This window comes from Muscardinus avellanarius, assembly GCF_963383645.1.
Source record: "Muscardinus avellanarius genome assembly, chromosome: 10".
Taxonomy (NCBI): Eukaryota; Metazoa; Chordata; class Mammalia; order Rodentia; family Gliridae; genus Muscardinus; species Muscardinus avellanarius.
This window is the reverse complement of record NC_137796.1, coordinates 28,797,072-28,868,853: the sequence shown is the minus strand read 5'-3', so window position 1 is coordinate 28,868,853 and position 71,782 is coordinate 28,797,072. Positions and strand designations below refer to the sequence as shown.

General features: G+C 46.9%; 2 protein-coding genes across 2 annotated transcripts in view; both read left to right on the top strand.

Annotated features, from left to right (window-relative positions):
• Positions 1-8,078, top strand: part of HERPUD1 (homocysteine inducible ER protein with ubiquitin like domain 1) — a gene marked incomplete at its 3' end in the record, with an annotated part of 10,344 nt that extends 2,266 nt beyond the window's left edge. Inside the window, exons 2-8 of the mRNA XM_080702342.1 lie at positions 545-622; positions 716-790; positions 2,026-2,156; positions 4,736-4,858; positions 5,320-5,670; positions 7,051-7,153; positions 7,914-8,078. Coding sequence (XP_080558468.1) covers positions 545-622; positions 716-790; positions 2,026-2,156; positions 4,736-4,858; positions 5,320-5,670; positions 7,051-7,153; positions 7,914-8,078 — 1,026 coding nt within the window. The remainder of the gene's footprint in view (positions 1-544; positions 623-715; positions 791-2,025; positions 2,157-4,735; positions 4,859-5,319; positions 5,671-7,050; positions 7,154-7,913) is intronic.
• A 39,885-nt stretch (positions 8,079-47,963) lies between these two features.
• CETP (cholesteryl ester transfer protein) lies at positions 47,964-69,705 on the top strand (the record flags this gene model as incomplete). The annotated part of the gene is made up of 16 exons (XM_080703521.1): positions 47,964-48,081; positions 48,813-48,927; positions 52,306-52,440; positions 52,521-52,591; positions 52,821-52,908; positions 54,130-54,199; positions 54,387-54,447; positions 56,910-57,001; positions 58,105-58,284; positions 59,165-59,215; positions 61,510-61,677; positions 67,188-67,255; positions 67,645-67,678; positions 68,136-68,208; positions 69,368-69,453; positions 69,631-69,705. The coding sequence occupies 16 exons, from the start codon at positions 47,964-47,966 to the stop codon at positions 69,703-69,705; spliced, it is 1,485 nt and encodes a 494-aa protein (XP_080559647.1).
• Positions 69,706-71,782: the final 2,077 nt, after the last annotated feature.

Sequence of the window (71,782 nt, the reverse complement as noted above, 5' to 3'; positions counted from 1 at the left end):
TCACGCATGCTAGGCAAGCACTCTACCAGGCCCTCACAGCGTCACTGAGTGGAAGGTTACCCACAGATCATCTCTGTAACTCATTTGTATGTCAAGAAATCCTCTGTGGGTTTATGTTTTGAAGTGCTTCAAACATATTTCAAGACAGTGCTTAGGTGGTTGGGTGAAGGAAGTTCTCTTGAGTTTTCTCTGAGCCCAAGCCAGGTTTTGAAGTGATTGCTGTAGGAACCCCAAATACAGTTTGTGAATTTAGTGACAGAACGCAGTTTCCCTTAGAATTAAGGTGTTAAATGTGTTCCCATAATTTTTGTGGACTGGACATAATTTGCCATCCTAAGTTTATTGCATGCTAGAGATCTGTTTAAAGTTAACCACTTTTTCAAAATAAAACTTATGTGTATGAGACCTTTCAGAAAGTGTTTTCCTGTGATGCTGGAGGAAAGCATACATATTCAAATTATTTGTGCAAAACAGTTTTTTCTTCTGTGATTAGGAACTGGTAAGACTAAATGCTAACCTGTGTTACTCTTTTTTCCGCAATCAGCGTCCAGAGGACCAGAGGTTGATTTATTCTGGAAAGCTGTTGTTGGATCATCAGTGTCTCAGGGACTTCCTTCCAAAGGTACTTTGTGTCACTTACACATTAACTTTACGACCTTTTAAAGCACCTACAAGGTTGAATTCCGGTTCTGAGGCACCTCTTGATTACTTTTAGCAGGAGAAACGGCATGTTTTGCATCTGGTGTGCAATGTGAAGAGTTCCTCAAAAATGCCAGAAACAAGCACAAAGGTATGCTTTATCGTGACCATAATAATCTGTGTCCTTCAGAGTCCCAAGGGTAGAATAAAGGAATTTTCCTGAAACTTCTTAAGAGAGACCTTGTAACCTTTTTACTAAGTCATATTTTGTTTCTTACCCAGGGTGTTTCAGGAATTAGGAACTATGCTATTAATACAAGTGAAAATAGTAAGAATAGACTGTTCCTTTAGTGCAGTAGGAAAGTTACACATTACACTGCTGGGTTATGATCTGGCCTACAGTTACTACATACCTAAAAGACTGAAGTAGCATGGCATTTGAAAATGGATTCTTTCAAATTTAGGACATAGCAAGTTTCTTCTAAGGAACGATTTTTTATAAAGAGTAAAAAATGAATATATTTTCTCTGTGTGTGGGGGGTATACTGGGGATGGAACCCAGGGGCACTCTGCTTCTGGGACCTACACCTCCAGCCTGATTTTTTACTTTTTATTTTGAAACAGGGTCTTGCTAGGTTGCTGAGAGTTTCACTATGTTGCTGAGGCTGATTTTGACTCGCAGTTCTATCTCAGCCTCCCAAGTATTGGGATTATAGGCATGCACCACCACGCCGACCTCCTGGAAATTCTTAGTGATTATTTATTTGTATAGGAAAAGACTGCTGTTTTTATTGAGTGATCTCTAAAGACTTATGCTTGACAGACAAGAGCATTTACTTTTCATAACATTTATTTTGAATATATAGTATTAATCTTCTAACGTGGTGCACTTTAAACATATAATTATATTTTCTAAAACATCTGAATATAACAGGAAATTCCCTTTCCTTTGGATTGCTGGCAGAATAGTATTTGTAAGTCTTGTTGGTTAAATTAATTTCTAGAATTAGTAAATTTAGCATTAGATATGTAGAGCATCATCGGGAAGCTTTCTTTACAGTGATGGCTTTACTGAAAGAGTTTAGTGAAATTGCAGCATAGTTACCCTAGGGAAAATTCAGGATTTTTCCCCAGTGTTTGTCTATGTATAAGTAATAGGGCCTTGTCCATGCTAGGCAAGTGCTTGACCACTGAGCCACACCCGAACCCTAGTACCTTATGTTGAAAATGGTGTTGGACAGATTTTAGAATATTTTTCATATAACATCACATCTATTGACAAGTTCACAGGTGGGGATAGAGACATACACTGTTCACAGCAATGATTTAACTTGATTACAGACAATTGCATCAGGTCCTTTGTTCTGATGTTCATATTACACTTAGGTTGCTGAATCCACACAGCAGCCCAGTGGTCCTAATCAGGGACAGTATCCTGGGGATTCCTCAAGTGATGGTGTAAGGCAAAGAGAAGTTCTGCGGAACCTTTCTCCGCCTGGATGGGAGAACATCTCAAGGTGAGTATTAAAAAAGAACCAGGTTTAAACAACATGAATACCTATTTGTGTCAATTTAAGAATAAGGTATGATTATATGTGTATAATCAACGAACTTTAAGATGTACAAAATTTTGCTTTGTAAAGGGTTTCACTTAACTGAACGTGGTGGCACACACCTGTAATCTCAGTAGGTAGGAGGTTGGGACAGGAGGAATGCAGGTTCAAGGATAACCTCAGCAACTTAGCGAGTCCCTCAGCCACCTACTGAGACCCTGTTTCAAAATAAAAAAATAGGACTGAGGGTTTAACTCAGCATTAGAATGCCCCTGGGTTTGATCCCCAGTACCATAAAAAAAAGTTTCACTTTAAAGATCTCTTGTATATTTAATTATTCTTAATAGACAGCCTTGTAGGAATGTTTAAAAAAGTAGGAGATACATGTATTGGAAATTGAGACATTTGAGCCTTCGTGTATGTGGTTACCTTCACGCTGACAGCTTGGTTGCCCTTATAATAGGAAATTAGTGCTGCTGCAGAAAAATATAGCTGTTGTAAGCATTGTGTAGCTGCTTTGCTGAGTGGCTTTGTGCTTTATTGTAATGGAGAGAGACAAGGTAAAGAGACTAAGACTTGTTTTGCTAAGGAGTATATTGTAGGGCTAGAGAAAATGCCCTTTTCTTTGGCTCAGTTGGAGCTTTTCTTTAGAGCAGAGCCAGAAGTGATTACATGCCTTCCGGTTTGCATTTTATAGCTCTTGGAACATCTTGTTTTATAAAAGCACTTTGCAGAAAAACAACTAACTACAGATGTATTCTAATTACAGGTGGAAATTCTGTAATTCTTGAATTCTCCTGTCCTCTTTTCTCAGTAGATTTTATATTTGATTTTTAGTAAAGCCATGTTTAAGGAAGGAATACCCTTTTTTTCCTTTTATAGAATTTGCAAATATATGCAAAAACAGAAGAAAATGTTTGATGAATCCTTACTTCATCATTCAAACTCAGTAAAGATCAAAGTTTCACAACACTTATTTCATCTATTGTTTTCCCAATCCCCATTTATTTTAAAGTACTTAAAACTAATTCCAGCAGGGTGTGGTGGCACACACTTGTAATTCCAGCATTTGGGAGGCTGAGACAGGAGGACCACAGGTTCGTGTCCAGCCTCAGCTACTTAGTGAGGCCCTCCTCAACTTAGTGAGACCTTGTTTCAAAATAAAGAATAAAAAATAGGGCTGGGGTGTATCTTGGAGGTAGAATACCTCTGGGTTCCAACCCCAGTACCACAAATAAATAAATAAATAAATAAATAAATAAATAAATAAATAAATAAATATAATTCTCAGATATCTTGCCATTTTATGCCTTCATACTTCAGTATAATTTTAAAAACCTTTTAGGTACCTTGCATAATAATGCCATCATCATCAAATCTGACAAAAATTTTAAAAGACTTTATCATCTTATTTCCATGCACTGTAACTTTTTTAAAAAAGGATCAAAAACAGTATCATACCAAGATTTGTATTGGAATACTACTTTAGAAATACCTGGGTTACGGAATTTGGTTAAAAGACTATCAGCTATCAATGTGTGCACTAGACAACTGGATACGTTATTGGACAAAGAAACAAAGCTGCTTCCTTTATTTTGGCTGCCAACTTGAGAAGTTAAGCCTCTTCCAGACTTCTTGAATTTCACCATACTTAAACTTGATTTCAGTCAGTAAATTCTTATTGAACAGCTAATGCCATAACTCTTGGTTAAGGATATGAGGTACCCTGCAAGGATGAGCATATAATCTGCAGTCTTGTGACCTGCTGCCAAAAGAGTTCACTTCTTATGACGCACAGAGCCCAAGATGACTCCCACACGCCTGCTAGAAGCAGGAGAAGGCCACTGCCTGACTGGAAAAGCATGACATCGGCATTAGTCAGCCCAGGTCTCAAGTCCAGCTTGCTCCTTACTAGCTCCGTGATCTTGTGCAAAGTCCTGGTCTCTCTGCAGCTGTCCTCGGCTCCCCTCTGTAAAATGGGATGGAATCCCTCCCCACAAGGATGTTGGACATGCATCAACCTGCAGGGTACCCTGTATGGTCAGTAGACATACAGTGGTGATGCCACACACATGTAACTGAGCCCCAATACAGACTCTAATTTAGGAGTGGGAGAGAAGTGAGTATTGCGAGGAAGGGAGATTTTTTTTTTTAGGAAAGACTTTGGAGGAAATGTAGCTTTGTTGTTCAGATCCAGGATCATCGATGGATTTAGGCTGCAGTGAGACTCAGCAAGTCAAAATGGAGTGGAATCTATACAACCTGAAAAGGTTTAGCTTATTTTTACATCTGTGCACAAGACACACAGCAGTTGCCCTGGTGAAGCCCTCCAGGACAAGGGCTTTTGTTTTTCTATGGGATATGTGTCTTGGCAGGGTGGTCTTTTAGCGCTTTCTGTTTGCATTACATAGCTACATCATACAATCCACTGTGAGATTCTATGTGAGGCCCATTCTTTTTTATTCTGAATTCCTTATCATAATTTAATTTTTATTTATTGATACTCAACTCAAACTGAGTGTTCTGTTTCCATCTACATATAGGTCTGAAGCTGTCCAGCAGGCATTCCAAGGCCTGGGGCCTGGTTTCTCTGGTTACACAACCTACGGGTGGCTGCAGCTCTCCTGGTTCCAGCAAATCTATGCTCGACAGTACTACATGCAGTAGTAAGTCCTTTCCATCTTTGAAAGAAATCATAATGGAGGGATGAGTATATTTTCATCCACCTCTACAGAGCCCTGCTTTTTGTGGTTCTGTGGATAGAACCTGCCTTCATATTGATGTGGAAGTGCTTGTGTCTGATACATATTTTAATGCCTTTATTAGGTTATATTACCTTTTTTTCTAATTTTAAATTTTCATGAAAATTTTAATTTGCCAGTATACCATAATCTTATATGGTCTTGATACTGAATTCGAGATGGAATTTACCATGTGGCTTTTCTTAGGAAAGGCATTAACAAATATAACTGTTAGTAAAGAAGTTCTTCACTAAGTTGAAGAAAATTCAAGTGTATATGTACCTACTGTTAATTCTTAAGAAAAACTTCTATGTAAATAAGGTTATGAGAGCCATAGTTTTCAAAGTACTTTGCTCTCAACAGTGTCTGCCTGTATTATTTTTTAGTTTAGCTGCCACTGCTGCATCAGGAGCTTTTGTCCCATCACCAAGTGCACAAGAGATACCTGTGGTTTCTGCACCTGCTCCAGCCCCTATTCACAATCAATTTCCAGCTGAAAACCAGCCAGCCAATCAGAATGCAGCTCCTCAAGTGGTTGTTAATCCTGGAGCCAATCAGAATTTGCGGATGAATGCACAAGGTGGCCCTATTGTGGAAGAAGATGATGAGATAAATCGAGATTGGTTGGATTGGACCTATTCAGCAGCTACATTTTCCGTTTTTCTCAGTATCCTCTACTTCTATTCCTCCCTGAGCAGATTCCTCATGGTCATGGGAGCTACCATTGTCATGTACCTGTAAGCAAATGCTTTCTGTCTCCTTTTTTTCTTTACTGCAAATTGTACTCTCCTGTGACTCAAGTACATATTTCTTCCTTCAAGTAGTCTCAGTTATTACTGAAGGAGATATATTTAATTATTATTGAAGAAATATATTTAATTTATTATTGAAGGAGATATATTTAGCACTTGCAATGTAAGGAATTCAGGGCTTGGTTGTATATTGCATTGAACACATTAATCATGTACTGATATGTTACCTTCCAGGCCCATAAACCACAATAACTTACTCATACCCGAAGCATGGAAAAGAAAAATTGTATTTGTTTTGAATAGGAAAATATATATCAGGCTATAGCTGCCTTTCAGATCAAAAGTCAGACACAGACTTAACATAGCTCTGATGGGTCAAGGAATGTTTACAGACCTGATATTTGACTTTAGCTGTGGTCTAGGAAATAGTTTCCAGAAGTGGGTAGCCTCTCTTCACCCTCAGAGATCACTAAGCAATGTCTGGAGACATTTTTGGTTTTCAGACTAGAGCAGGCAGTCCTGCTAGCTTCTAGTAGATATGGAGCAAGGGATGCTGCTACGTCTTTTATAATGCACAATTTAGCTCTCACAGTGTGTAAGGCCAATGGGTCACTAGTGGCAAAGTGATAGGTCTTTGTGGTTGAAACTTAAAGTCGAAATTTTTCTTTTATAATAAAAATGGTTTAGCTTCTTTTTTTAAATGGAGAAATACAGCCAGGTATTGTATGCATGCATGTAATCTCAGTACTTGGGAGGCTGAGACAGTAGGATCGCAAGTTCACAGCCAGCCTCAGCAACTTAGACTCTCCACAACTTAGTGAGACCCTGTTTCAAAATAAAATTTGTAGCTTAGAGGTATAACATCCCTGGGTTCCATCCCCAATACCACAAAAAAAGGAGGTGGGGAATATTTAGAGTAATGTTAACACTCATATATTCACAATAATTGATAATATTTTGTCCTATTCATTTCACAACTTGGATTTAATTGGACTTTTTGCATAAACTTTTAGCCTATTCTTTCTGTTATCCCTAGAAACATCCATTTAAGTGACCAGTTTAGCTCATTATTATAATTGCAGCTTTATAGAAATATATTTTCCCTCTCTGTTCAGGTCTTCGAGTGAAAGGTGTAGTTTAGATAAATAAGCATCTATTAAGCTTTGTTGCTGACAAAACACAGCCTGGACCTGACAGGCCAGTGTGACATCTATGAGACAGTATGAGAGGGTGGCCCTGCAAGACCATCCTGCCATGAGCTTCTGGTCATAGCGCCACCATGGTCAGAGGAGCAGAACCTTAGATTCTTGGGTAGATCCACTGTGACATTAGCTAAGATGGACTGTTGTGTGCTTTTTTTTTAAGGCATCACGTTGGGTGGTTTCCATTTAGACAGAGGCCTGTTCAGAACTTCCCGAATGATGGTCTTCAGGAAGCTGTGAATCAGGACCCCAACAATAACTTACAGGTATGAAGAAGCCTCTGCTGGAGCCAGGCGAGCTGCACACACTATGCCAGGCCCTCCCACCATTTTATCAGACTAAATAGTTCATGAATTTTTTTTTTTCAAATTTATTTTCTTAGAGCAGCATCAGTTTTTAAAACTTTGAGTATGCCATAAACTCCATCAGGTATTTTTGTCATGTAACAATTGGCATTTTAGCATATGTAAATAATGTTTTTTCCCAATCCACATTTTGAGATTCAGTGGTCTGTTACAGTTTGTTATATCATGGAAACCACTAATGAATTATTTATATAAGCATGTCTTACAGAATAGATTTTCTGGAATATATCACACAGAAGTAGAAGTTTTGTAAGACAGATTAATGCATGATCCTAAAAGATATACTTTATAACAAATTGTAGTATGTTTTCACAACTTGGTTTCCATTGCTGATTTTTTTAAACTCAGAGCACTGCCAAAATTAGAAGTATAGCTATATTTAATGAACTGGTTAATTACTAGTTTAATTATAGTTGAAGATCGGGTTACTACTTTTGCTCTGATACCTGCTACCAGGAATGTTCCATCCATGAAGGTCCTTGGCTCTGTTGAGCTGCGGAAGCCCAGGAAGAGCTTCATGTGGTTAGGATGTTGCTCTGGCTGGCCTGCCTGCCTGCTTGGCCTGTAGGGCAAGGGGGAGGGATTTACCTGCCCTCTCCTAATGGTATGTGGTACGCATCACAGCCCTAACCGTTTTCTCCCTGTGTTTCATTACCTGTAGGATGGTGCCGATCCTGACACTGAAGACCCCAGCCACCTTCCTCCAGACAGGGACATGCTGGATGCTGAGCAGACCAGCCCTTCATTTATGAGCACAGCGTGGCTGGTCTTCAAGACTTTCTTTGCCTCTCTTCTTCCTGAAGGTCCTCCAGCCATAGCAAACTGATGGCACTTTCAGTCGATGAGCTAGAGGCATTGACAGGTGTGGACTGGATCATCTGACTCCAGTTAGATTTTTTTACCTGGACGTATATGATGCAGTCATTAAAAACTCACAAGAGTGATGATAGGCTTTTGCAGTCAAGCAAAAGTAGAAAGTAAGACATGAAGCCATGATACAAATTGATGAACAAAAAATGCACAGGGCTTCTCATGTCTTTATTCTGAAGAGCTTTAATATATACCGTATGTAGTTTAATAGGCATTGTAAATAGACGGCATTAGGTGTTGCATGTTTATGCCTGAGGAACTTTCCCAGATGTGTGTGTCTGCATGTGTGTTTGTACATAGAAGTCATAGATGCAGAAGTGGTTCTGCTGGTACGATTTGATTCCTGTTGGAATGTTTAAATTACACTAAGTGTATTACTTTATATAATCAATGAAATTGCTAGACATGTTAGCAGGACTTTTCTAGGAAAGATGTATGTATAATTGCTTTTTAAAATACAGTGCTTTACTTTAAACCAAGGGGAACTTTACAGAGGTGGAAACCTTTGCCAGGTTTTCTGTTCAATAAAGTTTTATTATGAATGGCTGTGGCAGAGACTGTTTTCCTAGCAGTATACTTTGTGTCCATTGAGTTGCTGATTTTTAAGTAATCTGTACCATGAAGGATGATAAGATAAGGCAATGAAAGGTTAAGTTGTTGAAACTATACCTGTGTTTGCCTCCATTTCCTGACTTCCACATTACTGGATTATTAAATAGGAGTCCACCAAGGCTAAATTCCCCAAACTTGAAGTCAGTGGCATTAAGTGTCTTCTGCTTGGCAACTCTGCAGCAGTTTCACCCACTCAGATGGCATGCTTTTATAAGCTGACCTTACTTTGTGGTTATAATCAACTTTAAATATTAATTCTGTGACTAATCTTAAAAGCAAAGTTCTAGGTATCTTCACAAGTAATTTTATAGATAGAATGCTAAAGGGCTGGTCACATTCTTGTGTGTGTGTGTGTGTGTGTGTGTGTGTGTGTGTGTGTGTGTGTGTGTTACTAGGGATTAAACCCAGGAATGTTCTACCTCTGAGCTCTATCTCTAGCCCTATTTTATTTTTGAAATAGTCTTGCCAAGTTACCATGCACTGGCCTTGAACCAGCAATCATCCTGTCTTAGCCTCCCAAATACTGGGATTGCAGGCATGTGCCACCACACCCAGTTCTGGTCACATTCTTTTGGCAAAGTAGCCTTTGATATGGTTGCCATCACTTAAACTTTCTTCAACCACCAAGACTTAACTCTCAAGCATGATCCAAACCTGTGTTTGATGTTTAAGATATTCCCAGTAAAGATTAAATTAAGATGAGTAGATTCAAAGATGTATGTATGGTTGTGCTTTCAAATGTAAACCAAGATAATTATGTGAAGAGATACTTGATAAGAAAGTTCAGGAACAGAAGAGCTATCAGAAGACACTGATATTGACAAACTAAAAGATGATACTTTGCTTGAAAGAAGAAAAGGCTTAAAACTGGAGTTATTCAAAGAATTCTATAGGTGAAGAAGTGGGTAAGAATTTAGAGTAAGAGAAGAGAATTTAGATTAAGAAGAATCAACAGGGAAGCAGAGCACAGCATTGGACTTGCCCATCTTACCAAACAGCTAAATTTGGAGCATGCTTGGGAGTTAGGTCTTGGTGATTGAAGAAAGTAATCACTAAGAGGTAAGGCCATCTCATTTGGCAAGGGGCCCAAGGACCCAGGCAACTGATGGTACCCATCCTGTTTCTATAGTAGCAGGGCTACACCCTTGTGTTGTCAGATTGCCAGTTAAATTGCACTGCTGGGCCTCAAAATCAATAGTGCCAGTTAATTTCATATACTTTAGTTTGACTAAAATGTCCTAAGACATCAAATATATGATCCTCCTGAAACTTGACTTAATTATGTACATCACATGGGGATATTTTGCCTAGGTCTAATGCCATAAACTACCAGTGTCCTCTTTACTCCTAGGAGTAGAATCATCAGTGCCATTACTTCTAATCAGATTTAGCAACCAATTTTAAAAGCCCGACCAATTCAAAATGCTTGTCGGTCCTGGTGGCAGGGATGGAGGTTACTCTTGGGCTCGGCAACATGGATTTCTACTCAGCGAGGCCAACTTGGCTTCAGTAGGTGAGATGGATGCTAAGTCCCTGATCTAGCCCCATCCCCCAGGGTGGTCAGCTAGCTACTAGGTGGCAGGTTTATTACATCAGATGCTTCCCTAGTGGAAGGGGCAGCCCTTTGTTCTTGCCAGTGTAAAATTTCTCTGGACATGGATTTTTCCCTGCATGCAGTGTTTCTGCTGAAACCTAGAATAGTATCTTCTGAAACTCATCTGTGGACCTAACCACATGTCTTATCCATCATTCTGGTATTCCGTACACCATTGTTTCATATCAAAGAACTTCACATTAAATGATGGCAATGAATCCCTGCTCACGGAATTTGCTGATTTATCATGTTCCCAGTGTACCGAAGTGTCCACCATAATACATGTCCTCCTGGAACCTATGAATGTGACCTTACTTGAAAATAAAGTGTTTACAAAGATTATCAAGTTAAAATGAGGTTATACTGGATGGCCTTAGAAGAAGAGGGAAATCTGGACATAGACACAGAGGAAGATAACCCTGAGAAGACAGAGACAGGCTGAGCTGTTGCTGCCACAAGCCACGCAATGCCGAAAAATTACCACCAGCCATCAGAGGGCAGAAGAGGCAAGATTCCTCCCAAGAGACTCGGGAGAATAGCCCTGCTGATGCCTCAATTTCAGCTTCCAGACCCTAGAGCTGTGAGAAAGATGTGTATTGTACCAACTTAACCAGTTTGTGATCTTTGTCATGGAAAACCAAAGAAACCCATAGACCTGTTATCCTGAAGCAGCTGGCTTGATAGCGCAGCGGATGGCCCGGCGAAGGCTCAGCTGCAGTGCCAGCCCAGTGGCACAGCTTTCAGGGCTGAGGACAGTCTCAATAGGCTCTGTATGCTCTAAAGCGGAGCCAATCCTGGAGACCCTCCAGCAAAGTTTTGCTTCTGTTCTCCGTACCCTTCTGTTCTGTTGGCCTAGAGTTTTTAGTCATATGGAGTATATTGGATTTTTAGAGTTGACATAAACTCCCACAAACTTAAAACACTTCTCTTACAGTTCTGGAGGCTTGAAGTCTGACATCGCAGTGTCGACAGGGTTGCTTCCTCCTTAGGGGTCCCGGGGAGAGTCCGTCCGGAGTCCTCTACTGGCTTCCGGTGGCTGCCAGCATCCTTGATGCTTTCTAGCTTGCAATTATATTACCCCAATTTCTGCCTCCATCAACTCCTGGCCTTGGTCCCTCTTTCTATATCTCTGTGTCTTTACATAACCTTATAAGGACACTAGTCATTGCATTTAAAACTGCAAAGACGCCGGGCGTGGTGGCGCACGCTTGTAATCCCCGCGCTTGGGAGGCAGAGACAGGAGGATCGCGCAGGTTCGAAGCCAGCCACGCGCGCTGGCTTAGGAGACCCTGTTTCCAAATAAAAATGTAAAAATAGGTCTGGGAGTGTAACCCGGAGGTAGAAGGGCTTCCAGGAACCCCAATACCACCAAAAAATAAATAAATAAATAAATAAATAAATAAATAAATAAATAAATAAAACTGCAAAGACCTAATTTCCAGGTAAGGACACAATCTGGGATTCCAGATGGATGTGAACTGTAGGGAGTGGTTGCTGTGGTCTGAACGTGGCCCCAAAAGGTTCTACATTAGACACATTTTGGCTTCACACATGCTAGGTAAGTGCACTATCACAAAGCTATAGCCCCAACTTCTATGTAAGAAACTTAATTCTCAAATCATACATTGGTGTTTAGAGGTGGGGCCTTAGAGAGGTCATTGGGGTTAAGGAGTTCATAAGGGTGGTGCCCTCAGGATGGGACCAGTGGCTTTCAAAGAACAGAAAGACAGGCCTGAGTTTACAGTGCCCTTGCTCTTGCCCATGATGCCCCCTCTGTGTAATGACAGCGAGAAAGCCCTCTGGACCAAGTGCTGGCTTCTTGACATTGAGCTCCCCAGCCTCCTGAGCTGTGAGTGAAATGAACCTCTATTCTTTATAAAGTACCCAGGGTCCTGTTATATTCTAGCATAGCAACAGAGAACAGACTAGGATGAATGCTACAATTCAACCAATGCCCGGGAGGAATGCTTCCATCAGAAGACAGAAATGACTGTGGGGACCTGGGAGCTGAGAGTGCTGCTGGCCATCTTGGACTCCTCGGGCCTCTGAATTGACAGGCTGAGAAGGGAGTTACAGTATCAACCTCGATGACTGGGAGAAGAGTGGGTTGCCACTACACATAGGAGATAAGAAAAAGGGGGTGCCTCGTGTGTCTTACTAGTGCCACATTTTTTTTTCCCTGTGGTACTGGGGATGGAACCCAGGGGCTTTCTACCTCCAGGCTATACTCCCAGACCTATTTTATATTTTATTGGAAACAGGGTCTCACTAAGTAGCTGAGGCTGGCTTTGAACCTGTGCGATCCTCCTGTCTCAGCCTCCCAAGTGCGGGGATTACAAGCGTGCACCACCACGCCCGGCTGCCACATTTTGATATTTATAGTCCACAGAAAACTAAGAGCCAATTTGGACAGGTCTGTGAATAGCCCAGACTCTTTAGGAGTCTAAAGAAGGTAGAGAACCACCACTGGTTGGGTTGCTGATGAGGGCATGAGGGATACAGAAAAGGAAGTGGAAGAAGGGGTTATAAAGACCAACTACAACCATGCCACCCACTTCAGAGATGAGGAATATAATTGTCATGAGTATTTCTTCTTTTTTGTGTGTGTGGTAGTGGGGATTGAACCCAGGGGCATTCTACCTCTGAGCTATACCCTCTACCCTATTTTTCATTCTTTATTTTGAAACAGGGTCTCACTAAGTAGCTGAGGCTGGCTGTGAACCTGGATCCTCCTGTCTCAGCCTCCCAAATACTGGGATTACAAGCATTCACCACCATGCCCAGCAGTATTTTTCTTTATTTTGTTAGTATCTTGTATAAACTTGTGTGATACACACACACACACACACACACACACACACACACACGTGTGTATTTTTTGCTTCCTCCCTGTTATTCACTTATCTAAGATATATTAATAATAGTTGGCTTTACCTCCCAGTATCTAAGCTACAGGGCACCAAGGAGAAGAGGGGGCCATCACCCCAGGACTTTGAACTGTCTTCTGGGGAGATGGCTGTATGCCAGGCAGGTGGTCATGTTAGGTGGAAACATGACTTTGTCCTCACCTTTATCTGGAGATGGCGTGTGGTTTGAGAAGATGTGTGTGGGTGTCAGACTGGCAAAGAAGTGAGCTGTGCGGTCAGTCTCACGTGTCAGCGTGGCTGGCCCAGCCTGGAAGCTCTCAGCTCTGCGTAGCAGTGGAGGTGTTTTGCAGGGGTCGATCCTCGGTAACCTGGGCCGGCCTCACCCAATTAGCTTAAAGACCTAATTACAAAGAGAGGCTCCCTCCGGCCACCTCACCCTGTCATTTCCTAGCCAGCTCCACGGTCCAGTTATGACAGACATGCATGTGACCTTCCTGTTGTGTTCCTGGTTAAACCTGCCTGATGCAGCCCACCCCCCCCCCCCAAGAGGTTACGGGTCTGGCTTCTTGTCCTCCAGGGCATATCTGCCAATGGGGATTGCTCCAGGCAACCTGTGTCACATGTTCAAAGTCAGCTGCCTCTTCTCCAAGCTGTGCCTCAGACCAGAGGCAGGTGGGGCCGGCTCCATCAAGGGCCTGAGAGGCTTCCTATTCCAGGGAGCGGCCCTGCAGACTGGAGGAAGAGGCAGGCCTTACTGGAAGTGCTGGGATGTGAGTATTAGAAGGGCCTGAGGTGTTGGGGGGGGCAGCTGTCTCCAATGTGGTACCACTGCCTGGCACATGTGAATGTGTGTGTTGGAGCGCACAGGTGCTTATAAACACAGGCATCCGAATCTGTGTCCACAGAGCACGTGTTCAATATAATCAACACACGACGCCTAGTACTGTGGGCCCTGCTGGTGTGTCCCTGCCTTCGTGGAGGTCACATCCTAATGAGCCATAGACTACAGCAGGGAGCAAGCGGACATAAAATGACAAGTGCTAGGGGCTAAAAGCATGGGAGGAAGAGGAATGATGGGGCGGCACATAGATGGTGGTTTGAGGGGAGCGCCAGTACACAGGCAGTGGCCAGAGCAGGGCTCTGAGGTTACACCGCGGTGACAAACTGGAGCAAACAATCAAAGATCTCGAGGAGGAGCCTTCCAAGTGGGAAGAGCTGAAAGCGCCAAGGCCCTGGGGTAGGAACAGTGGCATAGCATGTGTCTACATGGTAGCACATGGCTAAACTGAATCAAGAAAAAGGGGGTGGGAGATGAAGCTCAGAAGTAGGCAGAGCCAGACCACAGGGTGCTGTCGGCCACAGTAGGAAGTGTGAGTCTACAAGTGAGATAGGAGCTGTTGGAGTCAGAAGAGGGAGCCGTACGTGCAATGGCTTGCCCTTCAAGGAGCTGGAATTTTATGAAGAAAGGGGAAGAGATAACCCCAGTGCAGTTACACACCACACAGGGACATTCCCAATGACAGGATGTGTGCACTTCAGTGGTCCCACAGATGACAGTGCCTATGCCGTAGCTGGCTGAGTTGGTGAGGACGCTCTATGATGTTCCATAACAATGGAGCCTCCTCATGACTCATTTCTCAGAGCATTTCCCCACATTAAGCAGCACATGACCAGACAGAGGCGCCGGAGGACGATCAGCCCCACTGAGAGCCCACAGGGGGCGCAAATGCTGCTCCTGGGGCAAGCAGAAAGGAGAGAGAGTGCGAGGCGCCCCCTCGTGGTGGTGCTGGGGGATAGCAGGGAGGGGATTCCCTGGGAAGGCTGGTGGTCTGGTCTGGTGACACCCTTTGGCTGGGATTGACTTAACAGCAGAGGCAGTTTGTAGGGCTGAGGTCAGAGCGGTTGTCCCCAGGGATGACCTCAAAAGAAGGTTTATTAGAGAAACACTGGATAAGTGTAAAAGATTTATTTAGCAAAGTGAGACACAGTTTTAAGAAAGAAGGCCACGCTGGGTGTATTGGCACACATCTGTAATCCCAATACTTAGGAGACTGAAATAGGAGGATCTCACATTTAGGGCCAGCCTCAGTCACTTAGTGAGACCCTGTTTCAAAAAATACAATAAAATAAAATAGAGCCGGGTATGGTGGCGCACACTTGTAATCCCAGCATTTGGGAGGCTGAGACAGGAGGATCTTACAGGTTTGAAGCCAGCCTCAGCTACTTAGGCCCTTTGCAACTCAGTGAGACCCTGTTTTATATTTATTTATTTATTTATTTATTTATTTATTTATTTTGGTGGTACTGGGGGTGGAACCCAGGGACTTTTCTACCTCAGGCTATACTCCCAGACCTATTTTATATTTTTATTTGGAAACAGAGTCTCACTAAGTTGCTGAGAGCCTCACTAAGTAGCTGAGGCTGGCTTCAAACCTGTAAGATCCTCCTGTCTCAGCCTCCAAAATGTGGGGATTACAAGTGAGCGCCACCACGCCCAGCTGAGACCCTGTTTAAATTTTTTTTTTTTTTATGGTGGTACTGGGGTTCCTGGAAACCCTTCTACCTCCGGGCTACACTCCCAGACACCTATTTTTTATATTTTTTTAAATTTGGAAACAGGGCCTCTTAAGCTGGCTTTGGAAACTGCGCGATCCTCCTGTCTCTGCCTCCCAAGCGCAGGGATTACAAGCGTGCGCCACCACGCCCAGCTGAGACCCTGTTTTAAAATAAAGAATAAAAAATAGCGGCCAGGCGTGGTGGCGCACGCTTGTAATCCCCGCGCTTGGGAGGCAGAGACAGGAGGATCTCCCAGGTTGGTAGTCAGCCTCGCTGGCTTAAGAGACCCTGTTTCTAAATAAATAAAAAAATATAAAATAGGTCTGGGAGTGTATCCCAGAGGTAGAAGGGCTTCCAGGAACCCCAGTACTACCAAAAGAGAGGGGGGGGGAGGGACCTGGTTTCCAAATAAAAATATAAAAATAGGTCTGGGAGTGTAGCCCAGAGGTAGAAGGGTTTCCAGGAACCCCAGTACCACCAAAAAATAAAAAAATAATATAAAAATAGGGTTGGGGGTGTCCTTAAAAGGTAGAATGCCTCTGGGTTCCATCCCCAGTACTGCAAAAATAAAATAATAAAATAAAATAAAATAGGACTGGGAGTATAACTTGAAGGTGGAACGCCCCTGGGTTCAATCCCAGCACCACATAGGGAGAAAAAGAGAGAGGAAGCCATGTTAGAAGGGAGGGGACATGCTCTGGAGAATGGTGCAGTGGTCAAGAATGGAAGTGGAGCCAGGCATAATGGAGAAGGCCTGCAATTTTAATACTTGGGAGGCTGAGACAGGAGGCTCACAAGCTCAAAGACAGCCTCAGCAACCTAGCAAGACTCCGTTTAAAAAAATACAAAGGGGGCTTAGAGGGTAGCTTAGATATAGAATATTCCTGGGTTCAATCCCCAGTACTAAAAAAAAAAAAAAAAAAAAATGTAAACAGTGAGTGTAGGGTCTTCCATGTGGCAAGTTTTCCCATTGGGTCTGGAACCCTCCAGCCTCAGGTATTAGGCATTTGGGGCAGCTACTGCTATTGGCACCACTGGTGCTCCTGTGCTAAATTTGCCATGTTGGAGACTTTCCTATCAGTGTCTAGGTGAAGCAGGAGGAGGGGGCTTTATCTTATGGTGATGTAAATGGTATCGTTAGGAGTGTGGTAATTGCCAGAGTTTACTCTCAGGCAAGCTTGAGATGCACTAAGTCCGGCCACACTGGTATTTTAGCTTCCTGACATTGCTGTGCTCTCTCACCGCAGCTGGGTGAGGAATCTATGTATCTGTTCTCCTGAGGGGTCTGTCCCAGTCCTTCCCTGCCCTGCTCATCTCTAGATTAACCGCCTACCAGGAGCGGGGCTGGGCTAGCTGCATCTCAGAGGCCTGGGGAAGGCCGCATCAGCGATCAGAGCTCGGCTTCCTCATCCACAGCCTAGAGAGCTTAAGGCATGTAAAACGTGCTCTGCTGCTGCACAGGGCTCACAGGATCCAGGGAGAGGATGGCCCCTCTCCAAAGAAGACAAGGGTGGCTCAGGTGAAGGGCGCTTTAACAGAAGGGTTATTTCTAAGTGTGTTAGATAAGTATTTTTTTCCACTTAAAGTAAGGGTATCAAGTTCCATCTTAATGTACATTTAAGTAAAGAGAATGAGTTTATTTATTTATTTATTTATTTATTTATTTATTTATTTATTTTTGGTACCAGGGATCGAAGCCAGGAGCATTCTCCCTACACCCTCAGCTCTTTTTATCTATTTATATTTTTCTTTTGAAACAGGATCTTGCTATGAGCCTCCAGAGTACTGGTATTACTGGTTTGTGCCAGACTGAATGTATAATTTTAAAAAGTTAAGTAAATAAGAGTCCGTTGCATATGTGGAAAAGTCAGAAATCCTGACCGTAGCTCCTGAGTGATGGATATACAGGAGACGGTTAAGAGCTCGTGAATATAGAGTCCATGAAAAGGTTTCTGAAAATGAGGGTGATGGCACCCTGATCTTGTGCATTTGAGGGTATCTGCCACGCGTGTGCATGCATAGGTGTATGGGTGTGTAAGATGTAGCTGGCGGTGTGTACGTATCCATGCATATGTGCACATAAGGCTGTGTGTGTGTGTGTGTGTGTGTGTGTGTGTGTGTGTGTGTGTGTGTAGATGCTTTCTCCTGACTCGCAGAACTACCCAGACTGCGTACACCATGCAGTAAACCTGGGGTTGGCTGGCCACCAGCCACCAGGGGGCAGAAGATGGCTGGTGGGTTGCTTCTGACGGCCACAGGCTCCTTTCCACAGCCCCTGTGTTGCGTCAGGCAGGGTCTGCTCTAAGCCTGGCACCAGAGGCCTTCTGAGCCTCTCTCAGCCCTGTCTCCATCTTCTCTGACCCTCCCCCCGGGCCTCTGCACTAGCCCGCAAGTAGCCCCTGGCTGAGGCTTTCTGGAAGGCCTTGGGCTCAGAGGCAGACCTGCTGTCACAGGGTATGTTAGGACTGGGGCACTCCTAGGTGGTCTTATGGGACGTTGGAGGAAGGGGTGCTCCTTACCCAACCAGCCTGAGTTCCTGAGCTGCTGGTACCGGAGCTCTGGGAGGAGGGCTGGCCTAGCCACCTCTGGCTCCTTCGCAGTCTGGGCCCTGTTTGGTTCCTTTTCTGGGCTCTCTGTGGCTACTCATTATCTCTGCTCTCAGCCCTAGACTGGTTTAGAACACTTCCAGTCCCCGGGTCCTTCCCTGGCTTGTGGGAAGCAGACCACTCCGGGGTGGGCACAGAGGGGCAACTGGACCATAGAACCACCACCTGCCTCCTGCCAGCAAGATCAATGGCCTGGCGGTCGTGTCAGTGCCCACAGGACTCACTGTTCTTACATTACAGTAAATGTTTCTGAAGCCCTGCCCAGTGCAGGCCCATCCGGCTCACCTTCAAGGGACAGGCAGCCCCTCTGCTGCCAGCCTTGGAGGCCTCACTGGGGCACAGCAGAGAGGGCGGTGATAACCACAGACAGAGCCGAGGGCTGTGGGCCAAGCATGGCACTGAGCTCTTTCCTGGGGATAGCTCATCTCGTTCTCATGACCACTCTGAGAGGTGGAGATGGCATGCCCCATCTCACAGCTGAGGATGCTGGGGCTCTGAGGGCCTCGGGGACTCTGCTGGGTCATGCAGGCATGAGTGGCCCATATGGTCCCCCATGTGGCATGCCACCCACCATCAGTAGTTCCTCTGCTTCCTTGGACCCCCCTAGGCATGGTGGCCTATAGTTGCCTGGGCCCAAACGTGGAGAAGCTAGGTACCCCCCCTTGGGTGTCCCCATCCCTGCCCAGGCGACCAAGTTAGCAAGTGTCTGTCCTTCCAACTAATCCTCTGCCGAACTACAGACGCACATCTAGTGTGTGGGGCTTCGTCATCATTGTCTGCTTTACAGAAATGGGTCATGTTAGCATCTTCTTCCTTGTCCTGCATCCTGCATCCATGGATTCAACCAACTTCAGGTGGGAAACAATATGTTTTTTGAAATGTTGCCTTCTTGCTGATGTTTTGTATTAGTTAGAACTACAATTGTTGAACTTGTACTGAATATAGATTGACCTTTTTTTCCTTGTTATTATTCCCTAAACAACATGGTATTAGAAATAACTTTGTGGCATTAAGAAAAGGCACATGTTGAAAATTGCTTGGCAAAGCAATTTTACATTTTTTGCACAAAAAAGAGGTGCTCCCAGTATGCAAGAAGAAAAAAGAGGTGCTCCCAGTATGCAAGGAGTAAAAAGAGGTGCTCCCAGTATGCAAGGAGAAAAAAGAGGTGCTCCCAGTATGCAAGGAGAAAAAAGAGGTGCTCCCAGTATGCAAGGAGAAAAAAGAGGTGCTCCCAGTATGCAAGGAGAAAAAAGAGGTGCTCCCAGTATGCAAGGAGAAAAAAAGAGGTGCTCCCAGTATGCAAGAGAGCACACCTGACAGAGAACCAGGTGGGTCTTATGTCCCTGACACAAAGCTCCTCCTGCACTGAATTCCTTTTGGTGGGAGTTACAGCTTCACATTCTTCCCTGTCAGCTACAGGGGAGGATGGGAGAGGGTCAGCGCCTGCAATCTCTCTCTCTCTCTCTCTCTCTCTCTCTCTCTCTCTCTCTCTCTCTCTCGCGCGCGCGCGCGCGCGCGCGGTACTAGGGCTGGAACCCAGGGGCATTCTACCTCTGAGCTACGCCCCCAGCTCTATTTTTATTATTCTTTATTTTGAAACAGGGTCTCACTGAGTTGCGAAGGGCCTAAGTAGCCCAGACTGTCTGTGAACCGCCATCCTCCTGTCTCAACCTCCCAAATGCTGGGATTACAGGCTGTGCCACTGTGCCTGGCTCTGCAATCTCTTCAGAGATGCTAATTTTGCAAAGGAATGTAAGTATCTACCAGATTACAAAATGGCAGTTTAAGTTTAAACTAATCTTTTAGCAGAAAAGATAACAACTATATTCTCACAATTTCCACCTCTTTTATTAGACATTATTACACTTTTCTTCAAATTCTGTTAACATAGACGACTCTGGTTAGAACGGTCTCTGCCTGTCTAGGGAGTATGGCCCTAATACAGAGGATTATACTGCATCCTAGTAGGATCATTATTCCAAATACTATAAAAAGATATTATAACTGGAGTCATTATTTCTCCTTTTCCAAACCATCGTGCTATTAGGCTAGGGAAAAAGGATTATCCATCCTTGAACTTTTTGCTAGCTCAGCTGCTAAAACAGACTTCGCAGGACTTCAGTTATAGCGCCACCTAGTGCTGTATCTTTACATCGCATAACTTTTTTTTTTTTTCTAAAATCAAATCTAAGGCTAGTCTATTTTCCCCAGATTATTTTGTTAGCATCTAACTGTTTAACTATTGCCTGTATGACATCTAGGGTGTGGTTGACAACCCTCTGTTGACTGTAATATATATAATTCATCTGATCTACCTTTTTATTCATAGTGTGTTGACACGCCAGACTCCGAAGTGCCAAAGAGGTCACTTTATTTACCTGCCAACTGGAGGAAGCAGTACCCACTATACTGCCACCTTTTATACCAGCAGGCCGGGGCAAGCAGCAATTTTGAAAATGCTGCCGCCCCAAACATCAGTCTTAACAACTTTTTATACCCCTTGGTTACAGAGTTGGAGGTACGGAAAAGTCAGGTTTTCATGGTTATAAAATCATTACATCCTTGACAGACGCCAGGTGTTCATTCAGGACAAACATCATATCTTACTCAGAGGCTGTCTTGTGGCCAAGACACATCCTCATACTGTGTAGCAGTGAAGCAGATTACAGAAGCAGATAGTAGCAGTTAAAATCCCTTTATATATGCAGGTTTAGTTGTGGGATGCACTTGCCTGAGCCTTCTATCTAAAAGGGACACACCGCCTCAGTAGTGGACCAAAGTAATATTGGCATAAACCATGTAAGTACCTGATTTTTAGCCTTAAATTCATTGGGACTACCCTTTGAAAGCCAATTGAATCAATTTATATGTGGGGGCCTAATGACTTACTTGGGGTTTGAAATGCCAGGGTAAAAGGGATTGCCAGGTGTACTTGAAAGATATTGCGGATCCCATTTACGCACAGATACACGCGGAAATCCATTATAGGTGGTATGGATGCCTTTATTCGTGGGGAGTCGGCCGCCAGCCCCCGCGGGCCAGCGCGGGCTGGTGGGGGAGAGCCCATCTCTCTGTCTGTCTATCTGGCTTCTCTCTGATCTAGAGGTGTGGTCCCCTCTCAGAATCACCGGGCTCCGCCTCCTAGCTTCCGGCCCCGCCCCCTGCGGGCAGGGGCTCGAACCATTCAGTACTGAAGTGCAAATTCCATTCCAATTGACTGGTAAAGTCTTCACAATGCCACAAGATATTTGCTCGGGTAACTGCTAATGCAGACTGATTATCTAGTTTCTCAAAGGACCAGCCTTCACTGCAGCCAGAAACATCACCCTAAAACATTGACTGTCCCTCCCACCTTGAGAGGCATGAAGCATAGTTTAGTGTTTGGGGCTGGAGGCTTAACCTCCAGTTTTGGGAGGTTAGTTTTGGGGGGCTCTTGCTTTGGACCCTGAGCCATTGGGAACAGGAGAGATAGAATCATAACAAGACTCATTGCTCCGTGCTAGATTGTCCCAGAAAAGGGCTATCATACATCTCATGCCCATTGAGCCTGCGGTCCATTTTTGAGTGGAAATGGGACCATCTGCCTGCCGCACAAATAAAAACAGCCATTTTTAAGGTGCTGGCAGAATTTTTAATCTATTCTGACTGGGCATTTGTTTTTTCATATCCTGGTCTTAACTTTTATCATCTAGTATAAATCTTTAATTACCTTTGCTTGAAGATAGTTATAATACAATTTGTTATGGTTTGGGGGGTGAGGGTTACCATTTGAGGGAAACTGTCCCCAGGGATCTTTGTTAGACCCCCTGGGAATAATTTCCCGAAAACTCCCCAAAGAAACAAAACAGAAAAAACAGAAAAAAGAAAAAAACAGAAAAAAGAGAAAAAGCATGGGTTCTTGTCCTGAGTTTAGGGTAAATACACATTAGCCTGGACTCTTGCTGAAGATTTAAAGAAGTTTATTAAAAAGATAGAAATACAGAGGATAGTTACAGCCCCGTGCCAGAATGGCATAGAGGGGGTGGTTCAAATGAATGCCCCGCCCCAGATACAGCACATGGATCGGACTTTTTATATCCATGACCTCCATCTTGTTTACGTAATTCTGATGTAGTAAACGTCCCTGTAAGGTTCCTCCCCCTCCCCCCAGCAAGGTATGGCGAGGTATCCCCTTTCATTCGACCCCTCCTCCCATCCTAGCTAGTTTACCCAAGTTTTATGTAAATCTGTCTTTAGAATGAAGATGAGGAAGTCCTAGTTCCCCTCTCCTATAGACCTGCTAATTACCTTTAGCTAGGTTAATTTACATTGGAATAATTGCCTGCTTCTAGGCAGAAACCAAGTCCTTTCACAGATTTGGCTCTCACCCAATATTTGGAATATATTAATCATCATAGCTTTCTCAAATCTTCCTAGGCCATTCCCAATACTGGTACACAATTTAGGAATATACAAATATAAAAATATAAACCTTAAAAATATTACTATTAACAGTTTTTTGGGTTTTTTTTTTTTTTTTGCGGTACTGGGGGTGGAACCCAGAGGCTTTCTACCTCCAGGCTACACTCCCAGACCTATGTTATATTTTTATTTGGAAACAGGGTCTCACTAAGTTGCTGAGAGCCTCACTAAGTAGCTGAGGCTGGCTTCGAACCTGCGCGATCCTCCTGTCTCAACCTCCCAAGCGCGGGGATTACAAGCGTGCGCCACCACGACCAGCTATTAACAGTTTTTTATTAGAGGACAGCAGATTGGTAAAGTGTTTTCTTAAGCTTCGCATTTTAGAAGATACTTAGGAAACACAAATAAATGTAACTTACAAAGGAGCCAGTATTAATTAACACTATAATTACAGAGAAGTTAACGTATACTAACTTAACCATTGGAGTGAAATTCAGAATTTGTGGTTCAGTAAAATAACTATAACTATAGTATTAATAATAATTTTCTAATTAATTATTAAGAAATAAATCTATTACCTGGTAGATGGTTGTATCTGTCTTATGCAATAAGAAATTTACTTAGTCAAACCAAGCAGATGGGAAACAAGTCTTAATAATGGATTTTTGACTGGTACTAAACCTAGATGACAAAAAATTTAGTAACTTAAGTTACAAACACAATGCATATTGCATAAAGAGATCACTCATTGGTTTCCTTGCATGTATATAGAACTCATACACCCTTTAACTTTATAAGCTTTTCATAAAACATTTAGATGAACCTATATATATAGCACATTTAGCTCTCAGATATACATAGGGTGTCAAATATAGAAACCCAAAGTTATAAAACCTGACTCTAAGATACAGATTACTAGCTAATCAAAAACAGTAAACAAAGGATATTATCCCCGTATCATAACAAAAGGGGCTGCATGGAGTTAATGGGCAGACTTACACCTAGGTCAAAAGATGACTTGGTAGAGCAAGATAAAGGACTTGGTATCTATAAAACTGTTCTGTATCTAGAACTCCGGCGACTTCTTTTCAAGTCTCTGGCATAGGACTTTATTAAATCTATCCTATCTTTCCGTCTTTGTAATAATAAAAAGTGCTTAAGCTTACAGCAAAAGAGTTGGGCTAGTGTCTTCTATACCTAGCTTAGAACAAGAACTGTGGCTACATCTCTCACTGTAACACCTACAGGAGCCCAAAAGGGCCCCCAGAGCGGTTCCACCACCGTAACAGTTCCGTAACAGAGACCAAGATGGCGAACTACATTTAAAAAACTAAGCTGTGCGTGGTGGCGCACGCTTGTAATCCCAGCATTTGGGAGGCTGAGACAGGAGGATCGCGGTTCATGGATAGCCTCAGCTATTACTTAGTGAGGGCCTTTGCAACTCAGTGAGACCCTGCTTCAAAATAAAGAATAATAAAAAAAAAAATAGGGCTGGGGGTGTAGCTCGGAGGTAGAATGCTCCTGGGTTCCATCCCCAGTACTGCAAAAATAAATAAATAAATAGTTAAGCTTTGCTGGAAAGTCAGTAAGAAAGAAATCTGGGTGCCTTACTTTAAAATGACTGCCCTTGCTACCATGATTACCAACTGTCCACACTTTGATTTGGGCCTCTCTTTATTTCCATGCAAATCTTTAACTGCCATAATTCTTATTATAAAAAAAACCCTTATGATTATTCTCTTATATAAGCCAATGTTGGTACTATATGGACAATAGATAGACAATAAATTTATTGGTATAGACACATATACAAATAGACAGCAATATATATTATAGCTTTTTTTTTTTTTTTTTTGGGTGGTACTGGGGTTCCTGGAAGCCCTTCTACCTCCGGGATACACTCCCATGGGCTACACTCCCAGACCTATTTTTTAACTTTTTTATGTGGAAACAGGGTCTCTTAAGCCAGCGAGGCTGGCTCCGAACCAGTGCGATCCTCCTGTCTCGGCCTCCCAAGCGCGGGGATTACAAGCGTGCGCCACCACGCCCGGCTATATTATAGCTTTTTTTTTTCTTTTGTACAGTACTGGAAATGGAACCCTGGGGCATTCTACCTCTGAGCTACACACCTGGCCTTATTTTTTTATTCTTTTTATTTCAAAACAGGGTCTCACTGAGTTGCAAAGGGCCTCACTAAGTAGCTGAGGCTAGCCTTGAACCTGGATCTTCCTGTCTCTGCCTCCCAAATGCTGGGTTACAAATGTGTGCCACTACTCCGGTTTATAGCTTTAATTTGCCAGACATTGCATCCCCATGGATAGAGGACAAGATAGTTATAGTCAATCTACTAAAACATTGTAATTTTGCACATTTATCTCTCCACTATTGTAACATTAGGCCTAAGAGTCTACCAGAAAAAAAAATTGTCTAATTCTTCTCCCTCCCTGAGAGCCTTTTCTCTGGATGAAGAGGTTTTATTTCCCTTGGGTGACTTGCCTAGTTATGGAATCACAGCTAGATACTTGGCTGAGACCTAGTCTCCCCCTGCTGGAGGTTTCTAGTATTCCTCCCCAGATGGGGCTGTGTCTTTCTCTTTTTCCCTCCTGGGCTTATATACCCACAGTAGGCCCTGCTCTGCGGGCCAGTTAAAGCTCCTAGCCGGCTCCCCTCAACCCCAAGAAGAGGCCTTATGCCGTATGAAGCACCAAGGATGTACCAGAATACTCCTCACCTGCTAAGTCTCATTCAAGTGCACAGAGTCTTAATTCCCACCCTAGCCTCCCCGGTTGTGTAACTGCACTAGAAGCGTCAATGAGTTAACTGAAGCCTCGTCTCCCCCTGCTGGAGTTCCTAGGATTCCTCCCCAGGCGCTTCATTGTTCTCTGTCCTTCTCCCTCATGGGAAATATATCCACAGTAGGCGCTTCTTGTCCGGCCAGTTAAATAAAGCCCCTACTTGGTCCCTCCCAGAGAAGAGACCTCATGCCATCTAAAGGGCCAATGATATACGAGATGGTAGATTAAGGCTCCACACTCATTCAAGCACACACACACACACACACACACACACACACACACACACACATGCACGCACACCTGGATCCCCCAACCACTCAGGTGGTACTTGCTTCTCCCTGAAGTGTTTGTACCTGGGCCCACGCATGGATTTCAAGTCGCCAAGGTATCTGCTAAGGCCTTCCCCATGTTACCTCACAATTTTCCCCTGAAGGTTTGTTGTCTGCGCCAGAGATTGTGGGTCCCCTTCCCCTCAAGGCTACCGCAATAGCGAGGCAGGACACTTCTCCTTTAAGAAGAAGGGATCCTCATCGCCCTGGAGGAGCACTGAGCCCCACATGGGCATCAAATTTGTTAGAAATAACTTTTCATGGTGTTAAGAAAAGGCACATATTTGAAAATTGCTTGGCAAGGCAATTTAACTTTTTTGCAAAAAAGGGTGCTCCCAGGTATGCAAGAGAGCACACCTGGCAAAGAACCAGGTGGGTCTTAGATCGCTGACACAAAGCTCCTCCTGCACTCAACTCCTGTTGGTGGGAATTACAGCTTCACATTTTTCCTGGTCAGCTACAGGGGAGCAGGGGGGAGGGTCAACACCTGAAATCTCTTAAGAGATGCTAATTTTGAAAGGAATGTAAGTCTCTACAGGATTACGAAATGGCAATTTAAGTTTAAACTACTCCTTTGACAGAAAAGATATAACTGTATTCTCACAATTGCATAACAATTATTTACATACTATTTACCTAGTATTATCCTAGATATTAAGTAATCTAGAGATGACTTAAAGCATAGGGAGCCAGGCGGTGGCACATACCTGTCATCCCAGTGCTTGGGAGGCTGAGACAGGAAGATCACAGGTGGGAGACCAGCCTCAGCAAGTAGTGAAACTCTCAGCAACCTAGCAAGACCCTGTTTCACATCAAAAAACAAAGAAGTTAGCCGGGCGTGGTGGCGCACGCTTGTAATCCCTGCGCTTGGGAGGCTGAGACAGGAGGATCGCACGGGTTCGAAGCCAGCCTCAGCTACTTAGTGAGGCTCTCAGCAACTTAGTGAGACCCTGTTTCCAAATAAAATATAAAAAGAGGTCTGGGAGTATAGCCTGGAGGTAGAAAGCCTCTGGGTTCCGCCCCCAGAACCACCAAAAACAAAAAAAACAAAAAAAAAAAAAACCCAAAGAAGTGTGGGAGTGTAGGTTGGAGGTAGAATGTTCCTGGGTTTAATTTTTTTTTTTTGGGGGGGGGCTCTGGGGGTGGAATCCAGGGGCATTCAACCTCCGAGCTACAGCCACTTCCCTATTTTTTATTCTTTATTTTGAAACAGAATCTCACTGAGTTGCAGAGGGTCTCACTAAATAGCTGAGGCTGTCCGTGAACCACGATCCTCCGGTCTCAGTGAGGAGGTAAAAAGGAGGTAGGCAGCTAGGGAAGAGGCCTCGGTAGAAAGACTTAATTTCCTGAGGGGCAACGAATACTAATTAACTTCCAAGGCTCCAGAAGAGACCAGCTCTTCCAAGGTTCAGAGATAAGAATGACCGGGACTTCCGGGAAGATGGCGACGGAGGAAAGTGGCACTTACAAGTCCCGCTAACAATCCAACTCTACTACCACAAAACCAGCGCCTTTCAGAGCCAGAAAACACCACCAGCAAAGAAATAAAAACGGTAAATACAAGGGACAGAGAAAAAGGGCTGGAAAAACAAGACACCGGAAAAAAAACAGCCCGAAGTTCCGCGCCCGTGCGGCGCAGAACGGCCGGAGCGGCCAGACCCGCGGTGCAGAGCAGCCGGAGCTGCGGTTCAGAGCAGCTGAGCAGAGCGGCCAGAGTGGCCGAGCGGAGCAGCCAGAACAGCCGGAGCAGACAGAGCCGCAGCGCGGATTGGCTGGAGCGGTGGCGCGTTGCGGCCAGAACAGCTGAGCGGAGCGGCCAGAGCAGCCGAGCAGAGTGGCCAGAGCAGCCGGAGAGGAGCGGCCAGAACAGTTGGAGCGACCAGAGCCGCAGCGCGGATTGGGGGGAGCCGCGGAGCGGAGCAGCCTGAGCAGCCGGAGCAGCCAGAGCCGCGTCGCAGAACGGCTGGAACGGCCGGAGTGGCCAGACCCGCGGTGCAGAGCAGCCAGAGCCGCGGTGCAGAGCGGCCGGAGCAGCCGGAGCAGCCAGAGCCGTGGTGCAGAGCGGCCGGAGCAGCCGGAGCAGCCAGAGCCGTGGTGCGGAGCAGCCAGAGCCACAGCGAAGAGCGGCCGGAGCGGCGCGGCCTACATCTCCCCTAGCAGCACCAGGCTCCAGAGAGGAGGGAGACTCAAAACAGAGCTCAAATCCAGAGAGGAGGTACTCTGGCCTCGCGGCCTAGGATGCAGAAGCAGCGTCTTACTGCTGGCGGCAGCGGTGAGTTCACCGGACAGCCCTAGACCAACCCACTCAACCAGCCACCAGGCGCCTGAGAGGAGGGATGGACAGCGAGCCGAGGTGAGCAGGTGCTGAACAGCCGGGCGGCAGCCAGCAGTTTTGTTGGTGCAGGGAACATCTAAAGCTCCCAAGGGCCGGGCACAGCACAACTGGCAAGGATTCAGAGCGGAGTTCAAAACCAGAGAAGAAATACGCTGCATCACGGCCGAGGGTGTAGCAGTGGTGTCATATTGCCAGTGGCGGCAGCAGCGAATCCACCGAGTTCACTACAGCTCCATCAGCGCACTCAACAACCGTGAGTCAAATTACAGCCCCTAGGGGAGAAATCCCAGTACTGCACTCCCAGGGACTTGCGCAGATAGTCTCCCTGGGTCGGAGATTTTAGCAGTGCAGCCCAGTGGGGGAGTGGCAGTGGCAGAGATATCATACCATAGTCAGAACTCCCCACTGGAGAACGCCCAACTTGGCACCCCCCACAGTCTAAGCAGCCTTGATTGACTCCCTGAGTCTGAGACTTTGTGATACAACCCAGTAAAGGAGTAGTGGTGACCGAGATACCACAGACTCGAGATCCAGAGCATCTTAAGTGAACTCGTAGTGACTCAGGGAAGAACCCAGAGAAGGCACAAACTTCCAAAATCATGGGAAAGAGAAATAACAATGGAGCAGTGAATGCCAACAACCCCACAACATCAGAATCTGATAACACAGGAATCCAAAGATCTCTAGAAGATCAAATTAGGAAAATAACTGTAGAAATAATAGAGGACTTTCGAAAAGAATTTAGAGAGAGTAAAAAAGAGATAAAGGATGCAATTAATGAAGTAAAGGCCTCAATTCAAAGTATAAACAACAGATTAGACCACATGGAGAATAGAATCTTGCTTCTTGAAGATGATCATTCTAAAAATGAACGCATAGTTTCTAATTTAGAAAAAAAAACCCGACAGCAGGAATCTGACATTGAAGAAATATGGGCCCATTTCAAGAGAGCTAACCTAAGAATAATTGGAATAGAGGAGGGAAAAGAAGGTGAAACCAAAGGGATCAACAATCTCTTCAAGGAAGTAATAGCAGAAAATTTTCCAAACATAGAGCAAGAGGTCGATACACAGGTCCAGGAAACATATAGAACTCCCTTTAGACAGGATCGAAGAAGAGGATCCCCACGCCACATAATTGTCAAAATGACTAAGGTGGAAGCCAAGGAGAGAATCTTAAAGGCAACAAAAACAAAAGGCCACGAGACATACAGAGGCAAACCTATTAGAATCACTTCAGACTTCCCAAACCAAGTTATGAAAGCCAGAAGGGCTTGGAGTAACATATTCCAAACTCTGAAAGAAAATAACTTCCAGCCAAAAATTTCCTACCCAGCAAAACTATTCATCAAATTAGATGGGGAAATAAGAAGCTTCCATGACAAACAGCAACTGAAGGAATTTATGTCTTCAAAACCAGCGCTAGAGAAAATACTCAAGGAGATTAACTGCAAAGAGGAAATGGGTAATACACACCAGAACCAAAGAAACAAGAATTCCCATCCAGCAGACAACTAAGCAAAGAAGAATAAACAGTATCTCAAACAGAAATAAGATCTTAACATGTTGGGAATTAAAAATTATCTCTCTATAATCACACTGAATGTAAACGGCCTCAACTCCCCAATAAAAAGACATAAAGTGGCAAAATGGATTAAAAGCTAGAATCCATCCATCTGCTGCTTTATAAGAAACACACCTTACAAGTAAAGATAGGAACAAACTCAAGGTAAAGGGCTGGAGCAAGGTAATCCATGCTAATGGTACTCGAAGACAAGCAGGAATAGCAACTATGATATCAGACAAGTTAGACTTCAAACCCAAACTTATTAGAAGAGACAAAGAAGGTCACATTTTACTGGTAAAAGGAATAGTCCAGCAAGAGGAAATAACAATAATCAACATCTATGCCCCAAACATAGGGGCAGCTACTTTCATAAATCAAACTCTTTGTGACATGAAGTCACACATAAATCCCAACACAATAATACTGGGAGACTTCAACACACCTCTCACAATACTAGACCGATCTTCCAGACAAAGGGTCAGTAAAGATGTCTCAGAACTAAAGAATACCATTAACCAAATGGACCTGTTGGACACATATAGAATATTTCACCCAACTACAGCAGAGTTTACATTTTTCTCAGCTGCTCATGGAACCTTCTCCAAAATAGATCACATCCTGGGACACAAAATGAGCACTAGCAAATTTAAAAAATGTTACATACTTCCCCGTGTCATTTCAGACCATAATGGAATGAAACTAGAAATCAACTATAAGAAGACCCAGAGAAACAACATAAACATGTGGAGACTGAACACACTTCTGAATGAAGAATGGGTCATAGAAGATGTAAGAGGTGAAATCAAGAAATTTCTAGAAACAAATGAAAATAAAGAAACAACATATCAAAACCTCTGGGACACTTTGAAGGCAGTATTAAGAGGAAAATTTATAGCACTGAGTGCTCACATAAGAAAAACAGAAAATCTTCAAATAAATAGCCTTATGACACACCTCAAAGCCCTTGAAAAGCAGGAACAGTTGAACCCCAAAGCCAGCAGAAGACGGGAAATTATTAAAATTAGAGCAGAAATTAATGAAATAGAGAATAAAAAAACAATACAGAAAATCAACAAAACCAAAAGCTGGTTTCTTGAAAAAATTAATAAGATTGATAAACCACTAGCCAACCTAACTAAAAAAGAGAGAGAATCAACCCAAATTATGAAGATAAGGGATGAAAAAGGAGACATTACTACTGACAGCATAGAAATCCAGAGGATTATCAGAAACTACTTTGAAAACCTATACTCCAACAAAATGGAAAATCTGGAGGAAATCGACAACTTCCTAGATAAATACAACCTTCCTAAACTGAGTCAAGAAGATATAGAACACTTAAACCAACCAATAACAATCAAAGAGATTGAAATAGCAATAAAGAGCTTACCATCAAAGAAAAGCCCAGGACTAGATGGTTTCCCAAGTGAATTCTATAAAACCTTTATAGGAGAACTAATCCCAATACTACTCAAACTATTTCGGGAAATAGAAAAAACCGGGACTCTCCCAAATACATTCTATGAAGCCAACATCACACTAATACCCAAACCAAATAAAGATAGTTCAAGGAAGGAAAACTACAGGCCTATATCTCTGATGAACTTGGATGCAAAACTATTAAACAAAATACTAGCAAAACGCATTCAAAACCACATCAAGAAAATCATTCACCATGACCAGGTACGGTTCATCCCAGGGATGCAAGGCTGGTTCAATATACGAAAATCAATCCATGTAATTCATCATATAAACAGAATCAAAGACAAAAACCACATGATCTTCTCAATAGATGCTGAAAAAGCATTTGATAAAATTCAACATTCATTTATGATAAAAACACTGCAGAGAATTGGAATAGAAGGAACATATCTCAACATTATTAAGGCAATCTACAATAAGCCCACTGCCAACATCATATTAAATGGGGAAAAACTTCAAGAATTCCCCCTAAAAACTGGAACAAGACAAGGATGTCCACTATCACCACTTCTCTTCAATATAGTACTAGAGACTCTAGCCAGAGCAATAAGGCAAGAAAAGAAAATCAAAGGAGTACAAATAGGAAAAGAAGAACTTAAGCTTTCACTATTTGCAGATGACATGATACTATATTTAGAAAACCCAACAAACTCAACCAAAAGGCTTATAGAACTGATCAACAAATTCAGCAAGGTGTCTGGATATAAAATCAATCTTAAAAAAATCAGAAGCTTTCCTGTACACCAACCTTAAATCCACTGAAAAAGAAATTCAGAAAACACTTCCACTCAGGATCTCCCACAAAAAAATAAAATACCTAGGAATAAACTTGACCAAGGAGGTAAAATATCTCTACAAAGAAAATTATAAAACACTGAAAAAAGAAATCGAAGAAGATCTTAGAAGATGGAAAGATCTTCCATGTTCATGGATTGGCAGAATAAATATCATTAAAATGGCCATCCTCCCAAAAGTGATCTACAGATTTAATGCAATGCCCATTAAACTACCAAGATCATTCCTCACAGACATAGAAAAATCAGTCCTTAAATTTATCTGGAATAACAAAAAGCCCAGAATAGCCAAGGTAGTTCTCAGCAACAAAAACCATGCAGGAGGAATCACAATACCTGACTTTAAACTATACTACAAAGCCATTGTAATAAAAACAGCATGGTACTGGCAAAAGAACAGATATATAGACCAATGGAGAAGAATAGAAGACCCAGAAATAAGTCCACACACTTTCAGCCAATTGATTTTTGACAAAGAGGCCAAAAACATACACTGGAAAAAAGATAGCCTCTTCAACAAATGGTGTTGGCAAAACTGGTTAACCATATGCAGAAAATTGGATGTTAATCCCACTTTTTCACCCTGTACAAAAGTCAACTCACGATGGATCAAAGACTTGGAAATTAAACCAGAGACTTTGAAGCTCCTTGAAGAGGGCATAGGTCCAACATTACAACACATAGGCACAGACAAACATTTCCTCAACAAGACCCCAAAGGCACAACAAATTAAAAGGAGAATCAATACATGGGATTGCATGAAACTGAAGAGCTTCTGTTCAACAAAGGAAACTATCAAGAATCTCAGTTGAGATCCAACAGAATGGGAGAAGATTTTTGCCACCTACACCACTGATAGAGGACTAATATCTAGAATATACAGAGAACTCAAGAAACTCAACACTAAGAAAACAAAGCATCCAATAACAAAATGGGCAAATGAACTAAATAGACACTTCACAAAAGAAGAAATTCAAATGGCCAATAAATGCATGAAAAAATGCTCAACATCACTGGCAATCAGAGAGATGCAAATCAAAACTACCCTGAGATTTCACCTAACTCCAACTAGAATGGCCATCATTCAAAACACAAACAACAACAGATGCTGGCGAGGATGTGGAGAAGTGGGAACTCTAAGACATTGTTGGTGGGATTGCAAATTAGTGCAACCACTTTGGAAAACAGTATGGAGAATCCTCAGAAGAATGGGAACAAATCTACCATTTGATCCAGCAATACCACTGTTGGGTATCTACCTAAAAGAAAAGAAACCAACCTACCAAACTAATGCAAGTGTATCTATGTTCATAGCTGCACAATTCACCATAGCCAAACTATGGAACCAGCCAAGATGTCCATCAACAGATGAATGGATTACAAAACTGTGGGATATGTACACAATGGAATTTTACTCAGCCATCAAAAAAAAAACTCAATTACATCATTTTCAGGGAAATGGATGGAACTGGAGGACATTATGCTAAGTGAGATTAGGCAGGCACAAAAAATAAGAAATCAGATGCTTTCCCTAATATGTGAGAGTTAGGGAGAAAAGAGGAGCAAACAAGACAACCTAAAGGAGGAGAAATGAGGGGGGAAGAGGAAAATCTCTAAAGCTTACAATGTACTTAAACATATCGAAGTCAATCACTAAGCCAAGCAAGGGAGGGAAGGACGGGGAGGGAATGGGGTGGGATTTGGGTAGGGGTTAAATCAGCGATGAGTACATGTTTGTACACACAAGTTTTTTACCCCAATAAGTTGTATGAATATAATGCACCAATTAAAAAAAATTAAAAAAAAAAGAATGACCAAAGCTTCACAAAACCATCTGTTTACTAATCAACAAACCCAGGAGACATCACTGGAGAAAGTCTGACACTCCTACAGAAAGGAGACCCTCAAAGGACATGCAAATACCCTATGCAAATTTTAAGAACTGCTTCCCAAACTCCAACCAACAGAGGACATGCAGACATATATAAACCCCTAGAGCAGTCACCAGGACAGTTACCCACTCTGGGAACCCCTCCCCGTTGGGGAGCTTCTCTCTCTCTTGCAGGTCATGTTAGCTTTGAGAGAAGGTGGAGTGCAATTGAAGGCACTTGGCCCTGGATACACTCAGGTAGTTACCTGAAGGCCTCTGCTCTACATCAAGGCCGACCAGGGGCCCTAGGGGTGACCTGCACTTCTTTTCTGGCAGATCGCGTGGACTTTGAGAGAAAACAGTTTGCAACTGAAGGCACTTGGCCCAGGCTACACTCTGGTAGTCACCTGAAAGCAGCTGCTGGACTTCAGAGTTCCGACAGCCCCTTAGGGGTGTTCAGCCACTTTTCCCTATTCCCTGTTGCTTCCAATAAACCTTTTACTCCCTTCCTGCGGTCTGCGGGTGTCATTCTTCGCTCACTGCAGACAAGAATCCGGTAAGGAAACACCGAGTTTCTTCTCAAGAAACTCTGTTTTATCTTAAGGAAACGCCATGTTTCTTCTCAAGAAACCCCATTTCATTAGCCTCCCCAATGCCGGGATTACAAGCATGTACCACCATGCCCGGCTTTCCTGAGTTTAATTTTGAGCACCACAAAATAAAATAAAATAATATATGGGATGATATGTTCGGGTTATATACAAATACTACACCACTTCATATAAGGGAATTGAGCATCCTCAAATTCTAGTATCCAAAGGAGTTCTGGAACCATCCTTGTGGCTCCTGAGGGACCATGGTGTATGCTGTTCTCCTTTGATAACACTGTGATAGGCTGAATAATGGCTTCCCACCCTCCACCAAAAGAGAGAGAGAGCTGTCAACTCATTCCTGGGACCTGTGAATTTACCTTATATGGGGGAAAAGATTTTACAGGTAAAGATGTTTGGATGGGGAGCATATCCTGCAATAGCTGGGTGACCCTAAACACAATCACAAGTGTCCTTATAAGTGGGAAGCAGAGGGAGATTTGGCACAGTCAGAAGCAGAGTCAAGGTGACCACAGACTCAGAGTTCAGAGGCTATGGGCCTCGGGCAGCCACCAGAAGCTGCAGGAGGCAAGGACGGGATTCGTCCAGGGCCTCCAGAGGGAGCATGGTCCTGCGAACACCCCAATCTCATTCCAGTTCTATTGGCTTTCGACTTACACAACATTTTAAAAATATACATTATGATCACTGGAACTGGGTGCAAATAATTTTTTGTTGTTTTAAGTTACTGAGTCATTACAAAAGCCACAGGAAACTAAGACCGGCTCCAAAAGACTGGGAAGGGCATATTAGCAAATAATAACAATAATAAAACCATAATTTTCAATAGCGGGGCACAGAACAGCATGTGTAGTACAAGCCCATTTTTGTCAAAGACGCGTATGTGTGTGTGCCCACGCACTTAAAGAAAAACATTGGGGAAAAAATCATCCATGTAATTTTCCCAGCAAGTCATCTTTCTGGCAGTTTATCCTAAGGAAATAATCATAGGCCTTGTGGAAGGCATACACACAGAAACACTCAACCCAGGACTATTCAGCCTGGTAAGCTGTTGGAAATGGTACAGATGTCCAACTTTGGGGTCTAGTTCAATAAGTCATAATGCAACCACTGAGCAGAATGTGATGTAAATAACTAAACAGAGATCTTGTACACATGTATTTATTTCTATAGAGGGATCATCATGATATAAGTAAAAAGACACTTGTAAAAGAATATAGAATGATCCTATTTAAAAATAATCCTTGCTGGGCGTGGTGGCACACGCTTGTAATCCCAGCATTCGGGAGGCTGAGACTGGAGGATCGCGGTTCATGGACAGCCTCAGCTACTTAGTGATGCCCTCTGCAACTCAGTGAGACCTGGTTTCAAAATAAAGAATAAAAAATAGGGCAGAGGGTGTAGCTCAGAGGTCGAATGTCCCTGAGTTCCATCCCCAGACCCGCAAAAATAAATAAATAAATAAATAAATAAATAAATAAATAAATAAATAATAAAATCCTCACTACATATGTGCAAGGAAAAGCATTTGGAGAGACACAACCTGGGTGTGAAAAGCGTCATCAGGGGCTGGGGTCACTGGGGTTATTATTATTTGCTTTGCTTATTTGACTTTTTCCATAAAAGAACATGAATTATATTTGTAATAATTTGGGGAGAGTACTGATGATTGAACCCAGGGGCATTCTACCTCCAAGATACACCCCCAGCCCAATTTACTTTTATTTTTATTTTGAAGTAGGGTCTCACCAGCTTGATGAGAGTCTCGCTACTTGCCGAGGCTGTCCTCGAACCTGTGGTCCTCCTGTCTCAGCCTCCCCAAGTACTGGGATCACAGATATGCGCCCCCATGCCCAGCTTTGTAATAAAATTTAAAAGTATAATTAAAGAAAAAATTACAGCTCTGTGTGTGTGTGTGTGTGTGTGTGTGTGGCAGGGCTAAAATGCAAGGTCAACTGTATGAATATTGTTACGGTGCCATACCAAAACTGTAACGGTGTCCCCGTTGGGCACCAAAACTATAACGGTGTGAGATATAGCTGCAGGTTCTTGTTCTTAGCTATTTGTAGAAAAGAAGAGCCAGAACTCTATTGCTGTAAATGTAAGCAATTTTTATTATTACAAAGGCAGAAAAAATGAGACAGAAATGACAAAGCACGGCAGTAGAGGTACAGTGGGGTGACTTGAAAATAAGTCACTGAAGTGTTGAATACAGAACAGCTTTTAGAAAGGTACATTATCCTCATCTTGCCCAACCAATAATCTTCTGACCTAGGCGTGAGCCCGCCCCCTGACTTCGTGCAGGCCCTTTTTTATGATTATGGGGATTATGATTATGGGACTTTTTGCTCCACCAAAAGCCTTCTTCCTGCCTTAATGCAGGTATAGGCCCAGGTCTTTGTTGACCTGAATGATTAACAAAGTCAGGGTCACGTGGTATCTCCCCCCCCCACACACACACACAGAGACTGTACCCTCCTCCCGTATTCTTGGGGAACTTTCTATCTGCTAGAAGTTATTTATTATGTAAACCTGTCTTTAAAATATGAAGGCCCTGGGTAGAAAGCCTCTGGGTTTCACCCCCAAGTACAACAACAACAACAACAAAAAAAAGAATCTCAGGGATCTGAGGCATGCAGTCAAGGTGTTGAGGTAGAATAGAAGAAATAAATTTTAGGCAAAAAGGAGACACATTGAGAAGGAAAGGGAAAATACAATTTTAAAACCTGAAATCTTCAGTTTAACAGAGCTTGGTTATTCTTAAAAAGCCAGGCCCATACTTTAAAATCATAATGGGCTGGCTTAGGGAATTCCTGAGGTGATTAAAACCTGAGAGAGCTTCATCTTCTGTCTGCCTTCAGAAAGATCGCCCACCCCAAAGTCACACCGTTTGTTAAAGAGCCCAGCACCCTGCAGCCTCGGCTTCCTGTGTTCGGGCCCAAAGAGTCCTGCCCCAAAAGAAAGTCCCACCTTTTATGAACCAAAAAGCTGCAAAGAAGAGGCTGCCATCCCAGGTGGCCTGGCCACCCCTCTAGTAAGCCCTATAAAAAAGTATAGCTCTGAAGAGCTCTTAGCTCTATTTTTTTTAGGCCACTCTGAGCCATTTGGGGGCAGCTTTTGCAACTCTTGTCCCTTTCCCCACTGTGGCTCTCACGCTTTTCAAAATGCCCAGTGTTTCCCCTGAACATGTATCTTTACTTACATTAAAAATTCTACCTTTATCTCTGACTGGCGCGTGTTGAAATTTTTTTCGCCACGAAGCCAAGAACCCACAGAAGTTATGGTGTTGCCCATGACAGGGGTGCAGGGCAAATGTGTGACTTCCTCTGAGATCTTCCTCCCCGGAAATCGAGGGGTGCAGGGCTCTGACAAAAGGTAAAACATTTTCTTTTGGTATCTAATTATCTCAGGAATTTCAGGTCTGAAGCTGAGCCATTGTGATTAAAAATGTGGGCCCGACTTTTGTCTAAGAAGGAACAAGCTCTGTAAAGCAAAGTTTAAAAAGTGAAGGAGTATGAAGTTTCTTTTAGATTTTACAACTGTGTTTTCCTTTCCTTCCTAGTTTTTCTCCTTTCTACCTAATATTTCTATATTTCTATATTTCTCTATATTTCTCTATATTTCTACCTAATATTTAATTTCTTCTCTCCTACCCCAGTAAGAGATGCAGTCCCTCGTCATTAGAGAGCTACCTCCCCTCTACAACGACAGATGGCAACATCGAGAGCACTGACTGTAATCAACGGTAGTAAAATCATTTGGAAGAGATACATTCTGAGCACTTACTTTGCTTCTAACAGTGCATTGCACTGTAATGTGCACACTTTAATTTTTAATAGAGCTATATTTAATAACTGGCTTCCAAAATTCCTGAAAATGCACTGACAAGCTGAACAGGGTCCTTCAGAGCTCCCGGGACTGCAAGCAGCTGGGCGCTGAGGAGCTGCGGGCCTGCATCTGGCCTGGGCCTGACTGTGACGGCTGCAGAGCTCTGTCTTCAAGCCCCATTTCTCCAGGTCATTGACCCAGGGCAGGAATGCGGCTCCTCCCTCAGCCCTTGGTGGCAAACAGGAGGCCGAGATCTTTCCGTCCTTCCAGCTAGAGGAAAGGTCTCTGGCTCAGCCTGGGGGAAGTCTCCCTGCTCCAGCTGGCTGACCCCGAGTCAGGGCTGTAGGAATCCATTTTCTGCTGCTAAGAACACAATACCAGACTGGACAAGTTATATAGAAAATAAGTTTATTTTGGTTCACATTCTGGCCTAAGGAGCATCTGCATTCTAGTGATGGCCATCTTTGTGGCAGGGCCCAACAAGTACAGGACATTATGTGGCAGGGGACCGGGGATAAATAGTGTTACAGTTTGAACTGTTATGGTTTGGGGTGAGGGTTACCGTTTGGGGGAGCTGTCGCCGGGGACCTTTGTTAGACCCCTGGAAACAATTCCCATAAAAAACCACGGGTTCTTGTTCCAACTCGGGACAGATATACACTGGTCATGACTCTTGCCAGAGATTTAAAGGAGTTTATTAAAAAGATAAAATACAGCAGATAGTTACAGCCCCCTGCCATTCAAGAGTGGCATGGGGGTTGGGGGTTGGTTCGAATGAATTCGCCGAAATACAAAACCCGGAATAGTTTTTATAGACACGAGGCCCTCCATCTTCTTCTACGTAACTCGGACATAGGTAAAGTCCTTCCCCTTACTTTTCCCACGGAACTCCTGGTCTATGCCCAGGTTTCTCCTTTCACGAAGGTCAATCCCCTCCTCCCATTCTAACTAGATGCCAATTATTATGTAAACCTGTCTTTAGAACAAGGAAGTCCTAGCTCCCCTTCTCTTTCCACTTGCTAATTACTTTTAGCTAGGATGTTTTACATTATAATAGCTGCTTAGCTGCTTGCTTCCTGGCTGAAACTAAGTCTTTCCACAGGTCTGCTCTTCACCCAATTTTTCAAATATATTTATTAATAATCAGAGCTTTCTCAAATCTTCCTAGGCCATTCCCAATACTGGTACAAATAGGAGAGAGAGAGAGAGAAAGAGAGAGAGAGAGAGAGAGAGAGAGAGAGAGAGAGAGAGAGAGAGAGAGAGAAGAGAGAGACAGAGACAGAGAGAGAGAGAGAGAGAGGTGTCTGCTGGTCTCTCTCCTTATAAATTTACCAGATTCAATCATGGGTCTGTGCTAGTGATTTATTTAATCCTACTCACCTCCCTTAATACCTCACGCTAGGGGTTCAACTCTCAAGAGTTTCAGAGGGAATGAACCATATTTAATCCACAGGAAGACGTCCTTGGGGCTGTAGCTCTGGAGACAGATTCCAGATGTCTAGGAATGGACATTACAACTGCCCCTCTCTCCTAAGCTGGGGCTCTCCCAGGTAATTATTGGGCCAGACCACAAGGCTCTGGCCTACCTCAGGCCATGGCTACTTTTAACCCACGGTTCCAAGGTCCATCTAGGCCTGGGGCTATAGGGCCTGCCGCCCCCAAACACTGGGTACCAAGTCCCCAAGTGGGGTAAATGATGCAGCCAGTCGTCCCCCGGCCTCTCCACTGTGAGTTTATGTTCCTCTTTGATGATACCCTTCCCCTTCACCCAGTGCCACATCCTCTTCTCTATAGCCAACGCTTACTCTCAGCAAGAAAATTCACTCAGTCGTTCTTACCATTGTGTTCTTGGATAATATATGGCCAAGTCTTTGGTTAATATCCCCCTCCCCCCTTCCAACTGGGTTCTGGGTTCAGCTGGGCGACAATTCCTTTTTCTGAGTTTATCCTTTAATGGTGTGATGTTGGCATCACCTGGTAGGCCACGAGCAAATGACCTGACCCCCCGACCTTCGGGTGAGTGGACTGCCACCCTGCGCTGCCATGGGATAAGCTCAGCGGTGGCACCATGAACTTATTGGAGCCTAAGGTGAAAGGAAAAATTAGTCCTAATGATCCAGTCTTAAAGTTTTCATACTTTGTTTATTATGGATATTAAATTAAAATAAGAACACACATGCCAATACTGACACAAAGGATTGGCTAGATTAATTAACAGAAGAACTACAAATAAATAAAGAACTACAAATAAACTTGTAGGTGTTCCACCTACAGGAGGGCGAGCATAACCCTGGGCTGCATCAGTCACTTTTTTCCTAAGAGTGCGGGATGGGGTCAGCGGGCGAGGTGACAGCATAGAAATCAAACCGATGCCCCTCAGCCAGGTGATCGGTCACCATCAGCAGTCACAAGTCATGTAGACACGATGTGATGAATGGCACTGCACCTCCGTGGGCTTCCTCCCAACAACCCAAGACCCCAGTTCTCAAGGTGAGAAAAGCGGCAGCCAAACCCAGACAGCTGGACCTGCTTCAGCGCGCATGCGCAGTGTTCCTGGCGCACCGCAGGGTTATGGCACCTGCACCTTGCTGGCCACCTGCAGACCCAGGGGATGTGCTAGTGGAGGCCAGGCCTTCACCCTTCTGGCCAGTTTGTTGTCTGCAGTGTGAAATACCAGTGAACAAGCAGGATCAACACCTAACTCTGGAGGAAGAAGAGAAGAACAAGAATGTCAGCTGCTGGGGACCTTGGTTGCCCAGCTGTCTGGTGAGGGGCCACCACCTGAAAGTCAGGATATGACACCCAGGCAGGAGAGAGAGGATGAAGGGGCCCTGAGCATGCAGGGCCTGGCTCGGAAGCTCACTCCAGGCGCTGCCTCAGCCGAGGGCTTGAGGGGAAAGGAGACAGTAAGATGTCAAGGGGGACATTGTATCCGATTCATGTTGGGTCCAGAGTCCACTCAAGGGCCTGAAATGGGCGAAGTGCAGCCAGAGGTTTAAAGTAACACAGCTGAAACAGTGTAGGCTGTTTTTGTTTCTGATCTTTGGCTTCACATCCTCTCACTAAAATTTTACAGTACTTCCCCCAAAAAAGCACCCCAAAACTCCTCTTAAGAATATCAAAAGCAAGGAAGTCTGAGAAACTGTCACAGCCAATAAGAAATTGAGGAAACAAAAGGACTATATGTCATGCAGTACCTTGGAACAGGAAAAGAACATTAGGTAAAAACTAGGGACATCTGAGCCGGGCGTGGTGGTGCATGCTTGTAATCCCAGCGCTTGGGAGGCTGAGACAGGAGGATCACACAGGTTCGAAGCCAGCCTCAGCTACTTAGTGAGGCTCTCAGCAACTTAGTGAGACCCTGTTTCCAAATAAAATATAAAAATTAGGTCTGGGAGTATAGCCCAGAGGTAGAAAGCCTCTGGGTTTCACCCCCAGTACCACCAAAACAAAACAAAACAAAACTAGGTACATCTGAAAAACTATGGGTTAGTTACTAATAATGTATCAGTATTAGTTCAGTAGTTGAAACAAATTCACCATAGCAGTACAAGCTGATAATAAGAGGGGAAAAAGGGAACTTTCTCTACTATTTGCTCAGTATTTTTGTAAATTTAAAACTGTTCTAAAAACTAAAGTCATCAAAAAAAATTATTACTTTACCAGGCCCATTCGCCCGCTGTGCAGTGTGCCAATTGCTAAGATAGCTGGTTTACAAAGAGAGAACTTTTTTACAGAAGTCAGCCACATGTGGAGAGAAAAGAGCAAGACTTAAATCTGCCCCCTCCGGCTCAGGGTTATGGCATTTTGTGTGGTAGGTAGGTGATTTGTGGTCTGTGCATACCTATCAAGCTTCCCTTTCAGTTACCACGATGACCCTCACATCAGGGATGTTATCTGTACCTTTAAGATCAGTGATTTAAAGTTAGCTAAAAGTGAGAAGCTAAGGTGGGTTGAAGCAGGTTAGGTCCAGAGGGTCTGTTCAGGTTTCCCTGGGTTTCAAATTCACAGGGATGCACATTGTCCTCCAGGACCCAATGGGATGGGGTAGAAGTGTAGGGTGGGGACATAGCAGATTGATCCTGTGGCCCAGCCCTCCCTGACACCCCTCCACACCTATTGCCATTTAGATCTAGAATGTCCCCAAGGGCTCATGTGTGGATGGTGAAAGGCTGAAAATAGAGTTAGGGAGTTTAGGAGGGAGGTAAAAACACCAAGCGGGTTATCAGAGACCACTGCTTTACTTGGACCCAACCCAGCACCCTCCGGGGAGTCAGCCGGCTGTGGGGGAAAGGACCGATGGGCAACGTATCTAGAGAGTTGCACATAGTCCTGATCGGCAGGCTGAGTCACGTAGTGGATCAGAGGCACCAATGTTTTATAGGCATGCCGATTCTCTTGCGACATCTGCAGTCTCACGATCTCAAGTATGTCTTGTGGCACCTGTAGTCTCACGGTATCTCCGCTTCCGGCTTCTGGGGTTCCACCTCCTGTTCCCGCTGTGAGATCATGTGGGGGAGGAGAGGGACCCAACTTATCAATGGCTTGCTCCCTGATGCAGCAGTGTTCAGGGCTGGGGCTTTTGTGTGTGACTGGATCATGTTTTAGTCTGCTTTTCTGTTGCTATGACCAATATACCAGACATGAATAACAGAGAGACTTATTTGGCTCAAGTTATCAGAGATACAGTCCATTGTCAGCCAACTCCAAGCCAGACATCATGGCAGCACAGCATAGGTCAGAGGACAGTAGCTTAATTCATGGCAACCAGAAAGCAGAGAGCCAGGGAGGACCAAGGACAGATATAGTCCTGCCACACGCCCAGGGACCTAACTCCTCCAGCCACACCCCAGCTGCCTAAATTACCATCCAGTAAATCCATTCAAATGACTGATTGCTCAGTGGATTTACCCACTAATGAACCTGATGCAATCGCTTCACCTCTGGCTATTGTTGCATGGGGGACATACTTTCAACACGGTGAGCCTTTTCTGGGGCACACTCTGAACCCAAACCATAACCCAAGCCTGACCTCATCAACGAATTAACCCATTCGTGGCTTCAGAGCTGAATGACTGGTGGGAGGGGGCAGAATCTGTAGGAGGTGGGGCTGTGCTGGAAGCAGTGGCTCCCTGGCCATGCCCTTGGAGACTGGCTCTTTCCTTGGCTCCCCCCTCACCCTGCCGCTCTCTCTCCTTCCTGCTGCCAGGAGCTGAACAGCTTTGCTCTGCCAGACCCTCCCTGCCATGATGCTCTGCCTTCCCCCAGCCCGCAGCCTCTGAAGTCATGAGCCAGAATAAGCCTTTCTTCCTTTGAAATGTTTTTCTCAGACATGTGTCACAGCGATAAAAAAAAGCCAACTATCACCCCACCCAGGGAGCCCCTTCCCCAGGAGTCATGTCTCCTGCGTGTGCAGTAAGGAACAGCCATGTTCCCAAGGTCCTGGTCCTCTGACTCCATAATTAGATTCTGGCATCAGCCCATCTTAGTGGCTGCAACTGCCAGCTCTGAGGCCTAGCTCCCGAGTTCAGATCCTGGCGGTATAGACTTCTGTGACTGCAACCTGCTGCTGATCTCCTCTCTGCCGCACTGTTTAATCTACAAAGCCAGGAAAATCGAGGCACCTCAGGGGCTGGTTGTGAATACTCAGTGAGATAGGAAACAACCCAAATATCCATCCAGGGACAAAGCAGTCAACAAAGGGGAATATTATTCAGCCACAAACAGGAACGGAGTGCTGATGCGTGTTACAACATGGATGATGCTGGAAAACATACTAGTGAAGATGCCAGTTGAAAAACACCATGCTATATGATTCCATTTATGTGAGTTGTCTAGAACAGGCAGAGAAAGAAAGTGGATCTGTGAGGGAGAGCAGGGTGGGGAGTGGCTGCTTGTTGGGAATACGGTTTCCTTTTAGGGTAGTAAAAATGTTCTGAAATCAGATGATGGTTGCACAACCTCATGTGAAGAGTCAACACCTCTGACTTGTACACTCTAAAATGATTAAACAGCACATTTAGTTAAGTAGTAAATTTAATTCCACCACACTAAAAAAACTGATTAAAAAATTGATAAAGATTAAGCAAGACCATACCAAAAATATATTGCTTAAAAATATAGCCAATATTATTATGATTGTTATTAAGAGTCTAAATTCAGGGTCCTTAGTTCAGAGGATTTTCTGGGTTAGGGGTGACTTTATTTTGCTTTTAATCCATTATCTGAGTGTGCCAGGTCCCGGGCTGTGATAGAGCCTGGAGCCTGCCTCCCTCCCCTCTCCACTGACCCCTGGTACCTTGGCCAGGGGCACTCTCGGTCACTGTCCTCAGGCCTCATCAGTGGAACATAAACAAGGGCCAGGAGGACAATAGCTGCCAGGAAGTCCTGTGGTCCTGGATGGAAGCTGAGGGCTGACCTCCAGCTCCACCCGTGAGACCAGTGGGCACCACCCTGTCAACCGACCAGCGCTCTCGAGACTGTGGCTAGAACCTCCGGGGCTCGGTGCCCAGGCAGAGTGGGCTGACTTCCCTGGACCTCGAGGAGCAGTGGGGCTCAGCTATGCTCCATGTATGCTTTGGGGCTGGGAGTAAGCATGGGGCTGGGGGTGACCCCCTGAGAGGGAGCTGAGCAAACCCGCTCTGCCCACCATTTCCTGGGTGTAGCAGTGTGCCCCATCCCTGCAGCCCTGACTCCTTCCCCGGGGCTTGAGGAGGCAGCCACAGCCATCTGGCCCCAGTAACCACAGGGGAGTTCTTGGCCCGGCTGTGGGTAAAATATCATATGTTGTAATGTTTGGAAAGATAATACATTCACATGACTTAGGATTCTGAAGTCATGGGGTCCCCGGCCCTTTCCCCCAGAGCTGGGCTCCTCCCGGAGGCAGCAGAGTGCTCAGCAGAAGTCAAGCAGTCTTCTCTCTATGGGACTCTTCATAAGTCCCGCTCCCTCTATCTCCTTGAGTACAAAAGGCAGGGGTCAGCATGTCTTACTTTACAGATGAGGAAATTGAGGTTCAGAGAGAGCCAGAGAGGAATCCAGGGTCACACAGTGAGTGGGTCGGAGCCCCTGCCCACCCCCTCTCCAGGTTCGGGGACTGGGCGCCTGAGCTGAGGTGCGTGGCTCTAGGCTGCAGCCTGTCATGACAGTGAGCCCAGGCCAGGGTGTGGGAGGACTGTGCGAAGTGCTCCCTGGCCGACTGTGTTAGAGACTGTCTGGTCTGTTGGGCTGCTTTTGGGGGGTGTGGAGCGGTGACTGTTTATAGCATTTTATAGATTATTGCTGGACATGGGCTACACAGCTTAAGCCCTGGCTCTACTGTTCATCAGCTGTGTCATCTAGAATAAGTTACAGAAACTCTCTGGGCTCAGATCCCTAACCTAGAGGATGGGGAATCAGGAAATAGCTACTTACAGGGTTGTCATGAGGCTGGAATAAAATGAGGCACATTAAGTGCTCAGCACAGTGCCTGGTGTTCAAACTTCACTGGATGAGCATTTATTGTGCACCTACTATGTACCAAGGACCTATTATGTGAGGTCACAGCACAGTCAAAGTCTTGGCTCCTGATGTCCCTGACTCAGGGCACAGTGGAAATTAGTATATTATTTGTGCGTGTGTGTGTGTGTGTGTGTGTGTGTGTGTGTGTGTGTGTGGTACTAGGGACTGAGCCCAGGGACATTCTACCTCCAAGCTACATCTCTAGCCCTTTTTATTTTGAAACAGAATCTCACCACGTTAATAAAGACCTCACTAAGTTGCTGAGGCTGGCCTCAAACCTGTGATCCTCCTGTCTCAGGCTCCCATGTCCTGGGATTGTAGGGATCTGTCACCACACCAGGCAAGGGTTGGGATTATTATTCAGCAAATACCCAGATGGCCTCCTGGTTTGGGGGAGGAGGTGAAATCTCCACATGGCACCTCCGCCCGTGCCAGTATTCCCACTAAGATGAGAAGGCTGCCCTCCTGCTCATCTTTTTGGCCCTAACTGGCACGCAACAAGTGCTGAAGGAAAACCTGTCCATTGAGTGATTGGGCATAGGAACCAAAGGCTTGCCCGCTCCTCTCCCAGAACCAGATCACTGCAGAAGCAGAGGACTAAAAAGGATGATTTCCATTTGTCTACATCTTCTTGTTTACGCAGGCACCCGTTTTATCTCAATACCAAGAACTGTAACCGCAGGAGAGTTCACCCGAGGGGAAGGAGGCTGTGCATCAAGTGACCGGTACGAATGAGAACCCAGAATGCGAGAGGCTGGCCAGGACGGGCCGTCCACCGAGCTGCCTATGGGGCACTAAAGCCGTGGTCATCGCCAGCGGCTCCTGTTACTACCCCAGCACCCATGCGTGTGCTTGAGCTGAAGAGGGCAGCTCGGCCTCCCGCTCTCCCAAGCTCTCTGTCCCCTGGAGGCAGGCGCCCCAGACCTCCCAGGCTGCACCTGTGTGGTGCCAGGCAGGCCTATCACCTCCACCGTGTGTTCACCTGTCCCCGGGCCTTCTGCGCCCTCCTTGCAGGGGCCTTCTGGGGCTGCAGTGCTGGGCAGCGGGCGCCGGGAGCCTGGGCTTGCAGGCTCAGGGTTGCACTCCTTCCTCTGGAAGCTAACTGCTATAGCAAAGACAACTGGAAGCGACAGTTTGGGGGCCTGGGATCCATTCCAGGAAACCCAGCTCCTCAGCACATCCTGCCTCAGAGATCGTGATGGAGGGGCTTGTGGAACTTCCCCAGGAGGGCAGAAGATCTGCAGAGAGTGGAATTCAGTGTCCCAGGATCCAGATGCCCGTGTGGGGGTTGAAGGGAGAGCCGGGGCTGGAGAGGTTCTGCCGCTGACTTCTGTGTGACCTTGGCCAGCTCCCCTGCCCTCTCGTCAGGGCATAGGAAGGCTGAATGCAGTGATCTCTAAACCAGAATATCCCAAAGAGTGATGCATAGGCCACTGGGGGGATGCACGATGGAAGGTGGTATTCTGTGCTACACAGGTGCAATTTAAACGCTATGGGAAGCCAGGGTGGAGAACTTTCAGGCCTTCCCATTTTCTAAATTACAGCAAGGGAAAGACTGGGACTGAGAGCTCCACCTCGCACCAAGCTCGCCCTTTTCAATTCAGTTTTAAAGGCCAAGCAACCTCACTCTTCCAACTGAGGTCATTGCAGAACAAAAAGTATCTAGCAGGAACTTAATGTTTTTATTTTATGGCCATTGTATGGTCTCTTTCTATTTACGGCAAATGAGAGAGAGTTTGTCCTTAGACACACTTATTTGGTAAAAAAAAAATTAAATAAATAAGTAATGATTTCCAGGAAGCCTAGTAAAGATAATCCAGATGATGTAATAATATTATCCAGATGATATGAAGGATGCCATCTGTGGTGCACAGGGTGAGAGGAGACGGGCAGAGGGAGGGCTGCTCGGGTGGACCGTCCAGCTCCGAGCCCAGGGGGAGGAGGCCAGGGGGCTGGGCAGGAAGGAGGCGAGTCCCTCGAGCACCAGAAAGACCCCGCTGCCGGGAAGTGCTTCATGTCCCGTGGGGGCTGGGCGGACACCATATAGGAGCTGCGGCCACTAGCCAGGGCCACTCACCCGCTGCTGTCCGGAGCCATGCTCACCGCTGTTCTCCTGGCCCTGGGCCTGCTGGCCAGCGCCCAGGCCTGCTCCACAGGCACCTCGTACGAGGCAGGCATCGTGTGCCGCATCACCAAGCCTGCCCTCCTGGTGTGTAAGTACTGCACCCACCTCACTGTGTGGGCACCTGTTACCCTGCCAGGGCTCCTTCCAAGGACACCACACCTTAGCCCAGATAGGATGGATAGGATGGCGATAGGATGGATGGAGCCGGCACCCTCCCTCCAACCTCACCTTTAAAGTCAAGCTATTTGGGGAGGTCTTCACTGGGCCCAGTCAGCCAAGTGTGGTGTTTGTGTTTACCTGGGACCTGCAGGCCATCTGGAGTTCAGAGGAGAGCCTCGCTGGGGGGTCACATTAGGGGATAAAGGTCAGGTGAGTGTACTTGGTGTTGGAGGTTATTCTGTGTCGGGAGCCTCTGTCACTGTTTGCCGGTGACCTTGGCCAGCTCCACTGCCTTTAGTCTGCTGTGCAATAGAATAAGGTCATTGAGAGGCTAAATGATAATATGAAATCTAACGTGGAGTCTCCGCAGTGAGACCCGGGATTTTAGACTCCACTGCATGGAGGGGGATGGAATCCCAGCCTGGGCTGCGTGTAGCTAGGACCGGGGCTCCCATTTTGACTAGGTTCAGGGGTGGGTCCTGTCTGTTAGGATCCGAAGCTACGGTGCCAGCAGGACCTCTGGCTGGGCCAGGGCTCCCTGTGTCCCCTGCTCACTCACACCCAGAGTGAGCCCCAGTCCTCCCCTCAGCTCAGAGGCCAATTGAGCCCTGGCCAGGCTGGGGTGGGGCCCGCAGCCTTGAACCATGCCCTCCCCTCCAGTGAACCGGGAGACCGCCAAGGTGATCCAGACAGCCTTCCAGCGGGCCAAGTACCCGGACATCAAGGGCGAGAAGGCCATGATGCTCCTGGGCCAAGTCAAGTATGGTCTGCACAAGTGAGTGGTCCGGGTGAGGATGGCCGGGGCAGGGTGGGGAGGAGGAACCCGGACCTGCCCAGCCTGGGAGGAAGGCCCCAGGACATGCTTGGGGCCATCTGACCTGCCCACAACCACCCACCATACTTTTCCAACCTGAGCCCTTGGGGGCTCATCAGAGTGTACTGACGCCTCCATCAGGCCTGTAAGGCCTTGCAAGGACCCTTTCTTACTCAGGCCTTCCTGCCTCCCTGGGAAGATGGGGATCTTCCTTGGGCTATTTTACTGGAGGGAGGGCACAGAGGTCTGTTGGCAGAATGGGTTTCCTGACTTTGCTTGGGAAGATGGTAACATCCAGGCTATGAACATTGCAATAGAATATTATAGATGGAGGGCTACAGGCTGGGTGCCTTTCTGAACATCACCTTATTGTAGCACATCCCTCTAGTAGCCCAATTTAACAAGCAAGGAAACAGGAGCTCAGAGAGGGCAGGCAGCTGGGAGGTCACACAGCAAGGCAGGCAGAGCTCAGCATAAAGCTGGGTTTCCATAGTGCAGCCGCCTTCTTGGCATTTCAGGCTGCCCTGGAGCCTGGGTCTCGCCTGCCTGCGCCTTTGTACTGAGAATCGGCCCCAGGGGAATTCTACCTCTGTGATACACCCCATCCCCTTTTATTTCTTTCTTTGAAATAGGGTCTCTAGGTTGCTGACAGTCTTGCAGCTTTGCTGAGGCTGTTCTCAAACCTGCAATCCTCCTGTCTCAGCTTCCCAAGTATGGGGATTACCGGCATGCACCATTATGTCCAGCCTGGGTCCCTGTCTTTATGTGTATCTGAGACCCCAAGGGTGGGACAGATACTGTTCAGGGACCTTTATCTTAAAACCAGCCTCCTTCTCCCCAACCTCCCAAAACAGGCTCAACAGAGGTGGACCTGCTTTACAGCATGGGTACCGGCTCTATACATTTTAGAGACACAAGGGGGCGATAGAGATGCTGAAATGAATCCTCTCTCTCTCTCTCTCTCTCTCTCTCTCTCTCTCTCTCTCTCTCGCTCTCTCGCTCTCTCGCTCTCTCGCTCTCTCGCTCTCTCTCTCTCTCTCTCTCTCTCTCTCTCTTACTGGGGATTGAACTCAGGGTCTCCAGCATGTTAAGCAATAAGCAACACTCTACCACTTAGCTACACCCCCAGCCCCACTTGCTTTTTGCAAGAAAGTCTCCTGCAGCTGGGGTGGGGAGCAGGAAGAGCATGAAGGTGGTCCCAGAACTTCGTGTGACCATGGGTGTCAGTGTCCTCATCTGTGAAAAGAGGGTAACGCCATCCTGGATCTATATCAGAAGAGGTCAGAGGTGGCGCACTCCTGTAATCCCAGAACCCAGAAGGCCGAGACGGGAGGGTCACAGATCGGAGACCAGCTTCAGCAATAGTGAGACTCTCCGCAACAAGAGACCCTTTATGTGTGTGTGGTACTGGGGATGGAACCCAGGGGCATTCTACCTCTGAGCTACACCCCCAGCCCATTTTCTTTATTTTTAATTTTTTGAAACAGGGTCTCACTGAGTTGCGAAGAGCCTCACTAAGTAGCTGAGGCTGTCCTCACTAAGTAGCTGAGGCTGTCCACGAACCACGATCCTCCAGTCTCTGCCTCCCGAAAGCTGGGATTATAAGCATGCGCCACCATGCCCAGCGAGAGAGACCCCTTTTCAAAACAAAAAATAAAAGGGGCTGGGGGTGTAGCTGGGAGGTAGAACACCCCTGGTTTCACACCTCAGCAACACACACACACACACACACACACACACACACACACACAGAGGTTAAAATCCAACAAGGGTCTCCTTGGACTGAAATGACGTGTGTGGTCAGGGCTACACCATTGATGCTGGACAGGTGGGTTCTGGTGCTCCCCACGGGAAGAATTCAATAGCTCACTATTGCCAGGAAACAAGACTCCCTGGGTCTTCTTGCTCCAGCACAAGGGGGACACAACGCTGACCAAGAGAGTATCGGGCTGGTGCTTGGGACCAAGGCAAGAGCCAGTTTTATTCATGGGAAAGGGTGGCAGAGCGGGGCCAGAGTTTGGGAATGCTGATTGTGGCCTTGCATACACATCAAGGGTGTGCGTTCCTCCTCCCTGGCAAGCACTTTAACCCTGAGGAAGAGGCAATGAGCTGCTCGTTCTAGCACCAAATCTTTCATCCCTCGCATGGGGCCCTGTGTGCTGAATAGACATCTCTGCTTTGTGATAACAGTGAGCTGCTATAGCTGTTAAGAGAACACATAGGTGGAAGAAAATGCAAATCATGGCAAGTGATGAGCTAAGGGTCCTGGGAACTTGCTGGTTGGGTTTCATCCTGCTCGTAGTTTGTCCTTACAGAGTCATGGTGAGGGGGTCCTGGCCTTAAAGATACACTTGTTCTTTTGTTTTTAGCCAATGAGACTGTTTGAGAGTTGGTGAGTGAGGGGGTTGGGAAGGCACAGATGCTCTGAACAGCCAAGAAGCTATGGGTTCAGGCTCAGGAGTGCATCTGCCCTTCGTTGGTGTCCCTGACCGTCTCATCCCCCGCCCCTGAGCTTTTACTGCCTTAATCTCAAGGGTGCTGCTTCTATGGGGGTCACTGACTGCCTCACTGTGCTGAGCCTGTGTCCACCCAGGTGACCTTGAATCACCTCTCTGCCTACCTCAGGTCTTTAACAATCACATCTGCAAACTCTCCCTTGCCACATCAGATGCACCTACAGCTTCTGTGGACAGGGATGTAGATGTCTGGAGGGTTCATTATTCTGTCTACCACACCCTCACTGGTCCCCTAGATGTTAAGTTGAAGGCTGAGAGAAACCAGACCAAACATGGCTTGATGCAGGGGGGCAAGGTTTTACTCCAACATCTGCAAGCAGACGAGCTGATACCAAGCGTGGTGTCAACTCCAATAGACAGGGCAAAAGTATTTACTTATAGGGGGCGGGTTTGCAAGCCACACGAAGAGCTGCAAACTTGTGAATTTTTCTTAGCACAGCCTGAAACCAAAGGGTGTTACTGGCTTCTCAGAATCTAACTAGAAGGGAGTAATGGATGTATTCTCTACTGTCACAAAAACGGGAGGTGAGGGGGAGCTGGCTTCTCAGGGTCCAAGCAGGAGGGAGAGACCCTTAGCGTAGCACAGCATTTGCAATAGGACAGGAAAACCTCCAAGGGCAACTGCCTGGAAGAGCTAAATTAGGCAGGAAGTTATCGTCAGAGAGTTATGTCCTAATACCAGACAAGTTGGCAGCTTGCTCCTTGGGGCTCCCTGGGTGACCCACATCGGCAAGGACTCAGCTCCAGTAAGGCAAGACAGGGCCTCACCCTCTGGCCTTTCCCTGACCCACGGTGCCCTCGTTGGCTTCTCTGTGTCCCCCAGCATCCAGATCAGCCACCTGTCCATTGCCAGCAGCCAGGTGGAGTTGGTCGGAGGTAAGTCCATCGATGTCTCCATTCAAAACGTGTCTGGGATCTTCAAGGGGACCTTGAACTACGGCTACAAGAGCGCCTGGGGGTGAGTGTCCCGTCAGCAAGCGTGCGCCTTGCCCTCTATGGGCTGCAGGGTGAAATAAGATTCCTGGGTTTTTGGTTCAGGTTGGGTGTTGAACAGTCTGTGGACTTCGAGATCGACTCGGCCATTGACCTCCAGATCAACACACAGCTGAGTACGTGTGCAGCTCCCTCTGGGGAGGCCGCGCTCCAGGGCTGCTTCTGGGCAGAGAGGGAAGGCGGTGCAGGTGTGGGGAGAGGGGTCTGAGGCCACCAAAGGAGGCTGGGCCTGGAGCATCTGCAGGACGCGAAGGCCAGAGCCGGCCAAGCTCCTGGCTGCCTGGGCAGTCCGTGGGTGCTGTTGGTGACCAGATTGCCCGATATGGTATTGGCATCTCTCTGCAGCCTGCAACTCTGGCAAAGTGGCAACCAATGCCCTGGACTGCTCCCTGTCTTTCCATAAGCTGCTTCTGCATCTCCAGGGGGACCGTGAGTAAGTCCGCCACCTCTGCAGCCCCATTCATGGTCAGTGTGTCCACAGCCCCTCCAGGGCCACCTTGCTCGGGGCACACCTATGGGCTGCCAGACCTGGGGGATCAGGGCCTTCCATGGGGTTGTTTCCAGCTCCTCCCTGCCAATACACCCTCCAAGGCTGGAAAAAGATAACAGTTATGGAGAACATGCTGTCAGCTAAGCAATATCTTAAGCTGTTTGCATAAATTAACTGAATGAATTCTCACACAATCCCATGCTAGGAGGTAGTTTTTAAAAATGATTTTTATGCTTTTATTGGTACATTGTAATTATATATCATAGTGAGATTCAAAGTGATACATTAATACCTGCACGCAGCACTTGGTGTGTTTCTCTCAGCATCCACCCCGCTCCTCCCTCCTCCCTCCCATTACAGGATAGAGAGGTCGGTAGTGATACTTTCTTGTATAGACTAACATTATTTTACCCTTTCTCGAACCTCATTTTCCCCCTCCCCTAAGCCCCCTCACTATTCGACTGGTTTCTCTCCTCATTTGACTAAGGCTCTTTTGTTTCTTGATTTCATTCTAGCTACTAGGAAGTGCATTCTCTGTTATTTTCTCTGGTTTTCACATATGGGTAGACTGAGGTATAGAGAGGTTAGGAAGGAAAAGAAACTCCATATCCGTTCAATGTGTCCTGTATCTCAGGCATCACACTAAATTATAGTCAAACCTCCACCAAGCTAGGGAACTTATTGCAGACACGCTCTCCAGTGGTGTGTGTGTGGGGGGAGAGAGGAAGATTTGACCCCCACCCCCCCTGACACCAGGATCTGAGCCCCAGGTTCCCTCTGCCAAGGAGCTGGGAATAGCCTCATTCCTTAGATACTGAGGCTCAGGGAGGCCCCGGTCACACGCCAACAGCAAGCTCGGACGGTAGGAGGCTGGGTGGGGAGAAGGCCTCTCTCTGCCCCTGGAGCAGATGACCCATGTGTGAATCTGGACGCTAGGCATGTCTGTGTGCGTGGCAGGCACAAGCACGGGAGGAACGGGGCCTTCCAAGGACTTCTGAGCTGGTTAACACTTGTGTCTGAGACACGGTGTTCCCAGCTGTGAAATGGGGTGATGATTCCTACCTCCTGGATCATATGAGGATTCCGAGGCCAGCAGAGCCCTGAGTGGTACTCAGGGGATGCACAGGACTGGTGGGGGGCTCACTGGAGTGCTTCTCCCTTCAGGCCCGGGTGGATCAAGCAGCTGTTCACAAACTTCATCTCCTTTACCCTGAAGCTGGTCCTGAAAGGGCAGGTGAGCGAGGCCTGCAGTCCAGCCATGCCCAGTAGCCGGACTCATCTCCCCTTCTGCCCTTTCCTGAGAAAGCTCCCTCGCCCCTTCCCAATGTAGTCAGCCCCCTGTGCCCGTCCCAGCACTGCCGCCCCTGTGCAGCTGGAGGGAGGGACCCTGTCCAGTGAGCTGCCTGCCTTGTCCACTCCAGGTCTGCAAAGAGATCAACACCCTCTCCAACATCATGGCTGACTTTGTCCAGACAAGGGCAGGTGAGTTCTGTCTGCGCGCCTCAGACGACAGTGCTGGGAGCTGAAGCTCCCACCGTCACTGGTCACTGTGTGAGCTTGGGACCGTCATGTCCCCTGTCTGTTCTCATGGCTTCTGTCTGGCAGGTGGTGATTAGTTACGGTCAGGTTACAGTAAGTTGCTTTCACTAAGAGTTGCAGCCTCATGGGCTGTATGACCTTGGACAAGTCACTTAACCCCTCTGGACCTCAGTTTCCTCATCAGTAAAATGGGGGTGAAAATAGCACCTATCCTACAGGGTGACTGTGAGAATTGGGTGGGCAAAAATGTATGTAAGAAACTGGGCACAGTGGTGCACACCTGTAATTCCAGTACTTGCAAGGCTGAGACAAGAGGATCACAGGTTTGAGGTCAGCCTCCGCAATTTAACAACTTAGAGGGATCTTGTTTCAAAATGAAAAATAAGAAGGGCTAGGGGTTGCCAAAGGTGGTGGCAGTGGCACACACTTTCAGTATGTGGGAAGCTGAGACAGGAGGATCGTGGATTGGAGCCCAGCTTCAGCAACTTAGCAAGGCCCTCAGCAACTTAGTGAGACCCTGTTTTGAAATAAAATAAAATAGGGCTGGGGACGTAGTTCAGAGGTAGAATGCCCCTGGGTTCCATCCCCAGTACTAAGAGGAAGAGGAGGAGGATGAGGAGGAGGAGGAGGAGAAGGAGGAGGAGGAGGAGGAGGAGGAGGAGGAGAAGGAGGAGGAGGAGGGGCCAAGCCTAGAATTATGTACATTTCAGGCAGCAGTAAACATTGGCAACAATAAGGAAGAAGGCAGGATGGAGATAGAGGATTCCCCGGCCCCTCCTGGAGTCTCTTCCATCCCTTCCCATCAGGGCCGGGTAGAGGGAGAGCTCCCATAAGGCTGTGCAGTGTAGAAGCAAAGACTCAGAACTCTTGTCATCGGCCCAGTGGGGCCATCCCTGGGTCATTGGGAGGAACCCAAGTCAAGAGGCGCAGACGTCGTGAGCAGCGGGCAGCGCTGCCTGCCACGGGCACTAGCAGACAGAGCCATTGGCTGAACACTAGTCTTATGTTAGCTGAAGAATCTCCCCAATGGCCCAGGAGAAGGGCGCCACTAACCCCCATTTGACTGACCAGAAAATATATATATATATGGAGCTGGGAGGACTCCTGGCTAGAAGAAGAGAAGATGAATGTGGCCCTGGGCTCTCACACGAGTTCTCAAGCCGCTGCCCTGGCCACTGTACTACACTGTAAGGTCACTTGGTATACAGTCGGTGCTCAGTGAACAGGGGCAATAGGAGTGGTGTAGCCCCATGTCAGGAGACCCCCTATGCTGCTGTGGGGCGTTGGGAGGGGAGGCCCCAGGCAGTGCTAGGTCACTAGCTAGGTCCTGGCTGGAGGGGACCAGCCCAGCTCTGCTCCCTGAATGGCAGGCCCTGGATCAGCAGGTCTGGGTGGGGCTAAGGGGAGGGCGGGGTAGGCCTTTGGCCCCATCTGAGCAGCCAAGAGCTCAGAAAGGGCTGGGTGGAGCTGGCCATGGTGATGCGCACCTGTAATCCCAGGACCGGGGAGGCTGAGACAGGAGGATCGCAGGTTTGAGGCAAATGCACAGTAACTTAGGAGAGATTATTTCAAAGTAAAATAGGGCTGGGGGAGTAGCTCAGAGGTAGAGGCCCCCCACCACTCAATTCCTAGTACAGGAAGGAAGGAAGGAAGGAAGGAAGGAAGGAAGGAAGGAAGGAAGGAAGGAAGGAAGGGTGGGTAGGCTAGGCAGTCTCCCAAAAGACACAGCTCTGGATGCAGGCTTGTGGGAGCAGGTGGGAGCCCAGCCCTACATTCCCACGCTGTTCTCCATCCCTCACCATGTCTGCTCCATGTCAGAGAACTATACTATGTCCGCTTTTGTAAATAAAGTTTTATTGGCACACAGCCACGCCCACATGTGCGCTCTGTCTGTGGCAGCTTTTGCGCTGCAGCCGCAGAACTAACTGGTCCCCTGTGGGGACCCCAGGGGCCCGATCTGTCCTTTACAGTTTTCTGACTCCTGTCCTGGACCGTAGACCTCAGGACAGTCCGGGAGAGCTCTCTAGGGAGAAATATCATTAGAATTGCTCACAAATGATCCCAATGAGTCCGTGGCCCTGAGGAAGACGCTGTCGAGAGGTGAGGACAGGGATCAGCGAGGTCAAGTCGCTGCTCTCGACACCCAGCAGTTGGGGCCACACTGGGTCCCAGCCTGGGTCTCTAACTCTGAAACAGTCTCCCAGAAGGACTCCTGCATGGTGGAGCCACACAGACAGACAGGAATTGAGGGAACACACAAAAGTGTACTGCCCACTATGCCCTGGGACCCATTTTACAGATGGGAGCGTTGGGACTGGAGGCTGGGCCCCTACGGTGCAGGGAACAGGTGCAGCGGAGCAGTTCCCCCGTCCTGAGGCTCCACCCTGCTCTGGCCCTCCCCACAGCCAGCATCGTCTCGGATGGAGACATTGGAGTGGATATTTCCCTGACCAGATCACCAGTCATCACGGCCACCTACCTGGAGTCCCATCACAAGGTGGGTGGGTGGGAGGGTGAGGGCAGGGGCCCCCAGCTTCTACCCCATGGAAGCCAGGCACCCCTTGCCATACCTCTGTATGCAGGGCTACAGCTCCAGGTCATGTCTGAGCCCTCTGTGTAGGCCCGGGGAACCCATTCCAAGGGGTTCAGGGAAGCACCAGCGCCTTTCTCTATGGTGTATTTGGCTTCTATCATCCTCCACAGCAGTCATTTGGGAAAATCAAGGTCTCCCTGGGGGAATCTGTAGAGAGCTCCAGACCCCCTATCACTTCAGACATAGGTTCTGCTGCTATAACAAAGAGACCCAATGTAATAGTGGCTTAAATTCAATAGACATTTATTTCCCTCGTGGAATGCCCTCACATGGGCAGTTCAGGGTAGGTTTGGGGGCTCCATGCTGGTGTGTATGACCCCTCCATTGTGCCTCTGGCCCGACCATCACACCCACTGTCCTCACCTCCCTGAGGCCTGACCTCTGTCACAGGGTCACACTTGTTACAAGGGATATGGAGAAATTTATTCCAGGCAGCCATGAGAATAAAATAATTTTTATTCCAGCTAAAAATTAGATTTTATAGAACCTGAGGGCAAAGTTGAAAATGGATTTTTAGGGAAAAGCCAGCAATCGCTGAGCTGGAATATATATATATATATATATATATATATATATATATATATATATCCCTATATATATGCTCACGGATGCCCATGAAGCCCCTGGCTAACACTGGGGGACAGCAGGCCTGGCAGCGGCTTGGCTTCCTGGTGCTCCACTGCCTAGGCTGGTGCCCCGTCGCTGATCCCTGAAGGTGCAGGGCTCTCAGGAGGACAGGTGGGCGCAGAGGCCCGAGTCACCTCTGCTCTGACAGCGTCTTTACTGGATTGTCAACCTGTGAGCTTGGGCCCTCACCCCAGGATGGGGACATGGCAGACACTCAGGAGGTACCTATTGAATGAATAAAGGCCGAGCTGGGAGGAAACCCAGTGCAGTTCTTCCTCAGTTTCCACATCTGTTCCCCAAGCCTCCTCCCAGTGTTCCTGCAGCTGGCCTCTGAGCCCAGCAGGGACACGGGGAGGGCAGCAGCGTCCCACTTCCTCCAGGGTCACTGCGTCTACAAGAACATCTCGGAGGACCACCCCCTGCCCGCCTTCTCGCCTGGACTGCTGGGGGACTCCCGCATGCTCTACTTTTGGTTCTCGGACAAAGTCCTCGACTCCCTCGCCCAGGCCGCCTTCCAGGACAATCGCCTCGTGCTCAGCCTGACGGGGGACGAGTTCAAGGTGAGGGAGCGCGACCAGGCTGCTGGGATGTGCACATGGTATGTGCACACATGTACACACATGCAGGGAGGGCGGAGGAAATTCTGAGCAGCACACGAGGAAGCCAGGAACCATCTCAGCTGTGGCCAAAATACTAAAGCCCAGCGTTTAGTGGGTTCGATGATGTGCTGGGTGTAGACCTAGAGAGAGCGTGTAGTCATTACACAGTGTGAGCTGCTGGATTTACTTTTCTGTGCTCATCTTGTAGTACTATTGCTACTTCCATTTTGCAAAAACAAAACCAAAATTCTCCGTGAGGGTGGGCAACGTGACTAAGATCACACAGCTTGAAAGAAGTGGCTCCAAAGCCCCTAGTCTTCACCTTATGAGATGTCAGAAATGCATCATGGGCCAGGCGTGGTGGCGCACGCTTGTAATCCCAGCATTCAGGAGGCTGAGACCGGAGGATCGCGGTTCACGGACAGCCTCAGCTACTTAGTGAGGCCCTCTGTAACTTAGTGAGACCCTGTTTCAAAATAAAAAATAAAAAATAGGGCAGTGGGTGTAGCTCGGAGGTCAAGTGCCCTTGGGGTCCATTCTTAAACACGCAAAAAAAAAAAAAATGCTTCAGTGGTTTCCAGTCCGTGCCTGTCACTAAATCATTGGGGAAACTGAGGCCTCTGGAGGGAAGAAGACTTCCCCAAGGTCTCACAGCCTGGCTGTGACCATGCAGGGAGCAGAAGCCAGGCCTCCACCCTGCCCATATCACCTCAGATCTCACCTGGGGGGTTGGGAGTTGGGTTTGGGGAGAAGTCCAGCCCCTGACACTCCACCCATCCCTGAAGTGACCTTCTGGGGACTGACCTTCTCACCTACCCTGCCCCTTCTCTGTCTCTTTTAGACGGTGCTGGAGACGCACGGTTTCAACACTAACCAGGAAAGCTTTCTGGAGGTAACTGCCCTACTCTTTAGGGTTTGTCTCATGCACCCCAATCCTGCTCTTGCTTCAGGAGCCCCCACATAGCCAACTGTGGAGGCAGAAACAATAGCAGTCCAGGTGTCCAGCACCACACATCCTTCTGTGTATTTGCTTCATTCTATGCTCACAATAACCCTCAGAGCAAGATGCAGTTACCATCCCCGGCTTATACGCAGGGAAACGAAGTAGATGGCAGGGCTGGGTTTGAGTCAGCCATCATGGCTCCAAAGACCACTGCATGTCCCAGGCCATAGCGCCTCATGAGGGGAGAGGGAAGGTGCCCTAGGATCAACCCCAATTCTAGGGGACCCTGGTGATACATGTGGCTACTGATTACTTCTGATGCCAAAGCCAACCCCAGGCAGGTCTTTGGGGTCACAGTCTCTTCCTACTTTGCTGAGTAGCAATGATGCCCATAGTCCAGCTCTTCAATGCAGGGCTCCACTATGAATCTGTGGTCACCTTTTCTGGGCAAAGTTTCCCTGATCTCTGCTCAGCTCACTCCCCACCACTGTGATGACTTCTTCAGTCCTTCCTGGCATCCTCACATCTGCAGCCGCCCCTCTCATCTTCCTGCCCATCCCTCTCCACAAACTCAGTGTCTTGGACAACATTCTGACTGATATAATTCAAAGAACCTGACCACACAACTTAAAGGAAGATTTTTTTTCTCACAATTTTTTGGAGATCTTGGGGTTCAGACCATGTGAGTGAGGCTGAGTTTGAAGCTCAGGGCTTCAGGAAGCAGAGAGAGCAAGCAAACAAGGGAAATCAAAGACAGAAGCACAATCCCTAAGACCACACCCCCAGGGAGCCATGCCCAGCTATGCCCCACCACCCGAGGTTCCCACCTGGATAAATCTACTGATGAGATTACAGCTTTCATGCCTTAACTCTATCAACCCTAAATATCAATAAATAACTCTTTAGGGGACATTCTATATCTACTATAACACCCAGTAACTACCTAGTAACTATGACTAAACTTCTTTCCCAAGAGCTGGGCAGAACTTCTCCTTCAGCCTCCTGTTCCCAGCTCTCTCCACTCACCCACAGCACTCCTTCCTCATTCTAGCAGATTGGTCCTTCTTCCCTTCCAAACTTCTGGTCAACCCTTCCCAGCCCTCCCAGCCTGCAAATGCCTCTCTCCATCCAGGCATGCCACTCATGACCGTAGACACACTCTTGACCTGCTCTGCTACCTCAGCCTTCGTGAGCCTGTTCATCTTAGGTCCTCAGTGTTTCTACAATCTGTCCGTTTTTCTTGATCACCACTCCACCCCAGGCCTAACTACCATTATTTATTGGAGGGACCTATCTGCAGCTTCCTGGTGGGTCTCCCTGCATCCTAACACCCTCTATAGGCAGAACAATATTTTCAAGAAGTAAAATGGATCACTTACTGGCCATCTTAAAATTCCTCAAAGAATCAAAGTCTTAGGATACAAGCAAAATTCTCTGGCATGAACTCAGGACCCTGTATACCTATCAATCTAGTTGTTTTGGATTCAGAATAATTATTCAGCTCTGGAAATATCTTAGTCTCCCTATTTTCAGTTACTGCCTGTCCTCTATTTTCTATATTCTTACCTTCTCAAGTTTCCATTAGACACATGTTGGACCTTCTCTCTCAATCTTCTGTGGAATACCACATCTTTCATACCACAACCTGGCCTAGCTCCCCTTTAAAATAGCCCTCAGTTGCAATTTTCCACTGAGTTCTAGTATTATCTGGTAGCTGTTGAACTTTGCAGGTAGAGTCCTTCTCTGTTTGGCTCTCAGCTGCATCCCACCTCCTAGTCCAGGGCTGAAGTCTATCAGGGAACCATGAATATCTTTGGAAGAAACAGCAGCATCCTTTGTAAGGTTAATATGCATGGTTCTTTATGTGGATGATCCCAGTTAATCCACATAGCAACCTAGGAGGCAAGGACTATTGTTTTCTCCATTGTACAGATGAAGAAAGTGAGGCTGAGAAGGCAGAGCAAGGCCACCCTTCCCTCACTCAAGAAGTGTACTGAGCAAGGAATAGATTCACCAACACAGAGACAAGAAAACTGAAGCCAGAGAGGGCCAGAATCCTAATTTGCCAAATCCCTGGCAAACTGGTGAAGTGGTACAGCCTGGGGCCCACCCACCACCTGGCTGCTTCCTGTTCTCTCAGCCCTGGGAACCCCAGGCCCGCCTACGCCCCCCAACTTTGAGGGCAGTGGTTACAGCCATTCTAATGAACTCCTGTCCTGACCTTGTGACCCTGCCTCTCACAGCTGTTCAGCAGCTTCCCTGACAACCAGGCCCAGGTGACCGTCCACTGCCTGAAGAGGCCCAAGATCTCCTGTCAAAACAAGGGTGTCGTGGTCAGTTCTTCCGTGATGGTGAAATTCCTTCTCCTCCATCCAGACGAACAGCCTTCCGTGGTTCACACTTTTGAAGAGGTGAGGGGGTGGCAGGAGAGGGTGGGGAACAGGACTACCCAGGGTAAGGCCCCAGGGTGTCTGACACCTCCAAATCCTCACCACCTCTGCTGTGATTGCCTATTTCTTATAATGGCTTCTTTCATTGTACAATTATCAAAATTATACAATTGTCAAAATTGTACAATGAAAGCTGAAGGGTATACACAGGGTGTCAACAGTTTGGGCAATATTTTTTGTCTTAAATTGAGTAACAGAGCTGGGCATGGTGGTGCACACTTGTAATCCCAGTATTTGGGAGGCTGAGACAGGATGATTGCAGATTTTTGGCCAGTCCCAGCCACTTAGTGAGGCCCTCTATAACCTAGACCCTGTTTCAAAATAAAGAATAAAAAATAGGGCTGGGGGTGTAGCTTGCCCCTGAGTTCAATCCCCAGTACTGCAAAATAAATAAATTAATAACTTAATTAATAATTGAGTAACAGGACACCAATGTCTGTTTCATAGATAAGTCCACAACTGTCTGTATTCATTAGGGCCATAGATATTTCCAAATCCAGAATGTTGTGGATTTTAGAAAAGCAGTGTATGGTATGTATACACATTGAGTACATTGAAGAATGCTCCAGATAGGGTAGCACTCCATAATCAAACACATGGGCATTTCTCCACTGTGAGTATTCACACAAAGCAAGATAAATGGACTATATAAAGCCTTCCGTCCCCATGACCAGGTTTTGCTGATGAACTTAAAAACAAAACTTGCAATTTCAGGTTGTTTGATTTTGTCACTGTAAATAAGGAACTGAAGCTCATTATGATCCCTAACATTGTTTTCTATAGTTTCACTATTTCTTAATACATTAAAAAATAAAGTACAGCCGGGCGTGGTGGCGCACGCTTTAATCCCAACATTCGGGAGGCTGAGACCGGAGGATTGTGGTTTGCAAACAGCCTCAGCTACTTAGTGAGGCCCTCTGCAACTCAGTGAGACCTTGTTTCAAAATAATGAATAAGCTGGGGGTGGTGGCGCACGCTTGTAATCCCCGCGCTTGAGAGGCAGAGACAGGAGGGTCGTGCAGGTTCGAAGCCAGCCATGCGCGCTGGCTTAGGAGACCCTGTTTCCAAATAAAAATGTAAAAATAGGTCTGGGAGCGTAGCCAGGAGGTAGAAGGACTTCCAGGAACCCCAGTACCACCAAAAAAACAAAACGAAACAAAATAATGAATAATTAAAAAAAATAGGGCAGTGGGTGTAGCTCAGAGATCAAATGCCCCTGGGTTCCATTCCCGGACCCCCCACACACACACAAATTGCACAGATAATGCAGAGGGTCCCATCTGCTCCTCATCTGATCTCACAGGTCACCATCTCTAGAACCTTTTCTGCCTTTTAACTAAGAGACTAACATGGGCACACTCCTAAGAACCAAACTCCAGACTTTACCTGATGCTTAGTTTTTTCCACAATCCAAACCAGGACATGGTACTTAGTCATTTTTAAAACTCTTAAAATTTTGTCCCATCATTATTTACTTTGCTCGTTTTTGTTGAAGAATCTGAAAAGTTTTCAGAGTACTTGTTAAAGGAGAAAGTTTTCCGTAAAACTTGTCAAAGCTCAGTAAGGCTGGCTTCATGGAGCGCCTTGGTGGTAAGGGCGTGGTCAGCAGACAGAAGCCGGGGCCTGGCCCTGGGCTCTGAACACAGCCTTGGGAATTGACAGCCCAGGAGCAGAGCCGGGGAGGGGGCGGATCCTAGAGATAGGACCTAACCTAGCAGGATTCTTGCTGAGGGTTGGCCAAGAGCGATCAGGGACCTGGAGGATGAGATCAAACATGCAGGTGATCAGATATGAGGGGAGGGATTCTTGCTAAACTGACTTGGCAGGGTTCTTGCTGAAACTAGATTTTACAGGAAAGGACATGAAGATGGTCCAAGAAGGAGGTTCTGGAGCCCACCTGGAGGTTCCCTGTCAAGCCCCCCTCCTGTCCCGCTGCCCTGCCCCACATTTCCAGTAATCTTCTCTTGTCTCTGGCCAGGAAGACTTCCCTTTTTTATTTCAAATCTGACTGTGCATACTGGTGGTCAGGCCTTTTGTCCAGTGGAGCTGAAGGGAGTGTTTCGAGAAGGGTGGGTTAGCTAGTCTGCAGGAGAGAGCCATAGGCAGGTGTCCTGGTTCAGGGGAGACTTAAAGAGGGTCTGGGGAGGGGGATCCCAGGGTGGCTGTTTGAGGAGGAAGGAGTTGTGCATCAGAAAGGTGTGTTGGCCAGGCGTGGTGGCACACGCTTGTAATCCCCATGCTTGGGCAGCGGAGACAGGAGGATCACGCAGGTTCGAAGCCAGCCTCGCTGGCCTAACAGACCGTTTCCAAAAAAAAAAAAAAAAAGTATAAAATAGGTCTGGGACTGTAGCCCAGAGGTAGAAGGGTTTCCAGGAACCCTAGTACCACCAAAAAGAAAGAAAGAAAGAAAGAAAGAAAGAAAGAAAGAAAGAAAGAAAGAAAGAAAGAAAGAAAGAAAGAAAGAAGAAAGAAAGAAGGAAGGAAAGAAAGCAAGGAAAGAAAGAAAACAAGGAAAGAAAGAAAAGAAAGGTGCGTTGACGCCGGGCGTGGTGGTGTACACTTGTAATCCCCGCACTTGGGTGGCAGAGACAGGAGAATCGCGCAGTTTTGAAGCCAGCCTGTTTCCAAATAAAAATATAAAAAATAGGTCTGGGAGTGTAGCCCAGAGGTAGAAGGGCTTCCAGGAACCCCAATACTACCAAAAAAAAAGAAAAAAGAAAGGTGTGTTGAGGCACATTGTGAGCTAAACGGCCAGAAGGAATGACTGCCGGGGGAGGTGGGCGTGCTGATGTGGGGTGGCTGCAGTGTGGAGACGTGAAACTGAGCCCTGGTGGGAGCAGCCCTTTCACTCTGTCCACAGAGGGATCCACAGAGGCCCAGAACCAGTAGGACATTTGTTCAAGGTCACAGAGCACATGAGTTTCTCCAGTCAGGAGTTTCTGCACACCCAGCACATTCACTCATTTGTTTATTTATTTTGAGGGAGATACTAGAGATTGGACTCAGGGGCATTCCACCTCTGAGCTACGCCCCACCTTTTTATTTTGAAATAGAGTCTTGCTAGGTTGCTGAGAGTCTGTTGTGGTAGCTGACCTTGAGCCTATGATCATCCTATCTCAGGCTCCCAAATACTGAAATTGCAGATATTTGGCACCACACCCAGCTTATTTATTTGTGTATTTATGTACGTATATAAGTATGTATGTGTTTTGTGGTACTGGGGATTGAACCCCGGGACATTCTACCTCTGAGCTATACCCTAAGCACTACTTCTTATTTATTTATTTTTATTTTGAAACAAAGTCTCACAAATTTGCTAACTTGGCTTCAAGCCTGCGATCCTCCTGTCTGTCTCCCAAACACTGGGATTACAAACCTGCACCATCATGCCAGGCTCATTAATTTATTTTTAACAATTTTTATTATTATTATTGTCATCTGGTTCTTGACCTTATGAAACTTATAATCTAATGAGCAGAAATAGATAATAACTACCTAGCCAAACAAAAGACTATATAACCTCAAATTTTGCCCAGTAATCCATGAAATGAAAATGTGTGGTTAGCCGGGTGTGGTGGCACACACTTGTAATCCCAGCATTCAGGAGGCCGAGACTGGAGGATCGCGGTTCACAGACGGCCTCAGCTACTTAGTGAGACCTTGTTTCAAAATAAGAAATAAAAAATAGAGCAGGGGGTGTAGCTTGGAGGTCAAATGCCCCTGGGTTCCATCCCCAGATCCGCAAAAAAAAAAAAAAAAAAAAAATGTGTGTGGTTAGATAAGATGCTCAGGCAACTTAGATTCAAAATCAAAAGGTTATTTATTTATTTATTTATTCATTCATTCATTCATTTATTTAGTGATATTGGGTATGGAACCCAGGGGCATTCTATCTCCAAGCTGCATCCCCATCCCTATATATTATTATTATTTTGCGGGTCTGGGGATGGAACTCAGAGGCACTTGACCTCCAAGCTACACCCCCTGCCCAATTTTTTATTCTTTATTTTGAAACAGGGTCTCACTGAGTTGCGGAGGGCCTCACTAAGTAGCTGAGGCTGTCCGCGAACCGCGATCCTCCAGTCTCAGCCTCCCGAATGCTGGGATTACAAGCGTGTGCCACCACGCCCGGTTTTTATTATTTATTTTGAAACAGGTTCTCACTAAGTTGCAGAGGGCCTCACTAAGTTACTTAAGGCTGTTCTCAAACCTGCGATCCTCCTGTCTCAGCCTCCCAAATGTTAGGATTACAAGTGTGTGCCACCATGGCCAGCTGAAAGGTTATTTGAGAATTAGCTGGTGCCATGGGTCTCACGCTTTGGCATGTGTCAGCATTACCCAGGGAAGCTGTCCAAGTACGGAGTCCGGGTCCCCTTCAGAGTTTCTGGTTTGTAGGTCTGGGACAGAGCCTGAGAATGCTTTTCTCACACATACCTCCCTCCTGGTGCTGACATTGCGGGTCAAGGGACCACACTTGCAGGTGCAGCAGTCAGGAGTATTCGATCTCTAGAGTGTGAAAATGTAGATAAATCCAAGGCTCACCTTGCTGGGAGGAGGCTGCATTTGGAGATGAAGGTAGTGAGCTCTGCAGGGAAGTCCTGGTCCATCATTGTTTCTGACCAACCAGGAAAAAGAGATTGGGAATGTGGGTAAAGCCAGAAACCAGGAGAAGAGTGCCTCTCATTCCTCCACTTTTCAGGTCCCATGCCCAAAGCCGAAGTTTCTGGGGAGCTTCCTTCGTTTTTTAAAATTTTATATTTTGTGGGCAGAAATGGTGGCACACATCTCTAATCCTAATACTTGGGAGGCTGAGACAAGAGGATCATAGGTTTGAGGCCAGCCCTGCACCTTAGAGAGACCCTGTTTCACAATAAAAAATAAAAGTGGCTCGCCGGGCGTGGTAGCGCACGCTTGTAATCCCCGCGCTTGGGAGGCTGAAACAGGAGGATCACACGGGTTCGAAGTCAGCCTCAGTTACTTAGTGAGGCTTTCAGCAACTTAGTGAGACCCTGTTTCCAAATAAAATATTTAAAAAGGGTCTGGGAGTATAGCCCGGAGGTAGAAAGCCTCTGGGTTCCACCCCCAGTACCACAAAAATAAATAAATAAATAAATAAATAAATAAATAAATAAATAAATGTGGCTGGGGGGGTGTAGCTCAGAGGTAGAATGCCACTGGGTTTAACCTCCAATTCTAATTATATATATATATATATATATATATATATATATATATATATATATATATATATAGTGTGGTGCTAGAATGGAATCCAGGGCCTAGGCGCATGTAGGCAGCATCCCCTCACTGAGCTACACCCCCAGGCTTCTCACAGATTTCAGAAGACCAATAGCTCAGCTAGATCTCAAGATTCCCAGGATCCACCGCTCCCAGTGCAACCTAGAGCCCTGGGCAGGGCGGGTGGCTCTCTGCCTCCAAGAAGCCCCTGGACCCCTGTTTTTTCTTCCCAGGATATCATCACTACTGTCCAGGCCTCCTATTCCAAGAAAAAGCTGTTCTTAAGCCTCCTGGAGTTCCAGTAAGTACTGTAGAGTGAGGTGGGGTCCACTCAGCAAACCTGTCCCTGGGCCCTCTGGGGTCACACACAACGCCGGGTCCTGATGGGGAAATGTGGCTCCTTCCTTTGAGGATGTGGGTGCTGACGGCAGGAAAAGCGTGCCTCCCTAAGCCTGTATCAGGAGGAAGAGGCAGCACAGGGATGGAGAGAGGCCTCGCAGGGCAAAGGATTGGCTTCAGCAAAGTCCTGGTGACTGGAATGGCTAATCCCAAAGAGCACTCCAAAGGGTTCTGGAACAGAGGGCCTTACATATTAGACAGAAGCACTTAGATTCCTACAGCTTCAATTCGGGGGGATGTTATAAGAAGGAGACCAATAGAGGCTAAATTCTCATCTCTTTTTCACTTCAGGACTGAACCAAGGCCAACTTCCAACGTGGCTGGGGTAAGTGGCCTTGGGAGAAATAAGCCCTCTGGGACTTCATGCTTTAAAGAAGGTAGATAGATAAGGCCCTCCAGGACAGCGGGGCCAAAGGCAATGTGGCCAGACGATCCCTCCCATGTCTCTTGTGGCCCTCCTCCCCGCTGGGTCCTTCAAGAGAGCCCTTGTGTGGCAGAGTGGGATTGTGGTGCCGTGGACTGGGGGACAGGGAGTGCTGGCCCTGTGGCTTTTCCCTGTGTCTCAGTTCCCCTCTGTAAAGTGAGATATCAACTAGCCCTCCCCAGGGGGCAGGAGAGACAGCTGGGGAGAGGCCCGATTTGGGGGGATGGGGGAGAGGGCAGCTAGGAATGTATTTTTCAGGGCCCAGTGGTTGGATGCTCACGTAGGCTGAGTGGCCATCTGCCCTCTGGGTCACTCCTGTGCTCTCGGGGAACACTCACTGTGGGCCTCTAATTGGCAGGGCAACTCCGAGTCCATCCAGAGCTTCCTGCGGTCAATGGTCACCACCGTGGGCATCCCTGAGGTCTTGTCTCGTGAGTGCGGGCCAGGGTGGGGGCTCTTGTTTTACCTTGTCCCCGCCCCACACCTCTCAGTCTGCTCAGTGCAGAGGCCCAAGTGCAGCCCAGGCAGGGCTCCAAGTGCCTCTGATCCTCCAGCCATTGATACTTAGGGCTCCCGGGCCTCTTCCCGCAAGGCACCTCTCCCTGCTGGTGTCAGTGCACGCACTGACTTGGCCTGATGCATGGATGCCAGAATTCAGTTTGCCTTGGGAAGTCCCCTCCGCCACCCCAGGGTGGCTCTGCCCAATTTAAAGACAAAGTTCTCCTAATGACAACCGGATGTGGCAGAAAGAGCACTGGCGGCTGGAAGGGAGACCTCACTAGAGCCCAACCCCAGTTTCCATTTGTATAAAATGAGAGAGTTGGTAGCTGGACATGGTGGTGCATACCTCTAATTCCAGTACTTGGGAGGCTGAGACAGGAGGATCACAGGTTCGAGGCCAGCTTCAGCAACTTAGTGAGACCCTGTTTGAAAATAAAAAAGGGCTGAGGATACAGCTCAGAGGTAGAATGTCCCCGAATCCAACCCCCAGTACCTCAAATGAAATGAAATAAAATTTAAAAAATACAATGAGAGGATCAGACTTGATGATCCCAAATTCCTTCCTGATCCTGACATTGTAGCTATTTCTGCATTTGTAGTGAATCTAATGTGGAATCCAGACAGCCCAAGGTGTGCCAGGGCATTTTGGACAGGGCCCCGTGGAGAGCCCTGGGCTCCCTCCCGCACAGGGCACATTGAGCTGGCTGGCTCATTTTGAATATGTCTACAAGGCATTGGCAGAGATGGAAGGAGTAAATGCAGGAATTATCAAGACTGAGTGAGTGTCTTGGTCTCTCCCAGCCTCAACTTTCCCATCTGTAGCATGGAACTGAAACTCCAGAAGTGGATTAAACTGGGCTGCTAGCGGACTGCTCTGTGTGGTTGCAAACACTTTGAGAAGCTCCCTGGGGCGAGGAGTGAGCCAGGGTGTGCCCCGAGAGTGGCAGCTGCTCCCCGGGGGACTTCCCAAGCAGGGCAGACTCAGCTTATTGTAGACTGCTGGTCCCAGTGTAACCTGCTGCCCAGGCTGGCCCTGCTCCCCACTGAGGAGGGGTGAGAAGGGCTGACACGCTCCCTCCCCTGCCATAGGGCTCGAGGCTACATTTACGGAGCTCATGAACAGCAAAGGCTTGGACCTCTTCGATATCATCAACCCTGAGATCATCACTCGGGATGTGAGTAACAGGTCTCCCCCAATTCCCAGCTCCCATTTCCTGGGGAGAGAGCCCCAGACATGTTTCTTGGGGACCTGGAGGCTATTGGGAAGACAGGCAGAGGGGTCTCTCCAGCTCACCCTGGTGGCCTGGGAGCCAGCCCAGCCCTCCCTTCTCTCCTCCTGCTCTTCCCTCCAGGGCTTCCTGCTGCTGCAGATGGACTTTGGCTTCCCGGAGCACCTGCTGGTAGACTTTCTCCAAAGCTTGACCTAAAAGGTTCCACAGAGCTCCAACCAGAACAGCCAGGCTCACAGCCAGGACCTTGGCATCTCTGTCCATTGTGGTGGGGTTTGGAGTGGGGGGAGGGAGATGGAGTCTGTCTACCAAATCTTTCCTATCCTAAAGGCATTAAAATGCTCTATTCTGCAGCTGGAAGGGTGTTTCTTCTATGCATTGGAGGCTCAGGGGGAAGGGCAGAGAAGAGACATGTCATACCCATCCTGCTTCTTTGCTAGACAAATCTAGCAAGCCCAGCCCCGACTGTCCACTATCTTTGAGTCCTTCCACTGCAGATGCTCCTAAACCCTGCGTGCTCCCCAGGGCCTGGAGGAAGAAATTCAAACCTCCAGCTGGACATTGGTGACACATGCCTTATAATCCCAGTACTTGGGAGTCTGAGATTGCAGGGTCCCAGGTTCAAGATCAGCTTCAGGAACTTAGCAAGACTCTCAGAAACCTAGCAAGATGCTGTCTCAAAAATAAAAAAATAAAGACATACATACATACATACATACATACATACATACATACATACATACAAGGGATGGGGATGTAGCTCAGAGGTAGAATGCCCCTGGGTTCAATCCCCAGTACCAAATAAACAAAAAAAAGTTCATACCTCCCACTTTGGGATTCAAAGTTCTTCATGACTGGTTCCCTGTATATCTTCCAAACTCAACTCCTGTAAGCCACCACCCTTCTGTCCCTGTCACAACAGTGCCACCCCCTTTGCTGAACAGTCCTGACCAGCTCTTTCTCTGGCAACAGCCAGAGGTCCAAGCCCACCCTTCCAGGGTGAGATGGAGGCCACCAGCTCACTCTCTAATGACCCCTTTCCCAGTTCACACAGTGGCCACTCATTGTCCTCAATCTACTAGGCCTGGAGCTCTGGGGCCACCAAGTGGCCAAGACACGCACGATGTATCCACCAGGGTCCTCAGGAGCAAACAACAGAATCCAACCCTGGTGCAAACCCACAATGGGGATGTATTAGCTATGCTTCACCAGGTCCAGAATGCCCAGCACAACAACTTAAAGGAGGGAAAGTTTACTTTGGGTCATGGTTTCAGAGGTCTCAGCCCATGGCCCAGTGACCTACTTCCTCCAGCGAGGTCCCACTTCCCAGAAGTCCATTCAGCTATTGATCCATTTGACTACCAAACTGTCCACCTGATGATGGTAGTCAGACCTTCACAATCCAATCACTGCCTAAAAGCCCCACTTCTGAACGTTAGGGAGGATGGTCCAGATCCAAACCCAACAGAGACCATGCTCAGAGGTCCTGGGTGGCTCTTTAAGGCTGGGCAGGAAGGAGGCCGCAGTGCCAGGTTTGATCCAAGGCATGATCCAGGGGGTCCAGGGCCACAGGCAGCAGGCCATCCCAAAGCTGTCATCAGGTGCCACCCAGGGAACACTCCCATCCAGCAGGCTTCCTCCTCCCTGGCACTGCACTCGCCCAGAATCTGAAGTCCTGATTGCCTGGCGCTGGCTGAGGGCTGGCCCCTTGGCCAGGACACCTAGATGAACAGGTTTCTATACCAGGGAAGCTCACGGTCAAGCTGGGCATAGACATGTTTCAGTGGCCAGTGGAGGAGGGAACATCTAAGCTGTGTCTTGAAGGCTGAGCAGGGACTTGCCAAGCAGATGCGTGAGAAAGAGTGTTAGAGCCAGAGGGGTCTTCTGAGTAGGTCCAGAAACTTGTCCACTCACTGGATCAGCTCATTCATGCGTTTCACTAACACATAAGATGTCCAGGTTATTTTGACTGTCCCCGTGAGCTCTTGAAAGTCCTGCATGCTGACCCTAGATGCCAGAGGTATATCATATATGGTCAGCAGGAAGCATTTCTCAGACCTCAATTCTCCTTTACCCACAGTACAAGGGGTCCTTCTAGCCTTTAGCCCACCCGCCATCTAAAGCCCCATCCCCTTGGAACCAGCTTCCTGAGGAGCCCAAAGAAGGGTCTAACACACTCTGCTTCTAAGGGCTCTCCTTCCCCTCAAGGGCTCTCAGGTCTGTTTCTCTTCTTCCCTCAGAACCCAGAGCCAGGGTCAGGTCAAGAAGCCCGCCA